We start from the raw sequence: 72,089 nt of genomic DNA, 5'->3' as shown, positions 1-72,089 counted from the left end.
CTCCATTCAACAGGCATTTGAAAACTAAAAGATTTTCTATAGACATTGAAAAGGGTAAAGCAATAAAGGACAAAATAAGTGAGTTCATAGCCCTTGATGACCAGTCTTTTTCCATGGTAGAGGATCGAGGTTTTCGCCAGCTGATAGCGCATTTGGAACCACGTTATACTCACCCAAGCCGTCGCTACTTATCAGATGTGTCCCTACCTGCCCTATGTGATGTGGTCGCCACACACATTTATAATTTGATCAACAAGAACACACTTAGCATAAGTTTGACCATGGACATTTGGACATCTGACGTTAGTCCAGTGAGTAGTTTAACAGCTCAGTTGCTGGGTGAAGACTTCATCATAGAAAAAGCCTTGCTGCATGCACTGGAGTGCTCCGGTTTGCATAATACGACAACGATATACCCAGCTTTTGAAACCATGTCTGAACAGTGGAGTATAACAAAGGAGAGTGCATGTTGTGCTCAGGGATAATGCATGCAATATAACCAAGGCCATGGAGGAATGTGGTGTTGCAAGCTTGGGCTGTATGGCACACACTGGACAGCACAATGAGGCTGTGCTGAGCCAAAGAAACATCACAGACTGTGTTTCGATCAGCAGGAAATGGTAGGCCACTTTAAGCATTCACTACTTGTCTCCTCCTGTATGAAAGACTTACAGACACAACTGGTCATGAAAACCACAAGGCTCAAACAAGACCTACCCATGCAATGGAACAGCACATTCTATATGCTGAGAAGTTTGTTGTAGCAGAGGCGAGCACTTGCAGCACATGGAGTAAATTTTGAATTACCTGCATCTCTAAGTGTATATAAATGGACTTTAATTGAAAACATGTTGAGTATTCTTGACCCATGTGAACAGTATATGAAAGACATTAGCTCAGCTACAACCACAGCAGCAGACGTGATCCCCTCCATTGAAGCCTTAAAATGTCAAACGTGAAACAAGATCATTGCAACAGGTCAGGGAGTGAAAATTTCGAAGAGCACCCTATTGCAAACAACACAGCAGCAATTCAGTCACATCTATACAGAGCCCCTGTATTATCTTGCCACAATCTTGGACCCTAGATATAAGGACTGCTTTTTTAACCAAGCAACAAAAAGGCAAGCCACAGAAATGTTGAGGGAAAAGGTGAACTGAGCAACAGCAGAGAAGGTGGATGAGCCACAAATGAAGAAGACCAAGGCAGATGGCAACATTTTCTTGCCGGCAATGTATGAAGAAATCCTTGACGAAAACTATGATGTCACAAAAGAGCTCACCCAAACCAAACGGAAGTGCAGGTAATTCATTTAATTTGTTTAGATAAATAAAGCTTTCAATGTCTCTTTAAAAAGACACCAAAACATGGTAATATATAATTGTGTTTTTGTTCTACTTTAGATAAGAGGATATCTTTCCCTGATTCCCAGAACCAAGAGCCCCACGGAATACTGGAGAAGCAATAAATCCCGGTTCCCCGACCTTGCCTCAGTTGCATGCAAATACCTGGCAGCCCCTTGGACTAGCATAGACAGTGAACGTTTGTTTTCTAGTGCTGCAAATGTTATTGATTAAAAAAGAAACAGAATCAGGTGTGAGAAGGCAGAGATGCTTCTTTTCATTAAGAAAAATCTCCTACTGATGCCCTCACATAGCAAATTGTTCCTCAAAACCTTGAAAATCACAACGTAGACAAAAAGCAAAAAATGAAGTACTTTGGAACGAAGGTAGGAAAAATTAGTGGAAATTAGAAAACATTTTAAGTTGTTTAAAAAACCTACGAAATTCACAAAAGAAATCTCTAATCTCTACTATATGCTTTCTGCAGATAAAGCAGTAATAATTCTGCAAAAGCCTTTTGTTGAAGGATGCACTTCATGTACTTGAAGTTGACATACTGTATGTCAGTGTATTTAATTTATATGAATATTTGACTTAACATTCTATACAAAAACCTACCTCACCCTCATGCACTAAAAGTAACATAGATGTACACTACTACTTTTCCATTTTTGTTATGCATAAAATACTTGAATATGACTTTTTATTATCTGCAGATAAACTAATCATAGTTCTGTTTAAGTCTTTTTTGAGGGATGCACTCTACTTTTTGTTCTAATTGTGTGATTTGAAATGTCAGTGCATTTAATTTATATTTAATTCATATGCTAAACGTTTGATGGGTTATTTTTGCCTTTTGCTGCTGTTTTTCTTTAATCTACAGCCTAAGTAGCCATAGGCTTTAAGTTTTGTAAAGCCTAACAAACCATGATGCACTTGACTTAAATTCACTGTCTCCGATCATAGTTCATTTTTATTTTGATTTAATTTTTCTTTTCAATTACTTGCCTATGTGTGTGATATGACACATCCCTGGTGCACCCAAACTTTGTTTATTGTTTATGATGTATTGTGGTGTTCTATTCACAAACAAATGAACATTTGAAGAGCCTGTTGTTTCCTGTTATAGTTAGGTCAGAACTACAAAAATATCAATTTTTAATCCGAACATTGCTGTGGTTACTATAATAACAATAATGGCTTGGTTAGGTTTAAGCACAAAAACTACTCGCTTTAGTTTAGGCATTGATACAACTTGGTTAGAGTTAGGAAAAGATCATGATTGGCTTAAAATGAGTACCTCCTCAACATCAGACGATATTTGTTGTCATGGTTACAATAATAACAATGAACAGTCATAGATAATAGAAAAAATATAAACTACTGAGAATCGAACACTGATCTCCTGTGTCATATTCCTGTGTTTTATTGAGCCATCCATCCAACCCAAAACTCCTCCTAACAAAGACTTTGTCTCTTTATAATTCATCACCACTTCTGTCATAATTACTACGGCCACTAGATGTCGCCTAACAACAAAATGTAACTACGGGCCTTAATAAGCTGCTGCACAGACGACCTGTCTGTTCGTTTTTCACAGACGGACAGTCTGTGTCATTCATGTATGCTTGTTGCATTCATACACCTATGTACAGACTTAAGAAATGAATTGTATATTGGGAATCATTCAAGAGACCATGTTTCTTTGTTCCACAGGCAACTCACTACCCCACAGTTCCTCACTGTTCCCACCTGGAGATGACGATCCCCCAGGGACCTCACTGACCAGTCAGTGTTGGTCAGTGTGTGACATGTGACCCCCCCAGGGTGTCACTAAATAAAACCACATGTCCTTCTTTGTTCTCCCTCTCTTCTCCTCTCGGCTTGCTCTGGAGAGCAGCTTCTGCTCCGCCCTCTCGGCTCTTTAAGGGGCAACAATGCCCCGGCCCAGGTCAGCCCTGCTACCTCTGCAAGACTGCAACACTCTTCTCCTCAACATCAGCGACCTATTTAGGATTTAAGCCACCCAACTCACTGGACTTAACAACAATACTGGAAAGGACCTCTTTGTTTTGTTCCAAGGACTGGTAATGTTAACTGACTGGGCCTAACCTCTCTCACACAGTTAATTGAATACTTGTATGTTCACACACATACCTGTAGTACGTCTCAGTTCTAGAAGCTGCATGAAGCTAACCTTCTCCCTCTAACCTCTCTCTCTCTCTCTCAGTGGCCATTTTGAGTAGTTCTTTGTTTACCGCCATCTTGTGTAGTCTTCGTTGTTCAGGTCATTTGGTCACAGCGACTACTGTACAAACATACACACACACACATACACACACCTGTATATACTAGATTAGACATTGTGTTTTTACTCTGTTCCATTGTAAATAAATGTCTTTAAGTATAACTACTGGTGTGTTTAATGTTGCACAAATGTGAATATTATATCTGCTCAGTAGAATTCCAATCCTTCAATTTAACTTACTGTTGATATCGTAATTTGTTTGTTAGTTATAGTTATTAAGGTTATTATTAATCAGAGTTCCAGATTAATAGTAATAATTTGAGACTGAAACAATATTGGCTATTTTGCCTATTAGTTTAGGCTGGTGCCCCCGAGAACTTTAATTCATTTTAAAGTTATTTAATATTCATATTTTTTAAAGTTACGATAGCCAATAAATTGATAGACAACTGAAGATCCAACATTTATGGTGTCCAGCTCATGAGGCAGAGCTCAGATCCAACAATATGTATTATCTTTAAACATGGTTTGGTTAAGATTTTGCCTCCTAATGACACAGACCTACAGTGTTCATGCAGTCCACCTCTGTTTATACATGTCAAACATGATGTGATATGACTTCCTGTGAAATGAGTCTACATCATCTGGTACAAATCTAACAGTTAAAGTGTGTATTCGTCGCTGTAACAGGAAGTGGTCGCTGGTCCCATTACAAAATGGATCTCTTAACCAGCGTTGCGCCACTTTTTTGAAATGAAAACAAAATGGTGTGATTCTATGTATGAGAAGTGGGTTGTGTGTGTGGGACTGGGAGGCCCTCACATGCTTTTATAGCTGTGTGTGAACTGCTTTGCTAAACACTTTATAGTCTGGTAAAAGACGATGAAATGCCCAACTCACACTGCGAAAGCAGAGCAGTGTGTTTGCAATTAAGTAGTTAGAAATCAAAGCAATAAGTGGAATGATTCATATTTAATAACATGAAGTTTTTATGGCTCAGTTAATTGAATACCTTATCTTTATTATGCAGATGCTTCATAAATATGAAATATTACACATTACAGATAGCTGCTCTTGAAAACCTCACTGAAGCATTTAGAAATATAATTAAGCTTAGCAAACATAAACCCTGGACTTTTCTTCTTTGCATTTTTTCCTCACAAAGCTTTATCTACAATGAACCTACATCAACAAAATAATAAATAGCTCTGTGGACTTGAAGGGAATAACTTTGTTCACCCCTCAACCAACGAAACACAAACTTATTCTGTTATTGTTTCTCTTGCTCTCTCACAAAAATGACTGTCTTTTATCCTTTAAAGATCAATATAAACTGTCAGAGGGGGTTGATTAATCTGAGCTCAGCTGCTGAATATTTCAAGCTAAAACATAATCTTGTCACTGTTATACACTATTCAAGGAGTCCAACAATGATCGACTGCAGTGGATTACACAAAGCCATGCACTGTATTACAGCTGAAATATCCACATGGATGTAGCCTACTGTACATGCTTAGATTAACTTCACATGCTTGATCTGAGTGTAACTGCAGTTGTTGTGTAGGGTTGCTGTGGGTTGGGGGTGTTTTGAGAATCCCTAGTGTTGATTTTAACCATGTTAGGACCTGCATGGCTCCAGAGATTAGGCTCTATCTGTCTGTCCACCGTTTTATCTATGACTGGAATATCTTCCAGCTATTGGATTAAATACCATGAAGTTTTGTACAGACATTCATGAGCTAAAGAGGAAGACTCCAGCTGCCTTTGTGATCCCCTGACTTCTGCTCCTGGTTTTTAAGCGTAATATTTCAAAAACTATTGGATGAATTGTTGTGACATCTGGAACAGACATTCACGTCGCCCTTAGGATGAAATGTGATAACTTTGGTGATCCCTTAACTTTTCTTCTACCACCATCATCAAGGTCAAAATTTTGATTTGTCCAAATTCCTGCAAAAATAACGTGAGTTTGCCTTTCTGTTTGGAGAGGACAGCTGTGGTGTCAGTGTCATTATTATGCAGACACGCACACATACACAGTGGAGAGAGAGTGAGCTGCTAGTCGCTGCACAAATTGGTAAAAATGGATCTGTCACATCTCATCGTAGAGTTGGTGCTCCTGTCAGTGTCAGAGCGTCTGTGTTAGACACTTCAATCTGTGATCGTGTGTTTTTTAAACTTAAGGCTGCAGTTCACTCTTTCGATCCTGAGTGCATTGTGGCTGCGCTGTTTCTGGTGTAACAGCACCGTACTGGACAGTTGTGTTTACTGTGTTTGTGCTTATAAGGATGTCACAGCAGGGTGAGACGTTGTGAGATTCAAAAATGGCAGCCACTAGCTGCTAGATCACTGATCAAAACAGACTTCTAAGCAGGTGCCCCATGTGTGGAGGCTACAGTCCTCGCTGCAGCTGGCCCCGGTTCGAGTCCCGCATTGGACAGCCTTTGCTGCATGTCATTCCCCCTCTCTCTGCCTCCCCATTTCCTGTCTCTCTCTACTGTCCTGTCCAATAAAGGCACAAAAGCCCCAAAAAATATTTTAGAAAACTTCTTTCTTAGGATTTAAACCTTTTTTTCCCCCTCTGTTTTACAAAGCTCTTGGTTCATTTTTGCTACACTTCAAAACTGGTAAACAAAATCAAGTGAGATCTAGAGGAAATCTAGAGGATTACATCAATGAGTGCTTCAACATGATCTGCATCATGGACAAACCAATAGAATGAATATTTATTACATTAGGAGCCTACAATCAAAATGATGCAGTTACTGTTTAAGGCTGGATACTACACGCAAAATCATTTTTTCATGTACTGGTCAATTTTAAGATTTTTGGTTGAGACTTCGTTCACACTAATTGAAAGAAAACGTCCAAACAGCTCAAACTACCAAGAGACAGTGTCAACAACATCCACATTCCATCATTGCAAAATTTGAGCACAAACAAAAATAACTGGTTCAAAGACAAGGTAAACAGCGTAAAAGAACAGACTATGGACTCAATGACCAATATCCAAAAGAAGTCATGTTAAGATACAAACTACTCAGGGGGAAAAAAAAAAAAAAAAAAAAAAAAAGGGGAAAAAAAGCAATAATCTCTCTGGACAATTTATACATTGACTGACAACTGTACCAAGACAAGGACATAACCCCCTGGTTCTTCTAAGACTTTCTCCTGGTTCATCGCTGAGAATAACCCTCTCAAAATGTCAACTGTCAAATTTCTAACATGGAATTGGTTCCCAGGCACAAAAAAGAAAAGTATTAAATCACCTCACTAATTTACAAGCAGATATTTGTAACGGGGTGTGAGAGGACCCACGTGCAGCACAAGTGAACTGGGGGATGTATATATAATGGTCTGATTGGGGATCGACTGCAGCTGGGGGAAACAGGTGAAGACAGTGAAGCTGATTAGGAGGTGTGGCAGAGTGGAGAGTGAGAAATCGGCATAGCAGGCTGTGACAATATTTGCTTATTACAGGAACACCTTTCAGAATCAGACTATAATAATGAACTCACTTATTCTCTGCTCACTACAACACAAAACAAAGAGGGGTATGCATTTTAATACAACATTTTAAATGTAATTTATTCACAACACCACCATCACAGACCCCTAAAGACGTTTTATAATAATCAACAACAGCTCACTAACAATCGGTAACATCTCCAACTGCCCAGTAATAATAGGAGGTGACTTTAATAAAGTTATCGGCTGATCATTAGACAGAACCAACATTACAAGCAGTGAGTGTGTCTAGCAGGCCACTGAGACAACAACAGTTCATGAGTGATTTTGGTCTTGGCAGTAGTTGGCCATAGCAGCACAAGAGAATACAAAATTTCCACCCCAGGTCATCATTCATATTAACACATTGACTTCTTTCCCACCAGAAACTCAATCAAATCTAACATTTCAGACTCAAAGATCCACCTCATCATTATCAGTGACCTTGCCCCTGTAACATTTACAACACACCCCTCCTCAAAGTTCCTGAGTTTGACAGTCTTATTATGGGGGGTGGGCATCCTTCCTAGAGATAAATGACTCCCCAAAGTCATCACCAACCCTGTTACGGGAAACACGTAAAGCAGTTTTAAGAGGTATAATAATTTAATTCTCCATTTCTGAAAAAAAGGAAAGAAAAAGATGAAAAAAATCTGAACTGGAACAAAAACTTAAACAACTCAAAAACATCAATGCAACAAAAATCGACAGAAGACACAATAAATGAAGAAACTTATGCCAAATACCAAAACACCATGCCCCCATGACTTCCCTGCTGAGTTCTATCAACATTTCTGGTCCATCTTACTTCCTCTCTTTAATAGATTGATTAAGGAAATAAAAGATAAAGCAAGACTCCCAGCAAACATGAACACAGCCACAATTTCACTCCTCCTCAAACCCAACAAAGACCCAACCCTGTGTTGGCTCTGAGCTCTTCCTCATGACCATAAGTGTTGGATTTTCAGTTTTCTATGAATTTATTGGCATTTTATCATAAATTAAGAAAATATTATTATTATTAATAATAATAATAATAATAATAATAACAACAACAACTTTAAATTGAATTAAAATCCTTGGGGGCACCAGCCTAAAAAAAAAAAAAAAAAAAAACATAGGTGAAATAGCCAATATTGTTTCAGTCTCAAATTATTACTATTAATCTGGAACTCTGATTAATAATTACCTTAACTATAACCAAATTACCATATCAACAGTAAGTTAAAGTTGAAGGATTAGAATTCTACTAAGTAGACTTTAGCTGGATCCATTTACACCTTCCCAGGGGCTACGATCAGTGGCGATTGCTCTAAGACTGCAAGGGAAGCTCAGCTTCCCCTAAAATGTCAACAAAATAAGTGTTCAAATATGTGCTGTTGTGTGAACATTTCATTGACTAAATATGCGCTAGAACACGTTCTTCTTTTGTTCAGAATCAGCTACTTATCACAGGTAACCGACACGACTTCTTCTCATTCATCCCCGCAGCGCCACAGAGCTTTACACAGTGTAGACGCCGAGCGTCTCCTGACTTCAATGGGGAAGCAGAGAGTGGGTTGTTCCACTGCAGCGAAACTAGATGGTCGTTGGATAAATGCTGGGCTTTGTCCCGCCCATCGGACGCTCAGCGTCTCTGGGGGTCTATGGGACAGTGGGCTGGCCCGGACGCTCGGCTTCTGCACGATGATTGGATGATCTGTCTGAGGCTGAGTCCCTTTTTGATTGACAGCGAAATGAGCAAATCAGCGATCTTGAAGTATAAGCATCCACCGGAGCAGTTTTTAAGTTTTTCATTCCGTTGTTCGGAGTTGATCTGGAGACGTTACTGATCCTTAGCGACTTTGTCTTTGTTAAAAACGACTAGCTTTGTGTTTGGCGACTCTCTTCTGTCACTCTGCGAATTTACAAATAAATAAACGGACACATTTTAAAATGTAGGCCGAAAATGAGCTTCACTCGTTTCCGCTTTGACATAGAGATGATTGTCAAGAAGCCGCTTAAGAACTTGGCTAACATGGTGTTTGTGAGTGTCTAGATTCGCTGAATAAATTAATATGTCATCCAGATAGACATAGACCAGTGATTCCCAAACTGGGATACGCGCACCCCCAGGGGTACGCAATGTGACGTAGGGGGTACGCGGAAAAAAAAAAAACATGATTTGCAAGCTGATTATAGTTTGAAACTGGCGTATAAATAGACTAACTCTAAGCTTTCCTCAGACTGCTTATTGGATGAACCGCTAGAATGAAAACTAATGTGTCCGAAATCACTCACTCACTATTGGCCTGGGTCAAAATGGGTGGGCCCACACGGGCCCAATAGTAGCGCGCGGATGCTTGAGTCCAGTGTTCAGTGAATTAATTGCACTGCCAAAGCCAACCGACGCCCGGCTAACCGCCGAAAATGGATAAATGGCTAAAAAGGATAAATTGCCCTTCCAGAGGGACATCAGCTGCTATCACCAGTCAGCTCACAGTCGAAGGTGCACTTTCCAGCGACAACAACCCACGTTATTCTTCACCTTCAAGGTCTACCTTTGAGCGGGATGTTAGTAGCGATGCACCTGTGGCTAGCCAAGCTGCTAGCATAGCCACGGACAGCGACGAGGAGTCGGATGCCGAGCCTCCTGGTGCGGGAAAGCAGGCAGCGACAGACAGAGAAACAACCTCATCAAAAAGGCGCAAATATGATGAAAACTACATTGCTTTGGGATTCACTTGTATCAGTACTGGTGGATTTACTCGGCCACAGTGTGTTATATGTGCAAAAGTACTGTCTCACAACTCAATGAAACCTTCACTGTTGCGCAGACATTTAGAAACAAAACATGCTCATTTGAAAAATAAGCCACGGGAGTTTTTTGAACGAGAATTGAGAAGACTTTCTATCAGTAAGACTTGCATACGGGAGACAGATAACGTTAATAGGAGCGGGCTACAAGCATCTTACATGGTGAGTTACCGAGTGGCTAAAACTGGCAAGCCACACACTATTGTGGAGGACTTAATTGTCCCTGCTGCCACGGATATGGTTGGGACAATGCTGGGGGAAAAGGCCAAAAAAACTATACAGACCATGCCTTCATCAAACAACACTGTTTCGTGGCGCATCAGTGACATGGCAGAGGACGTTTTAAAACAGCTGCTACATCGCGTACGAGCCAGTGAATTTTACGCACTACAGCTGGATGAGTCGACAGATGTAGCGGGCCTGGCACATGTCCTGGTATATGTGCGGTACATTCATGAAGGGACAATTAAGGAGGACATGCTCTTCTGTAAATCTCTGGAAACAAGGGCAACTGGAGAGGACATTTTCAAAATGCTGGACACCTTTGTGACATCAAACGGACTTATGTGGACACAATGTGTTGGCATCTGTACAGACGGTGCAAAGGCCATGACCGGGAGACACAGCGGAGTAGTAACGCGCGTGCAAGCGGTTGCGCCTGATGCCACTTGGGTTCACTGCAGCATCCACCGAGAGGCTCTTGCTGCCAAGGGAATGTCTGCCAGCCTGAAGAATGTTTTGGACACAACAGTGAAAATGGTGAACTTTGTGAAAGCCAGGCCCCTGAACTCTCGCATATTTACTGCATTATGCAGTGAAATGGGCAGCGATCATGAGACGTTACTACTTCACACAGAGGTACGCTGGTTATCAAGAGGCAAAGTATTGACACGTTTCTTTCAACTCAAAGATGAACTTAAGATTTTCTTCAGTGACCATAACTTTCATTTGTCTGAATATTTGCACAAGGAAGAGTTCCTTACACGCCTGGGTTATCTGGCCGATATTTTTTCTCGCCTGAACGAACTTAATCTTGGATTACAGGGGGTTTCCGCAACCATATTTAACGTGCAAGATAAAGTTGAGGCCATGATAAAGAAGTTGAACCTCTGGTTAAACTGCACGGAGAACAACAAAACAGAGGTCTTTCCGTCAATGGATGATTTTTTGTGCGCAAATGAACTGTGTTTGACGGACAGTGTGAAACATGACATAACCGCGCACCTCAGTGAGCTGGCTGCACAGCTGCGCAGGTATTTCCCCGAAACTGACAGGTCAGATAGTTGGATACGTCATCCATTTACAGCTGTGCCTGCTTCTTTATCAGTATCTGAACAGGAGAGTCTCATTGAGATTTCAACCAATGGATCCCTGAAAATTGAATTTAATGAGAAGCCACTGCCAGATTTCTGGATCGGACTGCGCACAGAACAGCCTGCGCTGGCCAAACACGCTGTCAAGACCTTGATGCCCTTTGCCACCAAGTACTTGTGTGAGAGTGGATTCTCAGCTCTGACAGCTATGAAAACAAGACACAGAGCGAGACTTTGTGTGGAGAACGATTTAAGACTCAGACTTTCTCAGATTCAGCCAAATATTGCAGAGTTATGTGCGTCCTTTCAAGCACATCCTTCTCATTAAAGCTGTGGGGAGTTCGTACTTCAGTTTGACTGAATATGTTCTAGAAATGTTTGTTACATTTATTTTTTCAAAAGTGAACTGGTATTGCTCACTGAAAATGCTGTAAAAATTCTATTTGGTGAAAGATAAAATAATATAGAAATAATTTAAGGGATTTTATTTGATGTGTTATATGTATATGTGTGTGTGTGTGGGGGGGGTTTACAGACAGGTTTTTGTGTGTGCGGGAGTAGGGGGTACATGGCTGGAGGTCAGATGTCTGAAGGGGTACGTGGCTGTGAAAAGTTTGGGAACCACTGACATAGACAAACTGGTCGAGAAAGTCTCTAAGCACATCGTTGATCATGGCCTGGAAGACGGCAGGAGCATTCGTGAGACCAAAGGGCATGACTAGGTACTCATAGTGACCACTAGGCATATGGAATCCAGTCTTCCACTCATCCCCATGCCTAATCCGGATAAGATGATAGGCATTGCGCAAATCAAGCTTCGTGAATACTGTGGCTTGCTGGAGCTGATCGAACACAGATCACATTAAAGAGAGTGGATAGCGATTCTTTATAGTAATGTCATTGAGGGGGCTGTAGTCGATACATGGTCTTAAGGACCCGTCTTTCTTGTCTACAAAGAAGAAACCGGCTCCAGCAGGTGACGAAGACAGGCGAATGAGTCCAGCCTTCAGTGACGACTCAGTGTAGTCCTTCATGGCTTGTTGTCGGGCCCTGACACGGAGTACAGCCGCCCCTTGGGAATGGTGGATCCGGGGATGAGGTCGATGGCGCACTCACATGGTCAATGTGGTGGAAGTGACGTGGCCTTGACTTTATTAAAAACCTCCTTGAAGTGGTGGTAACAGGTGGGTACAGAATTCAAATCGGGGTACTGGGAGTCTGTAACAGGGTGAGCAGAAACAGAATTTATGACCGTGGTAACCTTCCCCTGAGTCTTGTCCCGCAGACACTCTCTCACAGAGCTCCCCCCACCCCAAGGTTTTGCCTGTAGGCCAGTCTATGTGGGGGTTGTGGCGAGTGAGCCACGGATGTCCCAGTACCAGGGTGCGTGCAGGTGAGTTAAACAGGTAAAAGTTCATCAGTTCACTGTGGTTATCTATGGTAATGGATATGGGTTCTTTGACGTGTGTGATCGTGAACAGTGTGTTCCCATTTAGGCCCTTGCCATGATGGGTTGTAAGAGCTTCAGTTTTCAACCCCAGCTTCTTGGCTAACCCCCAGTCCATTAAGCTCTCATCAGCCCCCGAGTCAATTAAAATGTTCATTTCCGTGACTGTGGTGTTGTGTGTTACCTTGATGGCGGCCAAACTGCATGAAAGAGAACCTGAGGTTGAGAACTGGCTCACCCCCCGAGCTGCCTTGACTGGGCAGGCGGCCACAAGATGTCCAGGTTCCCCGCAGTAGAAGCACCACCCCTCCTTGAGGCGACGTTGTCGTTCCACCTGAGTGAGCTGGGTCCTGCCCAACTGCATGGGTTCCTCATCCCATGCAGGAAGAGAATGATGGCGCCGTTCTGACGGTGATTGACAGGGAGCAGACCCGATGAAAGCTGGGGATTGCTGCAGGCGGGATGGGCTGGGGCTCAGGTGCAGCAGATGCAGTATCTGGTTTCACAAGGTGACTGAGAAGCTGCTGCACCTGTTCAGCGAGCTGCCCCACCTGGGCAGCCACGACAGTCTTGAATTCTTCCTCGCTACGGGCAAGGCCCTTAATTCCCTGGCCTAGTGCAGCCATTTGCTCCTCCTGCATGGTGAGGCGAGCTCCCTGTGAGTGAAGAGCCACAGATAGCTGCTTGGACCCTGCTGCGTCCATACTGGCCACTGTGTACTGTCACGACCAGGCAAGGACTCAGGACACAGATGCAGGTGTAGCCCTAGGTTGTTTTAATACACCCTGGCCTTATTGTAATAATAATTTGAGATGGTAAAAGTTCATATTGTGTTTCAAGATGAGTGTATTTTGATTGAGGTGTTGAGTTTGATATGAAGAATGAGTGTATCACTTTAAATAGATAGGTTGCAGAGTAAATACATGTGCTTCTGTGTGTTACCTTGTGTGGGAGAGAGCACAACTTACCTTGTTTATTTTATTTTAAAGGTGATTGGCTGTTTGTAAAGTCATGTGATTTTGCTGTGTTGTAATTGGAAAAGGGGCGGGACAAATAGAAAAAAGGGAGAGAGAGCGCAAAAGACGAGGAGCAGGAGGAGAGCTGTAGCGGCAGAAAAAGAAGAAACGGGATGTAAAAAGAGTTGTAAAAGTATAAGTTTTGGAGTTGTCGTAACAGTTGAGGCTGTAGAAAATAGAGTCTAAAACTGAGAGACAATTTTTCATGTGAAGCGCCGGAGGAAAAAAGGTATTTCTCCTGCTAGCTGCAAAAGTTCGTCTTCAGGAGGAGCTTTAGGAGTTCACCTGCGGCCGTGTCTGTTTCCCGAGGGAGAAAGGACATTTTTCTTCATGTCAGCTAAGGACCACTAGTGGAGGGAGCGAGACGGTTTGGTCTGCCTGGTTGGTGGATCTGGAGCATGCAACCTGCGAGTTTTCAGCTCGGCTACTGCTTCAACTCGGCTAGTGTTTCTGCACATCATTCTCTTCCCGCCACCCTACAGACACTGTGACTCGAACTCTGCTATAAACTGTGAGTATTCGCCATTGGTTTTGCTCGGCTAGAGTGAAGCGGCTACCTGTTTTGGCCTCTACGATCCCGAGTTCCTACAGGCCTGCAACGTGGGGTTATTTTCTTTACTTGACATTTTGCCGGCTTGTGTGAGTGTGAGAGTGTGAGTGTGTGGGCCCATTAGTCTAACCTATTATATTTCACTGTTAAACAAAAGGTATTTCATAGATATGTGTGTTATAGGTTGAATTAAAAACAAAAGAAATATTTCATTATACTGAGATAAAATTTGTTAAAAGAGTAAAGTTCCTTTAAAAGTTGTGAAAGTATCTCCTCTGAGAGGGTCGTTATTTTCGTTTTAGTTAATAAATGTATCTAATGTGAGAGAAGTTGTTTGTGATATCTAGTAGTTATAATTCATAATTTACGGTAAGAAGTCCAGGTAAAAAGGAAGAGTTTAATTTTGAGTCACTGATTTTAAAGGGCTTAATTAAAAAACACAAGGGGGAAATAAAAGTAATGAACACAGGGCCCTGCCTATGGTAAAGGTAAAGAAAGGGTTACACAGGGTTCAATAGACAGTTTTATTTGTTTCTTCAGGGCGCCTCCAAGTGGAGAAATAAATAGGCTATCAACCTAACCCTCACTATATATGAGTCAATGAAAACTATCAAAATAATAATCACTCCACTAAGGAGGAAAACACAATGGATTATTAAAATATTATCTGTAAATAAAAACTCTCCAGCAAACTGGAGGCTCTACTCTATAAAAGGTAAGTAAACAAAAGATCACTCGACACGGAGGAAACAAAAGGCTATGCAATCTTTAACTATGACACAAAACTAGGAAACAAACTTACAACTCAAAAACTCTCACTTGGAGGAAGAAGAACACAAAAACTTTCAGGAACGCTGTGACAAGGGCTGTTACGAAATGCTGGGGTGCACGCACGCAGACGAAACACACTGACACAAAACAAAGGGAGACACAGACTATTTAAACACATGGATGGAAATAGGGCACAGGTGGAAACATTTAGGGCAATCAGACTGAGAAGGGCAAGTGACCTGAAATGAGAGGAGAGTTACTTTTCAAAATAAAACAGGAAATGACAGGACAAAACAAAACCAGGACAAGACAACCTCACCACGGTGTGACATAGAGGTTGGCAATATTCATACTTGTGCAACATTAAACACACCAGTAGACACAAGACATTTATTTACAATGAAACAGAGTAAAAGCACAATGTCTAATCTAGTATATATGTGTGTGTGTGTGTGTGTGTGTGTGTGTGTGTGTGTGTGTGTGTGTATGTATGTGTGTGTATGGGGGCTTATCTGTGGGGACACAGACAAAGTCAAGATGGCTGATTCAAAGTGGTCACTGTGACCTGGGCTGGGGCCTTGTTGCCCTTTGAAGAGCCGAGAGGGGAGAGCAGGAACTGCTCTCCAGAGCAAGCCGAGAAGAGAAGAGAGGAGAGGAGAGAACAGAGCAAAGAAGGAGATCTGATTTTGTTTGGTGACACCCTGGGTTCACATGTCACACACTGACCAACACTGTGTTACCTTCCACCAGTCTCCGGCCTCGAACCGTAGTAAGACGGCCACTGGTATATGCTAACTCACTTAGCTTAGCCTGGCTCGTTGGCTGGTAACAAGCTTTACAAAGAGTCCGGACCAACTCTGCATTGAAGAACGGGGCACTTTATTCCAACGGTACAGTAGGCGTTATGCATATCCTTTCAGTGATACACTGGACTCTATATTGTCTAGCAGTAATAACAGTATTTTCTCGGTCGGCATACATCCGTTCACTGTGGTTGCGTCTCACTCTCTCGTACTATCGCTTTGTTTTTGTATACGTCACACACACATATTACCCACAAAGCCACCTTCTTAAAGGAGCAGGCTTGGCTTGCAACAACTGACTGGTAAGTGAGGTCCGTGGGGGAGGGTCATCCCCTGGTGTGAACAGTGAGGAACTGTAGGGAAGTGAGTTCCTTTGACTGTGGAGCAAAGAAACATCTGGTCTCTTGAATGAGTCCCAACACCTGCACCAAGTCACCAACCCATTTCCCCCATAAACATTGATATAAAAATCATTACTAAAGCACTAGTTCACAAAATAGAAAAAGTTACTTCATTTATAATTCATCCAGATCAAACGGGCTTTATCAAAGAGAAGCACTCATCCAATAACACCGATTATTCAACCTTATTCATTATTCAACATTACAACAATAGCCACGTTGGATGCAGAAAAAGCTGTTGGCAGAGTAAACTGGTTATTTTCTCATATCTACATTGCAAAGATTTGGCTTTGGGGAGTCATTTATTAACTGGATGAAAATTCTATACATCAGCCACTGTTATCACAAACGGACAAACCTCACAAATCTTCAAAGTGCACAGGGGGACTAGGCAAGGATGTCCATTCTCTCCTTCCCTATTTAACCAAATTTATCGAACCGTTAGCAATAGCTGTTCGTCAGAACACACACATAAAATGAATCCAAACACCCGACCCGGCTGCCTATGCTGACCAGCCATCCCATGAGCTTCTGGTGCTCACTGAGACTTAATCAAACCAGACACATGCCACTCTCTCCACTAACTACAGATTCTCATTTACAATCCACTAGGACAAAGGGGTGATTTTGTAGATGTGCTAGACTTCCACCAGAGGATTTATGGCACATAGCAGGCATCTGGCATGGGTAGTGCTGACAATTCAAAGAAAGCAGGGCTGGTGTCTGGGCTTGCAGATTGGATTGGGTTCCACAGTTGGTGGCCGTGACTCTGAATGTGCCCTGGGCCCTTCATGTGGAATCCCCCAGCTCAGGCGCCTGTTGGTTCCCAGGGCAAGTCACCCTGGCTGGCACCTAGCAGCTGACTTATAACTGGTGCGGACCAGGGGAATCCGATTGTTCAATTAAAACAAATCTGTTGCTGATTCTACTGTAGTTTACAGTAGTTAATTAAGTTTGGAAAGTGGCAGTGCTGTTGATGGATGGGAGTTTGGAGGTTATACTGAAAAATAACAGCTCAAAGCAGCTCATTAAAAAACTAGAATTACCATCTCGTGGTTGACTGCCTCCTCCACTCAGACTAGTTCAGATTAGTGCTGACCGATAAATTGTATTTTCATCATCAGCATGCTATTAACATGTGCAATAAACACATCACAAAAAACTGAGAGAAACACAATGAATTTGAAAAAAGTATTTTTTTTTTACACACACCATGCAGTCACACAGGGTTTTCAAGGCGCAGTGCCTGAGCCAAATCAACTGGAAAAAAACTATGCATCTTGGTGTCGGGCCGCATCCTCTTATCTTAGAAACTCCTGCATGAATACCATGAAATCTGTTCTGAATATTCATGTTTCCAAGTGGATGTAGTGTAACTCTCCACAGTGCAGGGAAACTCTTAATTTGACCAATGAGCTTGGTCCCTGTCATTTTTGATAACTTGAGTGATTGGAATTAATTTTTTTCTCAATCCTTGAGCAACAATCCTGTTCCTCAGGAAATGGATAATAAAGTTTGCAGAAGAAAAATATTTGCACCAATCATCAATTATTTTTTTCATACAAAGTTTTCTTTTTTTCTTTTTTTTTTTTAATGGTGAATGATGATGATAATGATGTCATAGAACACATTGTGACCATAAAACAGACAAAGTGTATATGAGATTTTAGATGTGTGTGTGTGTGTGTGTGTGCATAATAGAATGTGTTCTTAAAAGTTGACTTATAATTATAGTAATAATAATAATTACAGATAGTACAGATAGCAATGATATTGATAACAATAATTATAATAATTATAATTACAATGATATATAATAATAGTAATAATGTGGTATTAGAAATAATAATAATAATAATAATAATAGTATGATAATATATAATATTGATAGGATGGTAGAGATCTTATTAATGTAGTAATTGTGGGGAAGAGGCTGCACCAGAACACCAGAGGGGCAGACAAAGACATGCCCAACTACCCAGCACCGGAATTGGGAGCCCCCCCCCCCCCCCCCCTTTTCCCCTCCTCTTTCCTCTTATGTCCCTCCTGCCTTGGGCAACCCACAGACCATTTTGGAGGGCATCTGCCCACTGAGGAAAGATGCATCCTTTGCCCCCACCTGGGACCACGTTATGCCACGCGGAGGCTAACCAGGGGGACCCTGATTCGCCCCATTCAGTCAATTCAGCCCAGCCTCTGCCATCCAGTTCAAATTAATGTAAAATATAATATATAGTATGTATAATGATATAATAATGTAAGTCTGTATATATACTTGCACATAGGTCACAAAATCATATCTAAATATTCAAACATCTGCATTTTATAAATTGTCATCAGTTAGATATAAGTGTCAGAGATATGCAATGGTGAAGAGTGAATGGTTGTGTGACTTAAGAGCAGCTTCGGAGGTATTCTAAAAATGGTGACCAGGTGTTTTCAAATGATTTGGTGTTATTTTTCAGAGAAGCTGTGAGTTTTTCTAAATTTGAATGATCAGTGGGTTGTGGATACATAAGTTCTGTCTTACCAGTTCAGTAGTATGGTCTTTTTTGCAATGGTTAATGGCAAATGGTTTGTGCTGGAAGGGTATATGCAATATAGAAAGGTCACCAAGTAATGTAATGATTGGGCAAATGGGCATGCTGAGGCCAAGCCTCTAAGATAGCCTACTCATGACCTCCGCCCAGAAGTTTTGGATGGAACTGTCCATTGAGCTTGAACAGTGTGAACATGTATTGTTTTGGCTAACGCCCATGCAATAGAGTTTGTGGGTAGTAATATGTGTTCTATGAATGGTAATGGTAAATGAACTTGCACTTATATAGCGATTTTCTAGTCTTACTGACCACTCAAAGTGCTTTACAACACTTGCCACATTCACTCACACATTCATACATCACACTCATACACTGATTGTCATGTTTTGCCATGGCAGACACTTTTTGGCTCGGCCTCGGCCCCAGCATCAGGTTCCTCGCTTCCAGCCCAAGCCAAAGTCCAAGGTCCCCCGCTTCCAGCCCAAGCCCCAGCTACCCCGGTGTCCAGAACCTCTACTCTGCTGTGGGAAGGAGCCCTCGCCAACTACCCTGGCTGACGCATCAGCTGTTCCAGCGTCGGGGTTCCAGTTGGCGTTTCGTTGGCTCCTGCCCCACTTCCTGGGTCGACCATCCCGGCCGGCGCATCAGCTGTCTCAGCGTCGGGGTTACCGGTCGATTCCTCCCTAGCTCCTGAATTGGGTGGGCTGGACAAAGTCTCCCCTGCTCCTCGTGTCCTGTCGGCGGCCCAGCTGACTCCTGACTCTGGTTCCTGGTCAGTGGTCCGGCCGATCCTGCTCCTCGTTCCCTATCAGCGGTCCGGCCGAATCCTGTCCTGTCGGCGGTCCAGCTGGCTCCAGGTTCTGGTTCCCAGTCAGTGGTCCGACCGATCCCTGCTCCTCGTTTCCTGTCGGCGGTTCGGCCGATCCCTGCTCCTCGTTCCCTGCCGGTGGTCTGGCCGAACTCTGCCCCTCCTGTCCTGTCGGCGGTCCAGCTGACTCCTGACTCTGGTTCCAAGTCAGTGGTCCGGCCGATTCCTGCTCCTCGTTCCCTGCCGGCGGTCCAGCAGAATCCTGTCCCTCCTGTCCTGTCCGCGGTCCAGCTGACTCCTGACTCTGGTTCCAAGTCAGTGGTCCGGCCGATCCCTGATCCTCGTTTCCTGTCGGCGCTCTGGCCGAATTTTGTCCATCCTGTGGTGTCGGCGGCCGCTGCTCCATGTTCCCCGGCTGCGTCGATGACTGTTCCCGTCTTTCTGTGCTCTGTCCCCTGACTCTTTGCCGCATCTGGTGGGCCCTGACTCTGTGCCGCCCCCGGTGGTCCCTGACTCTGTGCCGCCTCTGGTGGTCCCTGACTCTGTGCCACCTCCAGTGGTCCGGCCAATCCCTGTTCTTTGTGTCCTGGCGGCGGTCCAGCTGACTCCTGACTCTGGTTCCAAGTCGGCTCCCTCTCCAGAGGGGCGACGCCATCCTCCGGCTCGACCTCTGTAGAGACCCCGTCTTCGCCGCCGTCCTCCTGCTCGCCCTCCAGAGGGGCGACGCCATCCTCTGCCTCGACCTCCGGAGAGACCCCGTCTTCGCCGCCATCCTCCTGCTCGCCCTCCAGAGGGGCGACACCATCCTCCAGCTCGACCTCCGGAGAGACCCCGTCTTCGCCCAGCCTGTCCATAAGGCCTCCGAGCGTCCCCCTGAGATGCCATGTGTTGCCCCTGAGCATCGGAAGATGCTGTCCACTGGCCCCTGGATCCCTCCTCCCGCCCGAGTTAGTGTTCTGTTTTACGGTCGTCTGGATTCGACCCTTAACGGGGAGGTTCTGTCATGTTTTGCCATGGCAGACACTTTTTGTTAGTTTTGTTTTGGACTTTTGCACTTCCTGTTTTATTTTGTATTGGTTTCCTTGTGTGTCTGTGTTTTGCTTCTTGTCTTGGTCTCGTTTCTGTGTAGTGATTGTCTGCCCCGCCCTAATGTGTTTCACCTGTGTGCAATCACCTTGCCTCCTGTGTCTATATAGTCTTTGTGCTCCCCTTTGTCTGGGTCGGTTCGGCTGTTTAGTTCTGGGTTTGTTCACATCCTGTTGTCTTCATGTCTGTTCATGTCACGTTCACGTCTGGATTTTTGGTTAAATAAACCTGCCTGCACCGTCTCCCAAGAGCTGACTGCATTTGGGTCCAACTTACCTCATAACCTTGACACTGATGGAACAGATCAGGGGCAAGGTGGGGTTCAGTATCTCACCCAAGGACACTACGAAAAAATGGACTGGAGGAGCCCGGGATCAAACCACCAACCTTCTAATTAGTAGATGACCGCTCTACCTCCTGAGCCACAGCCGCCCCAAAGGAACTTAATTAGTAGAGTAATAAATTACTGAATTAGTTGGGTTTTGGAGTTACACGTCATAGAGACGATGTTATTATATCCAACAACTTTGTCCAACTGAAATCTTATGGAAGGTAATTTATGTCTGTGGTCCATTTGTCTATGGGGATTGATAGTGTTCTTTTGTTGAATACCAAGAGTTTGTATATTTGAGATAGCAGCTTTTTTGGTTTGAGTGATTGTAACTTTGAGTAGAGGGGATGACTGTGAATGTAGAAGTCTTTGAGGTTGACGTTTTTCTTTATGATTTCTCTTAACTAAATACTATACTAATACTACTATACTATACTTATACTGGAAATGACGGTGACCTGGCATGTTTTTTTTTTTTTTTTTTTTAATATGGTCAAAAGTCATAAGCAGGCCACCACTGAGTAGCTGTCCCAGGCTGGTTACTCCTCTCCCAATCCAGGCTAAAAAATCAATGGCTTTCTTATAAATTAAAAACATATGCTTGTTCCATAGGGGGGTATGAAAGGATGGTGAGAGGTTGTGATGGAGAATTTCATTTGCTTTCCACGAGGCTGTCAGAGTGATGTTGATTTTTGTAGCAGATATGAGTTTTTATGGATTTGTCTATAAATGGTAGGTATTTGATGTTCAGTTTTTGAGTTAAGTAATTTTCTATGTCCAGCCATAGTGAATTGATATCAGATGTACGGTAATTCATGTGAAATGAAGTAAAAAAGGAAGTTTGGGGCCCCAAGTCTGCCATATTTTTAAATTTTTTTGGTGAGTGGACAGTTTAATTTGTGTTTTATTATTTTTCAATAAAAATTGTGGCCCAGAGTGGGGTTAAAGGGGTCATGGAGAAGGAGTAGTGTATTTTGGAAGGATGTTCATTTTAACTGTGGAGATTTGGCCAATTAAGAACAATGGTAGTGTGTTCCATCTTTCCAGACTGTCTTTTATTTCTTGTAGTAGGGGTGTATAGTTAAGTTTGAATAATTCATTTAGATTTCAAGAAATGTGAATTCCAAAAAAGATTTTATTGTTTGTCTGAATATGGGTTCCCTGGCCTCAGCATCCCATCTGCTTATACGCAGAATCTCAGATTTTGACCAGTTGATGGAATAGCCAGTCACCCGATTGTAATTGCTGATCAGATTATGGACTGAAGGAAGTGAGAATGAGGGGTTTGTGATGTATAACAGAATGTCATCGGCATATGAACTGATTTTGTATTGAAGCGATTTTGATTGGATTCCTGTGATGTGATCGCATTGTCTAATTGAAGCTGCTGGGGGTTCAATGATAGGAAACAGTAGTGGTGATAATGGGCATCCTTCTCGAGTGCCTCTGTAATTGAAATGTTTTTGAAATGACTCCATTGGTTATAACAGAAGCAGTGGATGAATTTTAAAGTATTTTAATCCAGTTGGTAAAGTATGGCTGAAATCCAAAGTGATTTAGGGAGGTGAAGAGAAGGGACCAATCTACCTTTCAGTATTAAGGTGTTCTGTTGCTATGATGAATGGTGGGTTGTTTATGGAGTTCTGAGGAGTGTCAGAATCATAATTATGTAACCTGCTATTTTTTTCCTGTTTTTGTGGAGTTTGCCAAAAACCTCAATTCATCAATACATAAATAAATAAATATGTACTTTCTATCATATCTTGTGGCCTCCATCAGTGGAGAAGTGGACTTTAAGCTATTTCCCACTATAATTGTAAAACACTATACTGTTCTGTATTTACATTACATACCACAAAGTTGCAGTTGGTGCTTAAGCACAGTATTTCCTAACCATATTATTTAGTGTCTTTATATTTTATTATCTGTAGTGAAAAAACTTAAAAGATCTTCAGTGCAGTGTTGTCAAGGCTGGAAAGCCTCTCATGGGACATTAAAAGTCTCCTCTAAAAGCCAAACTAATGATTTTTTTAGGTGGACTTCCCGTTATCGACTCTGCTCGTCCCTGACCATCCTGCCTTGTCTCTGCCCTGGTAAACGCCTCAGCCTTCTGTCCCCGGCCACGAGTTCTGCCTGTGCGCTTCCTGGTCCCCGTCTGCCTGTCCCTGTGGCTGTTTGGCGTTCTCCAGCTCCGATGTCGCAACGTGAGTGCCTCCATGCTGGTTTCCTGATCCTTCGTCTGGCTTTGATTACCCACCTGCCTGCTCCTTCCTGGTTCGTCTGCCCCGCTTACTGCTCACCTGGTTCTGATCCTCCTGCTCCCTCGGCGATGTCTCCAGCCTGCTCCCTAACGCACACCACCGCCAGCCCCAGGCTTCGGGTCCATGAACTTTCCCGTGTGTGTGAGCTCAGTCACCTCGCTCTACTCACCTGACCCACGGCTCTCCAGCCCCGGACCCCTTCCTCTACCCTTAATACCTACCTGTGTGCATTATCTCTGCTGGTTCATAATTAAAGGTCATTACCAATCGTACCTGTGGTGTGTGGTGCTGCAACTGGGTTCTACCAATATCCGTTATAAAAGTAGACTGTTCAGTATATGTGTTGGGACTCAGTATGTCCTAGGTGATGGAGAACATGTGTTTCTTCTGTTCTTCAGACAAAGAACTCACTTCCCCACAGTTCCTCACTGTTCATACGTGAGGAAGACCCTACCCCAGGGACCTCACTGACCAGTCAGTGTTGGTCAGATCTCCTTCTCTGTTCTTTCTCTTCTCTCCTTGGCTTGTTCAGGAGCAGTAACTCATCTCCCCTCTTGGCTCTTCAAGGAGCATCAAGGCTCCCAGCCCAGGTCAGCCCTACCTGAGACAACAGATCTCTTGCTGGCCTGCCCATGGCAGACTGCAACACAAATAAATGTCTTTACGTATAACTACTGGTATGTTAATGTTGCAGAAGTGTGTGTATTGCCAACCTCTACTCAGTACAACTCCAATCTTTCATCCTTTACTTATGGTAATTTGGTTATATTTATTAAGTTAATTATTAATCAGAGTTCCAGATTAATAGTAATCATTTGAGACTGAACCAATATTGGCTATTTCACCTATGTTTTTTAGGCTGGTGCCCCCGAGGATGTTAATTCATTTTAAGTTATTATTCACTATTAATATTTTAATATCAATATTTTATTAAGTTAAGAAATTGTATGGTGTCCCACTTGTGAGGCAGAGCTCAAACCCAACAGCAGTAATTACACAGTTGAGATGACAGATTATGTATATTTGAAGACAACCGAGCGATCCATGTGGTTCATGACCAGTATTCTCAGTAAGTGTCCATGTGAGTGTGGGCAGTCGGCCATATTACCTTGGGTAGTTTGCCACAGCCCCTACAGGCTGACGCATAACCTACTGCACGGTCTGTGGTGGGATGTTGACCATACCTTGCTGAAGCATTTGCCAGTATGCTTGGAGGCTGCATCCCAGCAGCTTTAGACAGCAGTTAGTGGAGGATCAAAGATGGGAAACCCAGAGAAAATATTTAGAACTTTTGGAGAAATGTGTCAGAATATGTCTGTTCACTTTTTACACTGGTCAGATTGTATATAATGAGGCCAGTGCAGACAGTGCAGAGTGCTATGGATCCAATACTTTGCTGTCCTCTCATTAGTAGTATTGTAGGAAGACTATAGATTAAGGATCGACTGATATATTTTTTATGATACAGTTGAATCAACAACTGTCTAAAACTATTTTAATAAAAACTGAACATTATAACCTCCATGAAAGAGGATGTACTGCAGGACTGCTGTATTAGATTACATCAGTTTTAGCTAGATGTTCCTAATAAACTGACATCTTAGTGTATATTAGTAATTATCAGTTTTATGCACAGGCTGCAAAGAGCCTGACTGGAATAAATTGGTTGTTTTTGGTGCTGTTCTGATCTGGCCTAATGATGCTCTTTAATTTAATAGTTTTATCTTATATTATTATTATCTGTCTAACTGTGCTATATCTGAACTCAGTTAACGTTGTGTTATCACACAGTATCACAGTGCCCAACTACCTGCTGTACATTTAAACGTACACTAGTTCTGCTCCAGCACCCAGAGCTCTCTGCTCCTCGTAGTGACTTTCACTAATTCAGCAGTTGTTTACATACTATTCTGATCAGTTAATGACTTTAGCTTAGCAGTTATAGCTAGCTTCTCTCTCTCTCTCCTGGTGTGTCTAGGATCAACAGATGAACTTGTTCATCAGAGTGTGATGTTGTTGTAACTCCAGTGTAGAAAGGATTGTGATGTTTGTTACAGCCTCGGTGATGTCTGCTGTCTTACCTTCGACACACAGCTCCGGTCGTTAAAGGTATAATGTGTAAGATCGGGCTACTTGCTTCACCTCCATAGGGGGCAGCATTTCACCTCGCCCCTGTCCAGTTAATCATGTTATTGTTTTCCCCATGTTCCTTATAATTTATTATTTATATGTGCATTTATTGTTGATAGTTAAAATTGTTGATAGAGATAGAGTATTTGTAGTACAAACAGCATGTTTTTATTTACCTATATAAATATGAAGGCCAGGGGATACTGCATGACACATGGGTGTCAGGCTACAGCAGCATGAGGACGGGATGATGACATCATTACAAATGCAGAATCAGAAAATAAGGTTTATTGCCAGGTAGGTTTTTACTAAGATATTTGGCTTGGTGTTTGATGCAGTATACAATAAACATATTAACAGGAAATAACAATAAAAAGGTAAATACTGCAACATTCAAAAAGATAAATATACATAGATACATATATTGAAAAAATAAAACAATGAAAAAAACTATGTACAAAAGTTTTAAGGTGTTACTATAATGTAGTTGTTGATTGATGAGGCCAGACGCAGAAGAAAAGGCAGGTGCTGGTCCATCACTGGGGAGGACTGGGCTGGAATTCTGATCCTGATACAGACAAACATAGGACAATTAGTTTAGATCATAGATGTTCTTTATATTCAAACATGTTAAGTCTGTTGTATGTATAATAAATAGTATGGATAGATATGAATATGCTAAAATAAATACAGCATTAGGCAGTGGATCCTGAACCCACTGGTTCTGGATCAAACAGTCTCTTTGAATTACTTGTAAAAGAAAAGTTACTGACGCATCTAGCTGGACAACAGATGCAGGAACAGGTTAAATTCTACTACATTTCTAAAACTTTTGACATCATCAATTATGCCACTTGAAGCGTTTGTCAGTTCAGTTTGTCATTTGCACTAATGATACTTTTTGCTACAGACCAACATTAGATGTTACTCACCAGTTTAACAGAAAAGTTGCGAGCTCGGCATCAAGCCGCATTGCTTGCCCGGAGCTGTCTCAGGTGGTGGAAAAACACACCAGGATTTGTTTGTGTTTTGCTTCTTTGCTGTTGAACGTAGCTTCTTGTCGGAGTGGTTCTTCGGGATAGAGATAATGATCTCTCCTAAGATTTCTAGGCGCTTCAGCCATCTCTGTGTTTCCATGATGCTCGTCTGCAGCTGTTTTTCTTTTTAGTCGGAGCTGTACTGTAACTTCAAGGTCACGAGGAAGCTCTTCTTCTCCCTGGGACTGAGGGGAGACGCTGCACTGACTCACACAGCATCTAGTGTGTCTAGGTGGTATTACAACACAGCCCGGGTTGGGGCTAGTTGGTTAGCATGCTCATTTCAGTGGATATCTCTGAAATACAATAGACGGAGGTCTTGGTTATGATATAATCACTGTGGCTCCTTCACATACTATTGATGGTGTTAGTTAATTTTTTGAACATTTTAAAATAAAATTCTGGCCAGATCTAACACATTGCACTTTTAACCGCAGCTGCTCAAGACTGTGACTGTCTGTGTACACAGCAGCTATAAGCTATTACTCGTGACCAGGGCTGGACTGTTAATCTGGCATACCAGGCATTTTCCTGGTGGGCTCTCCTTGGGGCCAATATGATTTGAATTTTTAATATTTCTTTTTTAAAAACAAACAAAAAAAAACAACCCTCCACACAAACACACACATACATACATCAATAACCAACCCATATAACTCGGGCAGCGGCCCATTGGTTAATTTTTTCTTATGACACCAGACTGGCCTATTCACATCTCCTACTGTGCTAGCCCCACCCCTCCCTCTCTGTCCTCTCTGTATCCAGAGTCAAATGCCGCTCAGAGCGACTGTGGTCGAAGAAGGGTGACATTCAAAATGGACAGACAGCAACATCAAAAACAGAAGAGAGCAGGTGCGGAGAAGTGGGAGTGCGAAAAAACAAAAAAATTGAATCCAGAGGCCACCAAGTTTGCCAAAATCCCACATATGTTTGCTTCAGGGGCCGCAACAGCCTCAACTTCTACGGCGTCTTTCAGACAATTGAGAGGGGGCCGGTCTGGGCCAAAATTGACTGGGACGATTTTTTGTCACGGTCCGGCTATGCTCGTGACGTGTAACCAATCAGATGGTGCTGTGGGCGGGACACTGCTCCCGACCACAGAATGATGACTACAGACCAGAGACAGGTGGCTCACCAAAGTAATGCATTTTAAAATTTATTTATTCTATTGGTTAGAAAAAATAATGATACTGATAACTTACTTCTTGTTAGTCTTTATGTTTCACCTTTTCTATTTGGACACGTTGATGATTTTAAAATATTTATCTGAACCTCTATAAAACAATCAATTCTTTGTGGCATTTTGTCTGGTCTGATCTATCCATTGCTAACATTTTCTGATGAACACTTTGTGATAAATTCAAGCATCAGCATATTTAAAACCCAAGTTAGATGCTGAAATCTGTTCATGGAACAGTAACAGACAGCCTGTTTTCCCTCCTCTTCCTTTTGCCATAAGCTGTCATGTCAGTCATTTTGGCCGAAGGCCCCTCATGTTCCCCTGAGGATCTCGCTATAATGCAACATGAGGGCAGACATTAACCTGGAATTAAATCTTAAAGGTAAGATGACGACAGGGATTTGCAGCTGTCACAGAAGCTTACAGGCGATGTGGTGCATTTTTATTTTATTTTATTTTGCAGCAAGGTGAGGAGAAGTGAAGGAAAAGAATGTAATTAACCTCCTCTGTGGGGAAAATTCTATTACAAGCTCCTATTCTGCCATGCAAAGTGTGGTGCAGGCAGATGTCACAGGCCATCAAGCAGAAAGCCAGGGCTGCCTGCATTTTAAACCAAACTTCCAATTTTCTCCCCCTATCTTTCTTCATTCTCACTGAAGCTGGAAATTGAGAAGGGCACACTTATGTGGAGAGGGAGGGGAATAAAAGGTAAGCTGCATTTCAGGAGTTTAACAAGTTGTTTATTCAATATACATTACCTGTATGTTGTCAAGGGCATAGCAGCAGAGTTGTTTGTTCTTTATGGAGCAAGTGGTAATGTATATGTCCTCTGACTGAGTTCTTAGAAGCAGGAAGTCAGACAAAAAAAAGTATGCTGGATAAAGCAGCACTCATCCAATTCTGTCCAAGTGAAATCATAAAAGTCAAAAATTTAGTCAAAAAGGATAAATGTTCAAGTTTGATTGGTAGCTGAGTGCTGGTAGCTTACACTCCAAGGGAAACTGTATTTGTGAGTCACATAAAAACTATTGAAATTGAATTAAAAACTGTTAATAGGCTATTACTCGTGACGTGTAACCAATCAGACAGTGCTGTTGGCAGAACACTGGGACACACGTTTGTTGAGTTTACTTTCAGATCTCCTGACCAGTTTGCATATTAGCCTCTGTGTGTTTTTGACTTTGCCCATTTGTCAAAGAGATAGCTCCCATGACGAAGGTATGCAACTTTATGCTACCTCCATGACAATGAAACAACTTCTACCACTGAGGAAGACAGCAATCTCCAGCTAAAAGCTATGTTTCTTTTTTTTTGTAAAAACCATTTCAGTGTTGTGATGGAAATTTGAAAATGAGTTGCCTTTGTATTTTAATAAGAGCTTTGCAAAGGATCTGTGCACAGTCACACAGAGTGCAGTTACAGACTGATATCAAACAAAAAGTTCACATGAACTTTATACAAAAAAAGAAAGGAGTGGCATGGTCAGGATGTGTGTGTGTAAACAATTGTGGATGCCATCCTGACTGTCTAACTGCCAAGAAGAAGCAGGTGTGTGTTCAAGGATAAACTACTCCCTAGTTTGTAGGTCACACAAAGTTCAAACCGGGTTATACATCTATCTATTACATTTCCTCCCTTTTGATCATACTTGATCACTATTGAAGGAAAAATGATTTATTTATTTATAATATTATGATTTAAAACATTACGTAATCACTGTGGAAAAAAGGTGGAAAAAGGCAACACACTGAGGTTCACTCAGATACGTCACCCAGTTGGAGCTTGGCATATTCTTGTTAGATAGTGTGCCAATACTGTCGCTTCTACTTCTCTGCCTCCTCTGTCAGTGTGTGTTATTGTGTTGCGTTGATCACCTGAGAGCAGTGAACCGCCTACACCCTCAAGGGTCTTCAATCGTGCTGTGGTGACTTTCTCTGTCGTAGGTGTCTCTGGTTCAAATAGGATTTGAAATGGACTAAGACTGTATTTTGGTCCGACCCCTAGCTTCAATTTGCATAAGAACAATAGGGAGTGCCTTTGTCCATGACAAACCTGTTTCTTCACAACATTTTGCCAATTTGTTTTTAAGGGTGCCATTTTCTTGCTCAACAGCACCACCACTGGCTGGATGGTGCCAACTTGTTTTAAAGCAGCACTGACAAATGATGTTCTGTTATCACTGCTGATTCTTCCAGGAATTCCCCATCTGGGAATAATGTCAGTGATAAGGTGTTTGGATACAGCAGTAGTATATTGTTTTGCTGTAGGGAAAACTTCAATCAATTTTGAAAACATGTCAGCAATTACCAGGCAATATTTGTTTCCTTCACTTGGTGTTAGGTCAATGAAACCCATCTGTTAGTGATCAAATGGTTTTTCTGGTGGAGGATGTGTGGTTTGTGATGCAACAGCTCTCAGACATGTAGGCAGCCATGCAGCTATAGGGTCAAGTTTAGCTGAAAAATAGGCTACAGGTCTCTGGCTGCCTCCATGGTCCTGGAGTAGCACTGAGGTCATGCATCGTCCCTTTTCGTCACAACAGTCTGAGTGAAAGGTCGGCTTGGATCTGGCAACCCAAAAGTCGGAGTTGTTTGAAAAGCATGTTTTAAGTCAACAAATGCTTTTTCTGCTTCAGCAGTCCACGCCACCTTACGGTGTGCCCGTAGGCCACGCCCATGTGAGATCGTGCTCAGGGGCGCCTCGAGGACGGCATTGTAGTGAATAAAGGATCTGCAGTAGGATCACATTCCTAAAAACTACATGACTTGTTTCTTTGTGATTGGTTTTGGAACACTGAGCTTTAGTTGGAGCACAGATCATTAAATCATCAACATACTGTAATAGTGCACCTCCTGGTGATAATTTAATGAGCTCAAACTTTCTTTCAATGCGTCGTTGTAGATGGCAGGTGATTCACAAAAACCTTGACATAATCGTGTGAATGTGTAGGTTTTGCCAGTAAAGGAAACGCAAACCAAAACTGGCTGTCTGGATGGACTGGAACACTGAAAAACGCATTTGCCAAATCAACCACTGAAAACCATTTACTTTCAGGCGGAACATGAGACAGAATGGTATATGGGTTAGGAAAGGATGTGGAGCGCGTTGCTGGACAGCATCATTTACACTTTGCAAGTCTTGTACAAAACGCCATTCATCTGGCTGACCTGAAGATGAAACACATTCCTAAAAAAGGTATGAAGGTGAAGATGAAAATTCTCCACAGTAGAATTCTCCACAGGAGAATTTTCACAGGGAATTATTACACCTGCCATTAGTAAAGCATTAAAGAGAAGTGTAATGCCCTCAAAAGCTTCCTTTTTGAGTGGTTGGCATGGCCTGTAATCGGACTTTGGTGTTAATCACAATTGGTTGCATGCTTTTATTTAGACCAACATCATGTTTGCCTTGGGCCCACACAGTCCTTGGGACTTCCTGTAAGGCTGTGACATCACATGTTTAATTTAGATAGGCAGATGTGTGTTGTGTGTGATGCATTTCTGTCGATAAACCTTTAAAACAGGATTGTATTGAACATAAGGATCAGATGTTGACTCCCATATTTCTGCATTGACACATTTTCTCACCCACGGACCGAAATCTTGCCTTTGAACCAGGAACATCAAACAGAGAATCAGAATCCGAATCACTGAAAGAGAAATATGGGGAAAATTCATCACTTGGCTTTGGTTTTGTTTGTTTGGGTAAAGTTACTGAAACAGCACATCTGTGTTTATTCCAAAACAGGCAACTTAATGTTAGCTTTTCCTTCAGACAGCCTTCTTTGAACCATTGTTTCTCAAAGTCTGCATCTCTCCCTTCATGTGTGTGTGCAGTGTAGTGTAGGTCTTGTGGTTTCATGTAGTCTGTGTATTGAGTGTGAATGTGTGTGTTTTCTCAACAAGAGCAGGAGTTACAGATGTCACAGCTGATGTGCAGAGCTTCCATTCATACACATAAAGCAGTGTGTCAGGGCTGTATTTCAAATATGTCAGTGTCAGGGAACACAAGTTCCCTTGTTTGAGTAACAATAATCACTCCAGTTTTGAAACAACACAAATACCCAATAAACACATTAAATCTCTTCCCATCAAATGTTGTTTAAATTTGCCTGTTACATCATCAGTGTATGATAATGGAGTTGTGTATTTTTCTAGAACTGATTCACCTGACGCCCCTACAGACCTCCTGTATCTGCCACTCATCTTTGAGGTTTTGGGAAGTGTCAGCTTTAATGTGTGTTTAATGTTAGTGTGTTGCACCAGAATCAACAAGACATGTTACACATTTGCCATGTACAAGGAGTGTGTGTTTTGGCATGCCTGTGTAACGTGAGGGTTCGAGGAATGGTGGTTAGAATCACTCTTTATGTAAAGAAACAGCAGGATGGAGAAGGATAACTTTCTCAAGCAGTACTTTACTGATCACACTTCTGACTCCCGTCACAACAACCAACACTTCCTGTCACAAACAGTCATGTGACTTAACTAACCAATCAGAAGCTACAGCGACTTAGACTGAGGTAACTGTTAAAGAATTACATAAGCAGATTTATCATTACTGTTCACCAGGTGTAATATAATGATTTAAATGTGCAAACACAGATATGTAAATAATTAATTGTGTAAACATTTTAAACACATCTTTAGTGAATTAACTGAAATATATGAATTAACTTGAATTCATCAACTTCTAAATCTTACACCTGTATAAGCATCAGCTGTGCATTTAGCATATGTGCCTATTGGCTGTCTGTTCACAGTCTCCTGTTTCTAACTGAGCTATGACATCAGTGTGTGTGTGTGTGAGTGTGAGGTGCAATCACCAGTCTGATGTGTAGGTTGTCTCTCATCGTGTGCCAGGATGGTCAAAGTTAAAGGTGCTTATTCCTTCCCCTGCTGAGCTGCCGCCCCAAGTCAATCAGCCCCGCAATTTGCAGATCTCCTTTCCTCTTCTGACCCTCTCTGAGGATTTTTTAAGCATGAACACCGTGTGCCTCGATGAGGTTTAACTTGCCTGAGTCCCTAGTGATGCAAATACGTTTCACCATGCTGGAAATCTCTGGTTTCAGTCCATTCAGGAAGCTGTCTCTCAGAAGAGCTTCCCATGCTGTAACAGCATTATAGTTTGGGTCAGCTGGAGGTGTCAGCCCATTGTATGTGTTGTGGACTTCTGTCATACGAGTGAGATAGTTGTGAACACTCATCGTCTTCTTGTTTACATGAGGAGACTTTGCACATGTCCATTCTCACAGGAAATGCTGTTTCAATGCGCTCACAGAGATCTGTGATGTGTCCTCTGTGGACTGCGTTGTCATTATGAGCCCAGTGGGGGTTCTCCAGTCTCACTTCATTTTCTGGATATCGCGCTGATACTTTGGCCCAATTATTGCCCATTTTTACCATCAGGAGTCATTTCAGTTCAGAAGTTGTTGGGCGGAACTCTCACTCTCACACCACCTCCATGTGATGGTGATAGGAGGTGAGTCATTACCTGTTTAACGTCCTCCATAGTCAATGGTCTTAGGACTAGAATCGGATGTAAATCAGCACCTGCTACCTCCACCATGGGGAAACTCAGGACCTGGTGTAGGTTGCCCTCTGCGTCAGGTCTCACTGGTGATGGGGGTTGAATGGATTTAGAGACCTTTTGAACACCAGACCAGACCTGGTATGAGAAGGGGAGGTACAGTCATGCTGTTGACCTTTTGTTGCTGTTTCCCCATCCAAAAGTTCTCATATGTATCAGGATAGATGAGGGGAACAGGAGATGGGGGAAGGCCAGGCTTATATGGCAGCGGTGCCCTTGGCTATGGATCAGCCACCTGATGAGCCTGGATTTGGGCTGCAGGTTCATCATGTTGTGGTGGGTTTTGGCGTCTTCTTGGCAGAGCACAGTCGAGGTCGGAATCCTGCATTTTGACACACTGAGACACAAATAAGGTTTTTTCTGTCCCTGCCGGTGTTTTTCTGTCTCTCCTTTGTGCTTCTTCCATTCATAAACTAAATGATTTCCAGTCTACTATGAATTTACTCTTTACTTTTTCCTTCTCCTACAGCAGATTAAGCTGTCTGATACTGAAACTTCCTGTACTGGGAAAACCACATTCAGTAACCCCAATTTTTATTTGTTTCACAGATGAATCAACATAATTGACTCTCATGTAATTTATGTTTGGAGTGCAAAGATCCACATTATCATGTTATGTTTTGTTCGATATTTACTGTTGGTAATACCCATTTTGGTAGCTCAAAAATTTAGTAGAAGATTTAAGTTATGTCTTCAGCTATTCTCCAAAGTAAACCTGTCAAGGTTATGAGAATAGTATGAATTAGCATAGAATTAATATGCCCAAAATAATATGACCAATTTCAGTATGTTGTCTTATTACTGTCAATTTTTTTTTTTTTTTAAGGACTCAATGTAATTAAAAACGGTTATTAGAACAGAGGAACTTTTCCTATGCACATTTTTCTGAGTCTTACTTGGCACAATATAATCATTACCCAATAAAATATTTTTCCATACAATATTGCGGTCTTAGTAAACTCTGAGACTTAATTCACACAACATAGTACTGTGGTCTTAGTAAACGATTCTGGGTCTACTTCACACAATATACCAGTATTGTGGTCTTAGTAAACTCTTTTAAGGTGGACTCGTCAGTGCACGTCCAGGTTTCTACTAAACCTTGGTTAAAAACTGTCCAGGTTTTACCTCAACCTTGGACTAGTAGACCAAAATCTCTCTCTTATTTCACCCTCAACATCTCCAGTAACCTGATATTTTTCTTTTTTTTTTTTCTTTTTCTTTTTCAAATTTAGAAATCAATTTTCAGATTCTCACCAGTTAGGATCTTTGATCGCAGTGCTGAGTCTGGCCTCGGGTCTTAGGTCCTCCATCTCACCCTTCTTTGTGGGGAGGTTGAGGCTGAAGATTTAGTTTCAGGATCGTGAGTCCCCTTTGACTCCGAGTTCAGACACCCCCAGTCGAGTGATCCCACTTCTGACACCAAGTTTGTGATGGAAATCTGAAAATGAACAGTTGACAAAATGATCAAGTTGTCTTTGTATATTTTAATAAGAGCTTTGCAAAGGATCTGTGTACAGTCACACAGAGTGTAATTGCAGACTGATATCAAACAAAGTGTGTACATGAATTTTATAGAAAAAAAGAAAGAAGGAGACATGGTCAGGATGTGTGTGTGTAAACAATTGTGGGTGCCATCCTGACTGTCTAACTTCCAAAAAGAAGCAGGTGTGTGTTCAAGGATAAACTACTCCCTAGTTTGTACTGGACAGTACCAGATAAGGAGCATACATGTGGGAACAGATTCACATCCATGGATATACAAAGCCAGGTCACACAAAGTTCAAACCAGGTTATACAAAGTGCAGAATATGATTCTTCTATTACAGTGTCACCTGATCAGAAATACAACATGTAAGTTTGTAAGTTTATGCCAGAACTGTTTGAAACCACTGCTACAAAAATTATTCATATGACTGTTCTGCAGCTGCTACAGAAGTTTTGGGAAAGTTCAAGCAGGATTTATAGTTGTTGGATAAGGAGTTATGGTGTTACTACAGAGCCTAAGTAAATACATGTTGGGTGCTGCAGCAGCTTTAGACACCACATGGAAGCTGTGAGAACTGTGATTGGTCAGCTTGGTTTACTTTTGTGTTCTTTTTGATGTTTGTCTTGACAGTGAAAACAACATTCAGAATGTTTCATTAACACACATCTTAGACTTTTCCACTGCAAACCTTTAGCTTCCCTGAATCACCACTGTCTATCACAGTGAGTGAAAGACCATAAACACAGCCCTATCCCAAGCTCACGTCAAGATCAGACTTAAACCACAAGAATAACTTGGTTCAGGGTATATAGTAATGTATCTGAAGACGGCACACTAGTACCTAAATGCCAACTTATGGAATATTCACCAAAGTGCTGCTGCCTCTCTGTAAGGACCTCTGTTTGCTCTGATTATGATTGTTTAGAAGTCTTGTGCAGTTGATCACATCTCCCCACAGCTTTGAGCACATAAAATGTACAATAGAAATGAGAACACATGTTTATTTAAGCATTTCAACAAGAGTTGTGTAAGATGTGATGATGCATCAAGTATTTGCTTAAGGAATGGAAATAAAAGAATCAGTAGGCTATACAGCTATATCCTTAGACTTCATTATCCAGTGACCTGTCTGCCTTAGAATCTACATAGAGCCCTGACTAAATGAACATGTCCACCATTACATTCCCTTTTAGCCTGAGAAATTAGCAGATGTGTTCAGTATTGTTCTGCAAAGTGCTTTTCACATTCCTGTCTTTCAGCTTTGGATGCAAAGTTGAGTGCTGAAAGACCACTTTACAGCCAGAATGGTGTGAGTAATAGAAAGGGAATTAAAAGGGTGGGTTTAATGGCCTCAAGAAAATTGCAGGCCACATGAGACCCCCCTTTGGTTCTACTTCCCTGGAGCTTTGACTGACGGCTCTGGTGCTGCAATTGTGACGATCTCCTGCCATTGGAGGCTGCTTTGGCTCTAGGTGTATAGAGGCAGCTACACAGAGAATTACTATCTGTGACAAAACCATGTCGCACTTCCTGGCACTTCCCAGGAGAGATATACCATTCACTTCCCCAAACCAACAGCTGTGTCACAAAGGGTTACTTTTGTGAGATGTCACTCTAATCAGGGATGTAGTGGAGTGTAAATTTGCACCCACCCACCTCAGTCCATACTTGTATAGAATGGTCACCTTTGTATGCTGGCACACAGGGGAGAGCTAGGAGTTAAAATTGCCAGTGTACACACACATTCCCATTAATGTTTCCCATGCATGTGCAAGAATACAATTCTGACCATTCTGCAAGCCATGTCTGACAAGAACCTGGTCCCAAAGTCTAAAAGGAAATTAATTGTAATCATGAGCTCTGTGTGCCCACCTATATGCAATGGCCCAAACAATGGCATACCGCTTAGGAACAATGTCTTTGACTTACCAATGACAACTCAGACCATGGCACCCATTTCACGCCTAAGGTCATGCAAAAGTCCAGAGACTCCTGGGCATTAAATGACTTCTCCATATCAACACCGACCCATTTTCATCGAGTGCAGTGAAATGTACCAACTGAACAGTAGTTAGCATACTGAGGAAGTATATGTCTACCAGTTAGAAAAACTGGGACGTAAAACTGTCCTTCGTACTGATGAAGCTACCCACACAAAAAACAGAGGTGTCACCCTTCAAAATAATGACTAGCTATGTTATGCCAAATCAGTCCATTTGGGTGGCTGTGTCTCAGGAGGTTGAGCAGGTCATCCACTATTTGGAAAATCAGTGGTTCAATTCCCTCCTTTGCAAATCGATAGTGAGGTCAGTTATCTTTCCCTGAAAATGTTCAGAGTTTGCTGCATCAGCGAAACGCCAAAGTACAGTGCTGGTTGCATCTTCTGCATGTGTTCATGGTGTTAAATACAGTGCAGATATGATCGTTTCAATCGGCAGTTGCTCCGGCCTCCCAGAGTTCAAGCAAATAACACACATTGTTATCATCAACACAGAAGTCCTGTTAGTCTGCAGGCTTTTGAGCTCTTGGTATGTTGAACATTTACGTGCTTATGAATTGTGCTTCAGTGGGGGAGGCTCTCTCACAGTCACCCAGCTGTCTGAGCTGAATGATGTTTTCCTCTTATCCTGCTACTGACTGAAAGGCAATGTATATGTAACACTACAGCATTACATAATGTGTATGTATATCAGTGGCGATTGCTTTAAGACTGCAAGGGAAGCTCAGTTTCCCCTAAAATGTCAACAAAATAAGTGGTCAAATATATACTGTTGTGTGTACATTTCATTGACTAAATATGCGCTAGAACACGTTCATCTTCTGCATGGGCTCTTCCCTCATTAACCTGTCATCAATTAAGCAGTTAAAAGGTCTGGAGTTGATTCCAGGTGTGGTGTTTGCATTTGGAAGCTGTTGCTGTGAACACACAACATGTGGTCAAAGGAGCTCTCAATGGAGGTGAAACAGACCATCCTGAGGCTGAAAAAAAAAGAAATCCATCAGAGAGATAGCAGAAATGTTAGGAGTGGCCAAATCAACAGTTTGGTACATTCTGAGAAAAAAAGATTGCACTGGTGAGCTTGGGAACTCAAAAAGGCCTGGACGTCCACGGAAGACAACAGTGGTGGATGATCACAGAATCCTTTCCATGGTGAAGAAAAACCCCTTCACAACATCCACTCAAGTGAAGAACACTCTCCAGGAAGTAAGTGTATCAGTATCTAAGTCTACCATAAAGAGAAGACTTAATGACAGTAAATACAAAGGATTCACCACAAGGTGCAAACCATTAATCAGCCTCAAAAATAGAAAGGCCAGAATTGACTTTGCCAAAAAACACATGGAAAAGCCAGCCCAGTTCTGGAACTGCATTCTTTGGACAGATGCGATTAAGATCAACCTGTACCAGAATGATGGGAAAAAGAAAGTTTGGAGAAGAATTGGAACAGCTCATGTTCCAAAGCAAACCACATCTTCTGTAAAACATGGTGGAGGCAGTGTGATGGCATGGGCATGCATGCCTTCCAATGGCACTGGGTCACTTGTGTTTATTGATGATGTGACAAAAGACAGAAGCAATTGGATGAATCCTGAAGTGTATAGGAATATACTTTCTGCCTAGATTCAGCCAAATGCAGCAAAGTTGATTGGACGGTGCTTCACAGTACAGATGGACAATGATCCAAAACATACTGCAAAAGCAACCCAGGAGTTTTTTAAAGCAAAGAAGTGGAATATTCTGCAATGGCCGAGTCAATCACCAGATCTCAACCCAATTGAGCATGTATTTCACTTGCTCAAGACAAAACTTAAGGCAGAAAGACCCACAAACAAGCAAAAACTGAAGACAGCTGCAGTAAAGGCCTGGCAAAGCATCACAAAGGAGGAAACCCAGCGTTTGGTGATGTCCATGGGTTCCAGACTTCAGGCAGTCATTGCCTGCAAAGGATTCTCAACAAAATATTGAAAAGTAACATTTTACTTAGGATTATGTTTATTTGTCCAATTACTTTTGAGCCCAAATGAGGAGCGTTTGTATAAAAATAGCTACAATTCATACATGTTTAATCATATACTTTTGTTCAACCCCTTGAATTAAACCTTAAAGTCTGCACTTCAATTCCGTTGTAGTTGTTTCATTTCAAATCCAATGTGGTGGCATGCAGAGCCCAAATCATGAAGATTGTGTCACTGTCCAAATATTTCTGGGCCTAACTGTATATGGAATGGACACATAAGTGACTTTTTTCACTTCTTCTAGGACCATGGAAAGCTATAAACTAAGACCTATTATAAATGAACAGGACATACGGAGAGTGTCACTGGATGGAAAACCAGAAAAGGTTAAAGAAATTAAAAATAGCAATCAAAGAAAAATGAAAGCTGCAGTATGACTTCAATGTTATGTATGAAGACCCAGAGTTCGATAATGCCCTCTGCAACCTCGATGACATAGGAGACTTACCAGCTACCAGAGCTACTGTTAAGGTCATTCCATTGATAATCCCTGCCTCCACCACCAGTTTATCTGTGTCCTCCTGTGCCTCTGATTATACAGAGATTCTATCCACACACAGCTCATCATCGAGTTTTTTGACATTCCAAATTTCTCATTTGATATGGAATTCAGACTGAGACAGGCTAATCTTACCTTCATACCTGAATGTACCAAGAGACATGAAGCATAGTATTTTGGAAGAGCTCGGTCAAACAATTTACAAGTTTGATGGCTATCCAAATGAAGAGCGGATCCAGTCTGAGGTTTTAGCACTCATCCCTGCCTGAAGGAACCAGGAAGAATTGCTTGAAATTCAAAACGGGTAATTATCGCACTAAACTGGGAAGAGCAGGCTGAATAGGGCTTGGTATAAATGGGGGCAAACAAGGTACCCCAGAATCAAAAGGCCTCAAAAGACCAAAAAGGTATGAGGTAAATTACTTACCGAACCTTCCTGAGGGGCAGAATGAAGATAGCCTAGAGGCTCAGAGAAAGCTTCTGGTTAAAGAAATAAAAAAAACAGAACCTCAGAGGAACTGTCATTGCATCAAAGATAGACCAGACTTTCTCACTGGGAGACCAGACCTCCAGTGATAACATTGAAGGAGCGATGGCCAGCTCTTTTTACAGAGAGACAAGTAAGTATTGATTTTCGTATGCTTTTTTGTTTTCAATTATGATGAACTGAACATTTAGTTTTGGGCTTGGGCTGGTAACCAGTGTAACGGTGACCTTGCATAGACATTTAATCTGAAAAATAAAAAAATGTAAATGTTCAAAATCGTGTTTCATGTTGAGCTGATATGTACAGCTGTGAGCAGCACAGATATGCTCAATATTCACTTATTATGAATCAAGTTATTCACCATATCTATAGATAGATAGATAGATACTTTATTTATCCCCTAGTGGAAAATCATGTGTCCATTAGCTCATTGTTGATAATAATAATAACTAGAAAATTCTAGGAAATTTTGAGTGCCACGGGGGCTACTGCCGGGATGAGTACATGATTTATTTCCAGTTTTCAAAAGTCACCCTGATCATATTCTGGTTTTGAGAAATGTCTTGATATAAAAGACTCTGATATAAAACAATGTGACATCCCTCCATCATGTATTATGTGGGAAATATCTCATATTTTGTGTTGTTTTTTGTAATAAAACAAGAGGCAACATGTCTTCAAACTGGCATTTAAAGGGTTAAAATCCTGAAAACTAATAAACATTTGATAGGTTTGAGCAGAACTAAAGTGGTTTAAGAGATGTATGCAAAAAAAAGCAGAAAAAAATATTGATATATGATGATTTTATAGCATTTTCTTTGTGTGTCCTTTTTTGGACGCGAGGAACCCCAGAGGGTACAAAATGTGTTACCAGTGTATAATAGACCTGTAACAGTAACTGACATTAGATTTTAAAAATATGTCAAAAAAGACACTTTCTTGCAGAAATCCATACCTTCAACTGTAACACAGCCAAAATGATCAGCAAATGAAAAAAGAAAAGTGAAGAAAATGTCCAAAAAAGGACAGAGGGACCCCTGAGGGTTGATAAATCCCATGAGCCGCTATTTAAATTACCACTATTATGCTAAATTTAACATTACTGGGGAGGAGAGCAACGCGACTAGAAGTGACAGCGAGAGAGGGCTAGTAGCTTCTCCTCTCCTCTGTCTCAGCGGAGACCGTCACAACTTAATTCACTCTTTTAACAAAACAAAAAAAAAAGCAACGAAGGAAGCAGTAAATGGACTTACATATTTAAGACCTAACTAAATGTAATTTTAAGACCTAACATGCGGCTAATGAAAAGCTAGCGGAGCTTGGAGAGTTGGTTCTCTGGTTGCTAGGCGCACGCACGCACGCACACAGGTCTGGAGCTGCCGTTGCCATGGCAATGTGAAAATCTGCCCAGAATTTGGCTTCTACATGGCTTCAAACAACTGCAAATTATGAGAAAACGGTTACTTCTTTTCATAAACCGAAAAGACCGTGCCAGACACTGAAGCCAGAAGTTTCTACAGTCTCTATTTTATTCAGATATTCCTTAAAATGAGTGAGTAAGCTCAGTGCGAAGACAGAGTGAGATTCTTTTGAAAAAAAAAGACAATTACATTAGGTGTCAATGAGAGTGAGACAGATATTGCTGCCGGACTCGGCACCCCCATTTAAATTTTGTGCAGACCCTGCCTGTCAAAGTTACATTTTATGAATCCCAACAACTATGTCTACATTTTCAGAAAGAATTATTTGTCTCCTTTTTACGGTTTGGCCGCGAGCTCGAGTTAAAAATAAAAATAAAGGTTATTTTTTTACTGCTTCACGCAGTCTAGCCAACTGACGCTTTCACTCTAACTTTGAAGAAAAAGTGATTTGCACTCCTCCTTTGAGTGCTCATAGTTTGAGAAGTTTACATGTTATGTAAAAACAGTTCCGGAGTCTTTTTGAGAGAGCAGAAGTTTTCCTCCGTTTTATAGTTTGAATCACATTTCTACGTGCAGGTATGAGAGAGCTGGGTGACCCAGAAAAAAGGTGCAATTTTGTAGAAAAAAGGTGGGTTTCTAAAGAAAATTCCAATGCATTCCTAATGCATTATTTATTCCCAGTTTTTTGGGAATAACTTTGGGAAAAATTGGAATTGCCCCAAGGCACTCCTCTCAGCTATTCTAGCTGTAGAGGAGTTAGCTGAGCACCCGTGGCACTAATTAGTCCACTTCCTTTGGCTGAGGTGTTGTATAGCCTTATGGCAGTGGGAACAAGGGATCTCCTGAACCTGTGGGTTCTGCAGCACCCATAGTGACAACTGCTTCAAATGGAAACTACTGTTCAACAGGATAGCCACCACAAACCTGCAGAATGACATTTTGGATGCACTAGACTGCTACACACCACGCTCTATCAAAGTATTCAAGTCCAAGAAAGTGTTGGACATTGGCAGAGCTTTTGCAGCAAGTGATCCATGAGTGAGTTTACTACAGGCCTCTTATGACTTTATTTATATGGTGAGTTGACCATGAATGGTGTTTGGTTTTTTTTTCAACAAGAGATTAGGGGGAAGAAGATGGGGCATAGGCTGAAGAGGGGGGTGAGAGTGCATTCTACTGGTTGATGGCATGAAGCCATATTTTTTGGCCTTGAAGAACTTGTGACTTCCTGATGAAAGTAAGAAGAGACTGACACGGACAAGAGCTGTCTCTTAACAATGTTGCTGGTCCTCTTTGTGAGTCAGTTGGACACGTGTGATATGTGTTTTCACCACTATCTGTAGTGCCTTTTGTTGTGAAGAGCAAGCTTGGAGGAGGAGCTGCCTCAGGAGAAGTAGGAAGGAGGTGGTCTTGGAGGTTATAAGAGGGATTGATTTCAGGTGCCAGGCCTTCGTCTACCTGTAGAAGAACCCTGGGCTCCTGGTCACAGTTATGTTGTAAATATAAAAAACAGCCACAACTGTTGGCCACCTACCTGTTACCTTTATAAGACCGGAATTGAATTGCTACTTTTCCTGATGTCTCTTTGTGCCTGACCACGCCCACAGTGTTCACATTCCCTGGAAACCAGTACCACTACCACCCTACTAGTAATATCTAGCCTCATTAACATGGTCCCTCAAGTTTGAGCCAGTGAATGCTATGGACGGAGCACCTAGGAGATCCAATAGACAACCTCAACCCCCCTCCAATCTAGCTGACTATCTAACACAGTACATTGGCCATAGCCATGGGACATCCTGGCCTAGTCTGCCACATGCAGCTCCCAAGAACCAAGGAGCACCTGCGGCACCTCCATCTTTACACCAGGTGTCTAGCCATCCAACCCACCAGTATCTTCCTAAAGAGTTGGTAGATATGCAAAATGACATTGGTGATCTACGTCAAATAATGATTCAGCTTCGAGATTCAATGCAAACTTTACAAAACCAGCTAGACAACATGGCCCCTCCATACAGTTCTTCTAGTTCAGCTGAAGCCTCTACCCATGCTTCTCCAGCCCAACAAAATCATCAATCATTCTTGCCAAGTTGGTCAGTCCCTAGTAGAGAAACTTTGCAGCTGTCTGCAGCAATATGAGTCCCGGGCCACACATCTCCAACACGGCTTCCAGTCTCCACCTGCTCCAAGCCGTGCATCTCTCCCCATACCACCTGAATCTATGCTGCCTACACCAGAACCTCAGTCCCACTCTATCACCCATTTACTTGAACCTCAGAATGGCAATCAACCATTAGGCCCTCCTGGTGGACAGGGTTTAGACACTTCCTCTCGCCACCAAGTAGATCGTGTGGTATCCAATATGGAACCTCTACATAATCTTGTGCACCCTGCAGGGCCACTCCTCGCCATCCCAGCATCAACAAGCCTTCCCCACCCTGCTATCTCCTTCACCTCCTACGTCGCACCCCCTGCTCAACCAGTCACATTTCCTCCCATGCTGGAGCATTCCACATACAGTTTCCATATCCACCTGTGCAAACAATATTGGCTACTACTGGTGTCTTTTCAATTCCTCAATCCCAGGCCATGGGTGCAGTTCCCCCTTGCCAATACATTGAAAACCTTGCTGGAGTCCATCTTTTCCTTTCATAAGAGGCTGCTAGTGTTGTACCTCTTCCTCCCCACATACCAATTGTTGCTGCTGCTGCTGCTCCACAGCCACCCCCTTCACAGGCCACTGCTCCCTACCACCCTTATCTGCAACAACAACCCCTGATGTCATCTGCTACATTGTCTGTTTAGCATATGGCTGCTATCTAAGCCCTTATTTTATTCATGATGATCCACCTGAGTTTGCTATGATTATATTAAAATGGCCCTTTATAACCTTCTATCTCCAGAGGAACCCAAGCAGTTTAAATATCATATCTTGCTTAATCACCTAAAACTGCATACTGCTTGGTGCCTGGCTCTCTCCAGTTCTTACAGTCCATACCCTTACCCCCATGCGCTGGCTACCCTCCAACAGCACTATGGCCAACCCCATCAGTTAGTAAATTAGCTCTATCCAAGCCCTTCCATCTCTCCGTCCTGGTGACTTTAAAGGATTCAGTGATTTTGCCAGCAGAGTTAGAGCCCTGGTTGGCATGTTGCATTCCTTGGGTAGCGCAGCTGGAAAGGCAGAATTAGCCTGTGCTTCCCCTATGCAGAACATCCTGGCTAAACTACCAACCAATATGCTAGGGAAAGGAGACCACGAACCAAAACCCAACTATCCCATAACCACAATATTACATGGAGCAAGCAGTGCACAGACACCTTCTGACCCCAAAAATAAGATCCCTTCCATCTCACAGTTGAAAAGTGGCAGACAAATCCCCATATGTGCATACTGTGGCACCAAAGATCTTCACCTGAGTGTATGCCCTGAATTCTGCCAGCTAACTCCTGGTGATATCAAGAATTGGATCCTTACTAATAATTGCTGCTGGCAATGTGCCTGTGACCACATAGCGCTAAAATGCGATCTCATGAAACCCTGTCCCCTATGTAATGGAAAGCACCTTGGTGTGCTGCATGAAGCTAATGAGAGAAAGGCCCACACTGGTGTCTCCTAACTCATCCTTTCCAGCTATAGTTCTAAAGTCCTCCTCAAAGTGGTCAAAGTGATTTTAAGCTACTGTGGAAAAAAGCTTGAGACCTAAGCTATTCTGGATGACGCTTCTCAGAAGACAATGCTACTGTCCACGGCTGTTTCTCACCTTGAGCTTGATGGGATGGCAGCGTCCCTGGTCCTGCAAACTGTCCGGCAAGGCACTGAAACCCTTGAAGGGAAAAAGGTGACATTTAACATCTCCTCAGCTTCTAACCCCAAAAGAAATTCCTTATCAAGGACGCCTTTACATCCACTCATCTTTGCCTGGTTGAACAGACATACCCTGCTCAGATTTTCCACTTCTTCAAACACTCGAAGGATCAGCCATTTAGCAGAGTGCAGCCTGTCCTACTGATTGGTTCAGAACATCCCCATCTTCACTGCTCCATAGAAAGGGTGCATCTTGGTTGCGGTGAGGGCCCTGCAGCTGTGCACACCCATTTAGGCTGGGCTTTTCAGGACCCCACCTTGCTTCCTGTCAATCACAGGGACCTTAATGTTGCTGAGCCTCAAGTGGTGAATGTAGTCCAGACCCTGTATCATGAGAGCTGTTTACTACAAACAGATCTTCACTGCGATGTGGAGAGCTTGTGACAAGTTGGTGCTCTCCCATATCAGAGCAACAAATCTATAACCAGATCCAAGCAGGATCTTGAAGCACTGGCTCAACTTGACTCCAAGATTGTATGTGTCACTGTGGCTGGTGTTAAAAGATATGCCACTCCTCCTCCTACATAGCCTGTCCACCGCTCATGAAGCTAAGAGTCTTTTGGACTGCACCCACTCTCTTCTGGCCAAAGGTGGGTTTGAGATCCGACAGTGGGCCAGCAACAGTCTTATGGTTGTCCAACATCTGCCCCCAGATGCCCGGTCTGCCTCGTCAGAGCTCTGGTTGAACGAGAATCACACAGAAACTCAGGAAAGCACACTAGGACTGATCTGGCATTGCGCTAGAGACAACCTTGGCTACAGGTACCAACCAGAGTACTCATCCTTGACTCTCAGGAATATATTCAAAGTCTTAGCCAGCCAATTTGATCCTATTGGTTTTCCCACCCCTTTCATCACCCATGCTAAGGTTTTAGTACAACACCTTTGGCTGAAGGAGCGGGAGTGGGATGACCCAATCATACCGGCAAATATTAAGTTGACCTGGAGTACCTGGGAGGAAGATCTCCCAGACCTCAATAGGATTAAGATCCCATGCTGTTATAGCCCATTGGACAAGGTAATTACAATAAGAGATCTTCATGTTTTTCGCGACACCTGAGAGAAGGCATATGGGTCTGTGGCTTACTTGAGAGAGGTGGATGAGGAGAGACAGTCTTACGTGGCCTTTGTCATTTTAATATATATATAACATTGCTAATATCAGGAATGCATACACCTCATCCCCCCTCCCCCCGCTGGGACGCTCAGATCACAACGTCCTTCATTCCAGCAGCTGTCAGACTCCACAACTCCTGCTCTTCCTGACCATGTGCAAACTTGCACTTTTTCATGTACATATCGTGTGTATTGTGTATATTGTATTTATTAGTATATATTTGGTATATTTTTGTTGTATATTTCCATAGATGTTTATTCTATAGATGTTTATTTTTCTGCTGTGGTAAATGAATTTCCCAGTTGTGGGATTAATAAAGTTAATCTAATCTAATCTAATCATGGCCCGTTCTAGAGTTTCACTCAAACGACAGCTCACAGTACCTTGTCTTGAATTATTTTCGCCCTCTCTGGGGCCCGGCTGACTCAACTGCTACGATCAGAGCTGACCTTTCCTCTTAGTTGTACTGTCCTTTGGTCAGATTCCACCACTGTACTCACCTGGATCCAGTCAGAAACCTATCACTACAAGATCTTTGTCACTAACTGGATAACAGAGATCTTGGAGTTGACTAACCCAGCAGATTGGAAGTATGTGCCATCCTCCTTGAACACAGCAAATGATATTACTAGAGGAAAAAGGCTTCTGGAGTTAATAACTCCTCATCGCTGGGCTACTGGACCTTCCTTCCTTCACTTGCCATCAAATCAGTGACTCATACAGCCTCCTAGGACCCTAGAGTAGGTTACTTATTATCACCATGGCAACAAGAGTGAACGCTGGCGCAACTTGCTGCCGCTGCTCGCCGGTAACCTAACTTTTTAACTTTTAATATTTTTTTCAACTTTTCAGACCTTCTGACTTATTTTATAGTTTTTATAAACCTAATGGGACCTTTTAATTGCCATCATTTGGAATATTTCTACGATTTACTGGCACTACGTCCGTGTGAGTCTTAACTAGCCTACCGTTAGCTCACCTGTTCTGTCCCGGCTTGAGCCTCACTTGGCGTTTATCTGGTCAACGCTGCCTGAGTTCTCGTCCACAATGTGGACGGTAGGACATACATCTTGTCCATATGTGTCTGGCTCTTTCTACTGCCCGTTCACCTGCCAGTGCCGGTTATGCTTCAGTACTCGGCCACTGACCTGCTCCGGCTGCACTGTCACCTGCCTGGACCTGCGCCTGAGGCACTCCACCTTCACCCGGACATCACCTTCCAGCCCCGCTGGAGATACATTCACCGAGGGTTCCGCCGGAATTTCCACTATAACAGCTCAACAACAATAAAGTCCATCTGGTCCAGCTCTCGACGCCCTCCACGCTCCACCAGCCGGGTTGTCGACCACAGCGTGTTGACCCGCCTAGCCTCGTCGGCTAACACCACCACCAGCTGCGACAACACCTCACTCAACTTCGCTCTGCTCAACATCCGCTCACTGACAAGCAAGGGGCATCTCATCCAGGACCTCATCACAGACCGTAAGCTAGACTTTCTTTGTTTAACCGAGACATGGCAACAGCCCAACGACTCCTCCCAGCTGATTGAATCCACTCCTAGTGGGTTTGTTTACGTCTGTCAACCCCGTGGCTCCGGTCGGGGAGGAGGTCTCGCGATAATTTACCGCGACAAGTGGAAAGTCTCGCCGGTGTCTGTGCCCGTTTCCAGCTCGTTTGAATCCACTGTCTGCGAGTTGTTTGGTCCCATTCCAACCATCATTGCTACTGTCTACCGCCCCCCCAAACCAACTAGTGACTTTTTAAATGACTTTGCTGCTTTCCTCTCCCATTTATCCTCTCTCTCACCAAATATAATACTGCTGGGTGATTTCAATATCCACATGGACATAATCAATCTACCTCTCACCAAAGACTTCACATCCTGTTTAGAGAGTTTTGGATGTCAGCAGCATACCACTATTCCCACACACTCCAAAGGACACATTCTGGATTTAATCTGCTGCTCTGGTGTCACCCCCCTTGAATTTACAGCTGATAAACTCCCCATAACTGACCACTTTCTCCTCTCATTTACAGTGAAACTCACTGCCACTCTCACATCAAGTATCCACTTCTTCTGCCTCCCTGACATCCACAATCTGTCCACCCCTGATGATCTGGTTTCTCATTACAATACTGGACTTCATAATATTCTTAATTCTCTTGCTCCGTTAAAAACCAGATCTGTGTCTTTTTCCGTCTCCGCCCCTTGGTTCACCCCTGATCTTCGTCCTATGAAAGCCAAAGGTCGGCAACTTGAACGACTCCATAAAAAAACTGGTCTCACTATCAACAAAGAGATGTACAATAACCATATTTTACATTATAAGGACTTACATTACATTGCCACCACCAAAACCCACTACTACTCTAGTATCATCGATGCAAATAAAGGAAACTCCAAGTCACTGTTCTCCCTGCTCAACAATATCACCCAACCCAAGGACTCTCTCCCCCCTCACTTATACACAACCTCCTTCTGCAACTCCATTATGTCTTTTTTCACTGCAAAAATCAAGAATATCCACCAGCACCTAGGTCCTCACCTCAGCATCTCAGCCAACTTTCACCCATCCACACACTCATTCTCATCCTTCCTGCTCCCCACTCTCTCAGAAATCAAAGAACTCATTCAGAAATCCAAGCCATCCACTTGTCAACCGGACCCCCTCCCCACACAACTTGTTAAAGCCTGCCTTCCCTCTCTGGTCCCCCTCATTTCTGCCATCATCCACTCCTCTCTCACCAATGGAACTGTCCCTACATCTTTCAAAACTGCTGCCATTACTCCAATTCTGAAAAAACCTGGCGCCGACCCCTCCAACTTCAACAACTTCCGTCCTATCTCCAAACTACCCTTCATCTCCAAAATCCTCGAAAAAACAGTTGCTTCCCAACTCCATTCTCACCTATCCCACAATAACCTGTATGAACAGTTCCAGTCCGGTTTCCGCCCACTCCACAGCACTGAAACAGCACTCATCAGTATCACCAACGACCTCCTGATGGCAGCTGATTCTGGACTCCTCACCATCCTCATCCTCCTCGACCTGAGCGCAGCCTTTGATACCATCTGTCACACCACTCTCCTCAACAGGCTATCTTCCATTGGCATCACCCACACTCCATTAGACTGGTTCACATCTTACCTCTCTGGCCGCACTCAGTTCATTCAACTCAAGTCCTTTAAATCCATCCCCTCCCCCGTCACTTCCGGTGTGCCCCAGGGCTCTGTCCTGGGGCCCCTCCTCTTCATTATCTACCTCCTTCCCCTCGGCAATATCTTCCGCAAATTTAACATTGACTTCCACTGTTACACTGATGACACCCAGCTCTACCTCTCCACTAAACCCTCATCCACTCTCCCGCCCACCTCCCTAACTGATTGCATCACTGAAATAAAAACCTGGTTCACTATAAACTTCCTTAAATTAAACAGTAACAAAACCGAGGTTCTCCTCATTGGCACCAAATCTACGTTATCCAAAACCAACAGTTTTTCTCTCACTATTGATAACTCCTCCGTTTCAGCCTCCCCCCAGGTTAAGAGTTGGGGTGTCATCCTTGACAGCACACTATCCTTTCAATCCCACATCAGTAACATTACCCGGTCAGCCTACTTCCACCTACGAAACATTAATCGCCTCCGCCCCTCCCTTACCCCCCACACTGCCGCCATCCTTGTCCACAGCCTCGTCACTTCCCGTCTGGATTACTGTAACTCTCTCCTCTTCGGCCTACCTCTTAAATCCCTCCATAAACTTTAATTGGTCCAGAACACAGCTGTCCGTATCATTACTTGTACCCCCTCCATCCACCACATCACTCCTGTCCTCCAACAGCTCCACTGGCTACCGGTTCAGTTCCGTATTCATTTCAAAGTTCTTCTATTAACATTTAAGACCATCCACAACCTCGCCCCCCCATATCTGTCCGACCTCCTCCATGTTCCCACTCCCTCCCGCTCCCTCAGATCATCTTCCTCCACACACCTGTCTGTCCCCTCCGCCCGTCTCACCACCATGGGGAGTAGAGCATTCAGCCGCTCTGCTCCCCGTCTCTGGAATCTACTACCACCCCAACTCAGAAATATCGATTCATTCCCCCATTTCAAATCACAACTCAAAACACATCTGTTTAAAACTGCCTTTTCCATCTGATGCCAATTGCTCTGTCACTTTTGTATTGTTTTTATTTTTATATTTCATTTTTATGGTTGCTTCTTCTTAATGTGTTTTTAATCTCAATTTGTGTAACTCTGTACGGTTTCCTTGAGTGCCAAGAAACGTGCCTTTAAGTAAAATGTATTATTATTATTATTATTATTACTTCAGAGCTATGGAAATCTGCATTCTGTGGCCACATTCACACACCCCAAGTTACATTCCTGTTGACATTGAGGTCTTTAAATCCTGGAATGACCTTATTGATGCTACTGCTGATAAACTCCTTCCTCCAATCCCCTTGACCATACTCAGGTTGAAAACCCTCTCCTTCAATGTGCACATCAAGAGAGTTTTCTGATGAATATAAACTGCTACAGTCAAATAAGCCTTACCACAAAGGTAGCCGCCTTTGTACCCTTGACCCTGAATTTGACCCTTCTACCAATCTGATCAGGGTGGGAGGTCATTTAAAAGAAAGCTCTTTGCCATACACCCAGTGGTGTTAGATCTGAGGCACCCCATTACTTGACTTCTCACTGGGGAATATGATCAGAAACATCTCCAACCGGAACCCGAGAGAGTATTTGCTGGCGTCCATCGTCATTACTGGATCCTTAGGGGGTGACAAGACATCTGCAAACACCAGTTTTCCTGTCAGGAATGCAGGAGATTAAAAGGGAAACCTGCCATTCCCCAAATGGCTGACCTACCGACCTCACGACTACGCCTCTTTAAGCCTCCCTTCTTCTCAATTGTTTTGGACCCTGTTTTGGACCCTTCACTGTCAGAGTTGGCCGTTGTCATGAGAAGAGATGGGGAATCCTCTTTAACCCCCCCCCCCCCCCCCCTTAAGGGTTCTGTCAGGGGTATTGAGGTAAGTTGGACCCTCTTTTGAAAGGTCACTGCCTCCAGTAGGGGGTGATTGCTGAATTTCAGGAGCAGTATCCACCTAAAACACATTTACACAAACATTTATTGAGTAACTTTGTCATAGTATGTTCCTACTTGTTAGTTTAATAAACATGCATTATCATTTTGGGAACTAAAAAAATCTTGAAAAAAATGACTTTCCACTATTTCCACTAGACTATTTTATATCCACTGTTGAAAGGGACCAAAAGCAGAAATGTCTAAAACAATGACTGTGATATTGGAAAAGTGTTGTACTGTTAAACAGCAGCTTATACTGTGAAAGACAGACCTGACCTTTTCATCTTTACTTACAACAAGCCATATAGCCCGGCACCTCAAGAAATTTTCAGAACCAGGAAAGAGGTCTTTGATGTCGTCTCGGGAAAGCGAGAGGAATAAGTCCTCTCCAATATTAGCAGCTGGAATATAGAAAAGTGACAGTCAGGGCCAAGAAACAGAGGTTATCATTGAATTCCTTCATATTTGAACATAAGGATATTTGGTAAGGATATTTTGCCAACACCCCTTGTACAATAAGAACTGTTTGGACATTTTACTAATTCTTGCTACTTTTACTTCAAGAGCAGTGAGTGAATTTGACAGCATTTATAAATGAGATATACTGAAACCACGCAAACTACAGAGTGAGAATAGAGCATTGCTAGATAAAATGCATTCACATTTCATGTCAGTTTTGTAAAGCTTGATAGATGGGGGCTGCCAAGGTGGCCTACAATGAACGCCTCTGGCTCCTGCCTGGGCATGTGCAAACTACCAGGTGTTGTTGTATTTTCAGCATTTACAGCCCTTGATATAAAAAAAAATACTGGTCCCAAAGCTTAATTCGGCTAAACCTATTTTTAGATGGGAATCATAATGCAACACCAGCCTGTTTTTTTAATGTGGTTTAGCGGCTAAACTTTAGCCCATTAGCGAATCCACAACTCGTTAAGCTAGGTTAACTAACTACATTAAATATAACACCAGCACAACATAAAAGTAACCCTTGTAGCATACCTCTGAGTGTGGCAATTGCAACCTCATCCAGTTTGTCCATTTTTTGATTTTAATATCCACAATCAACAGCTACTGCAGGTGACCTCCAGAGGAGCTGTGCATTTCAAATTGCAACGGACTCCAAGCGGGGAGAGAGAGAAAAAAAAAAAAGCGCGAAGGGGTGGATTGCACCATCTTCCAAGAGGGAGCGGGAGTGGATGCTCAGGCAAATACATTTATTTTGCATTTATACAAACGTTATTTATCTAAATAAGTTCATATGACTTTGTAATTATTAAAATCGAGTCACATTTATGGGATAATTGATAAATGGCAAGTCGTTTTCTGCCGTTATAAGACACGGAATTAACGTACTTTTATCACGTGATGTATCACCAGGTCATCTTCGGTTCAGAGGCAAAGGCGGTCGGACTCGGTAGCTAGCTAATGCAGGCTAAAAACGGAAAAATGATTTGGCGCTGTGTTATTTGCTTTGTGTTTGTGGCTCTCACTCTCAAGTCTTTATTGAGTCATATTAATACTATTAAAACTCATTTTTTTTTTGTTTGTGGGCCATGCAGTTTTCATCCAGCATGGTTATTTGTATTATGTTGTAGGTTGTGTGTTGTATAGACCAGTCTGCTTTCATCTTAATATGTTAGATATGAAGCAGCAGGTTCTGTCCTGCAATGAAAATAATAATAATAATAATAAAAAACTTTTAATTGTCCTTGTTTCATGGCATTCTTAAATTGAGACGTTGTGCAAATGGTCTTATTCTTAAAATAAGGCAAATAATCTTGTTGCCCCACTAGGTTTTATTGTAAAACATTTTTATACTCTGTTTCTGGTTCATTCTAGCTCAAAATTCGCAGGAATATCTTATCAAGAAAAAGTACGGCATACTTTCTTAAAATTAGATATTTTTTCTAATGCAAAACATGCTAGACAAGATTAATATTCTTTTTGGACAAAAAATAAGACTTATTTTTTTTGATAAAAGGCTTTTTTTACTTTCTTGAAATTCCTTTTTTGCAGTGTATAGTTCCATTGCTGCTCCGTTGCATAACCTGACCTCTCCTAACTAAACTTTTGTCTGGTCTACAGAATGTGAAACCTCTTTTAACCTCCTCAAGAAGAGCTTCACCTCAGCGACCGTGCTCACACTCCCAGATGCCCGCCAGCAGTTCATAGTCAAGGTTGACGCCTCCGATGTGGGTGTTGGGGCGGTGCTCTCACAGATTAATCCAGATAATGGTAAGCTGTACCCTTGTGCTTTTCTTTCCAAGAAACTCACCAGTGCGGAACAATATTACGACATTGGGGATAGGGAACTGCTGGCGGTCAAGGTGGCTCTGGAGGAGTGGAGGCACTGGCTCGAGGGGACGCAACAGCCATTTCAGGTCTGGACTGACCATAAGAATCTTGAATATCTGAAATCTGCCAAAAGGTTAAACCCCAGGCAGGCCAGATGGTCTATTTTCTTTAGCCGCTTTGATTTTGTTCTCTCGTTCCGCCATGGCTCCAAAAACTCCAAACCTGACTCTCTCTCTCTCGCGTGTGTTTGACCGGGACAATTCCAATCAGGCTCCCAAAACCATCCTCCCGTTTTGTTTCGGCCTTCTCTTGGGGAGTTGAGGACGAGGTCAGAGCGGCTAGTGTCGGTGTCCAGGTTCCTCTGGAGTGTCCGGAGGACAAACTGTTCGTGGTCCCTGAACTCCGGGGGGAGGTTATACATTGGGGACACACCAACAACGTAACTTGCCACCCGGGGGTCCTTAAGACCCTGGCTGTAGTGCAGCAGTGTTTCTGGTGGCCCAAGATGAAGAACGATATCACTGATTATGTTAACGCTTGCAAAGTCTGCGCCATGTTCAAGGTGTCCCATCAGAGACCCCAAGGGGTGCTTCGGCCCCTTCCTGTACCCAAGCGCCCGTGGTCACACATTTCCTTAGATTTTATCACAGGGCTTCCTCCCTCTAGTGGTAAAACGGTTGTTTTGACTGTTATTGACAGACTGTCTAAGATGGCTCACTTCATCCCACTCCCTAAGCTTCCTTCGGTGAAGGAGACAGCCGAAGCACTAATTAATCATGTTTTCAGGATTCATGGCTTCCCTGAGGATGTGGTCTCTGACCGGGCCCCACAACTCATCTCCAAGTTCTGGAAGGAGTTTTGTGGTCTGCTGGGAGCCACGGTTAGTCTGTCATCAGGTTTTCACCCACAGTCCAATGGACAATCTGAACGCCTAAACCAGGAACTCGAAAAAGGTCTGAGGATCACGGCATCACGACACCCCGACACCTGGTCATCACAATTGGTCTGGGTGGAACTTGCTCATAACTCCTTACTCTCTGCATCATCTGGTTTTTCTCCGTTTCATATAGTACATGGTCACCAACTCTCTCTCTTTCCTTCCACAGACCCCGATAGCTCTGTTCCATCTGCCCTGTCTCACCTGGGAGTGAGCTCACCAGCACCTCCTGCGGCAGTCCGCCGCATATAAAGCCGCGGCGGACAAAAAGAGGTCGTCTGCTCCTACTTACTCCACGGGTCAAAAGGTCTGGCTTTTGTTCACAAGTTCACATAAATTTTACGGACACCCGAAAGATAAATGCTTTCAAAAACATTAAAGCTAACTGAAAATATCACAGAATACTGTTCTGAATGTCAGTGGTTAACAGTTAAGGTACAGTAACTGTTTCATACAGCAAGTGCTATGTAAGAGTTCACTCTTAAAAGTTCAATTTGGTAAGTCCACCTTTAACATGTCTCTCCACTCATGCATTTACAGTTTTTTTCGATTGCATAAACACTTAAATCAAAAGTATTACACAATTATCAAAACCTTACACTCAAGGAGCAAAACATCGGCCCAGATTTGCACCACTATAAGCACAATGTCAGTCTCACATTTTGCAAAACAATACACACAGTGATTTGCAAAACACTAAACACACTTGTATACATTAGACACAGAAGTATATCATGATGTCACTTCCTTGCAATTCCAAAGCACTGACTGTCAAATTATCACATCTATGAGCCAATTGGTTAAACACAGCCATCAGGTGCGCAAACGTGATTGCTTAATTGTAGACACACCAATCAGGTTTAAGCACTACAAAAATGCAGCACGTGAGATCACCTGTCTTCAACCAAAATGGAAGGAGTCACAAGAAGAAGAGAGAGGGTGAGAATCCACGGCAGAGGAGAAGGAGGTAGAGGAAGAGGCAGAGGACGTACCAGAGGTAGAGGTGGAGGTAGAGGAAGAGGAGTACCTGAAGCAGGAAGAGAACGTGCTCAAAGAAGAAGAGGACCAAACTTATCAAAGGAAATTAACACAACCCTAGTTGACCATGTTGTGAATGGTGGATTGACACTGAGGGAGGCTGGACTAAGAGTTCAGCCAAATCTTAGCAGATATACAGTGGCACCTGTCATTAAGACATTTCGACAAGAAAAGAGGTAATAAAATAAAAATCTGTCCACAGTTACAGTAATCAGCTGCTTATTGTATGCACCAGATCAGTACTTTTGATACCCCTTCCTGTGACATTTTACAGTAGGTTACATGTATTTTTTTTCTACATAGGACTGAGGGTCAACAATGACAAGGAAGGCTATAATCAATGTCCCAGGGCAATGTGGGGGTAACATCACCCTTTGCACTGCCATTACACAGAATGGGGTCCTCGTCCATCATGCCAATATGGGCCCTTACAACACACCTCACATTCTCACAGTGTTGGACCGGTTGCAGAACATCGTCATAGCAGTAAACCAAATGCACCAGATGCAATATATTGTCATCTGGTACAATGTGTCATTCCACTGCTCTGCTCTGGTCCAGAACTGGTTTCAACACCATCCACAATTTACAGTACTATACCTTCCACCATACACTCCATTTCTAAACCTAATCGCAGAGTTTTTCTCTGCATGGTGGTGGAGGGTTGACGATCTCCGGCCTCAGGCTAAGGTACCCCTCATTCAGGCCATGGAGGAGGCCTGTGACCAAATCTACGCCGCAGCTGTGCAAGGATGGATTTGACTGTCACACCGTGGTGAGGTTGTCTTGTCCTGGGTTTGTTTTGTTCTGTCATTTCTTGTTTTATTTTAAGTGTTTCCACCTGTGCCCTATTTCCCTCCATGTGTTTATATAGTCTGTGTTCCCCTTGTCTTGTGCCAGAGTGTCTTCGTCCTGCACCCAAGCCTTTGTCCATGCCCACAGCCATAGTAATCGCCAAAGTAAGCCGTATGTACCTTGAGAAGAGTGATTTTTTGTTTGTAAATTTTTCCATAGCTAAAGTTCATAGCCCTTTGTTTTTCCTCTTTAAGAGTGAATTTTTGTTTGTATTTCTTGCCTTAGCCTATTTCCATAGATCTTAGTTTATCCTCGGTATGAGTGATTTTTATTTCGTGTAGCCTAGTTATTAATTATTCTAGATCCTCCGCTTAGTAGCGTGAGTAGATTATTTTGGTTTATTTTTATTTAGTCAGATTTTTCCTCCGTATTCAGAGTTAAAGGCTAGCCTTTTTTCTAGCCATTTGTTTATCAATCTGTCTGAGGTCTCCGCTGAATTCAATAAAAGCCTATTGTTTCCTAAATCTCTGCATCTGAGTCCTGCCTTGAGTCCCGGCCTTACATCGACATTCAAGACGGTTCTTCGCACGTTGTCTTGCCAATGAGGATATCGCCTTCAATGTTGATGAAATTTTCTGGCCAGATCCAGCTAGGCAAAGAGATAATGTCTAGTCTGATTTGGTTATATGGAGAGAAATAAATTATATTTTCATCAGTCTGCAGCATTGGTCTTGTGTAGTGTTTGGTGAATTTATTGTATATTTGCACTTTCCCTGTGTATTTCACTTACATTGCCCTAATCACTGAGAAGTATAATTGCTAAAAGGTTAAGCACAGCAGTGTGTAACTGGTTCAAACAGAATTAAGTCAAATGAAACGTGTGTGTGTGGTGTATGGTGACAAAATATGTTTTTTATAAATTAGTGTATAGTTTTTACAGGAGTGTTTCATTTTGCAAAGATCTGAGGTGTTCTGCTAATCGGGTGTGTGGTTGTGCTAAATGTGTGCTGTGTAACAAGTGCTGTGTCAGAGATCAGTCAGGCAGATAGGCCTACATTATGCTTCCGGTAAAAATGAGCCTTAAACGCTCCATATCTGTTAAATAGCTACTTGCAACCAGCTCCAGCGCACGTAAATACACAGCATGGTTCATTTCAATGAAGTTTGAAATGAAGCACATAACCCCTCAATGTCTTAACCGACTTGCCACAAAAATTACAACAAAACATGTTGTTGGCAAATAGTTAGCTAACTTAGCTAATGTTCAACACAAAACCCCCTAACACGACGATGTTAGACAACAGTCAACTCTCAACTCCCAAAATAAAAATAGCTAGTTAACTTACCCCTAAATAACTAGGTTAGATAATGTTAGCTAATGTTAGTTTTTACAAAGCAAAACAGAACATAAGCTGCCTTCTGACCTAGCAAACATAAAGTAACATTGACGTAACATCACAAACCCAAAAAAAACCTTCAAGAAAGCTTTTACTCTCAGACTGGAACAAATTCTGTAAAAATGCTTACCTCAAGAAGAAATGTTATGTCCCCAGGAGTCAGGACTTTGTGTGTAATCTCCACAGAAGTTCAGTGCTGGGTGCGCATCAGCGGCAGTGAACTGTGTTATGACCGCGGCCATATTATTGTTGTTGGTTTGTTGTGTTTGTGTGTGTGTGCCCTGTGTTCCTGTTTTCTTATTGTATGCAAATAGGTATGTTCCTCAGCCGCGCCGTCATTGGTGGAAAGGCTCTGCGCCCTGGTCGGTGATTGGTTGCAGCCCCTGGTCACCTGATATATAAGGAGCCATTCTCCTCTTCTCCCAACTGGCCACACCGTTGCAGTGACTTATCTTTGTGTAGTTCTTCAATTCATTTGAGTAGTAAGGGTGGGCTGCCAGTTTTGTTTCTCTTGTTTTCTCCTGTTTATCTAGTTATGGAGGTGAGTTTGTTGTCATTTGTTTTCCTTTGGTTAGATTAGATGTTTATTATGTTGGCCTTAGTCCACCCTGAAGCCTAAACTCAGTATTTATTTTCTATATGTTCACTTAAAATCTTTATGTAAATAAATCACTTTTGTTATATTTAAACCAATCTTTGTTGTGACTACTTGGGACTTGGGGAAGATGGGGCCAGTTTATGTTGTTTCCTAGCCCCCCCCTAGACTGGGGCATAACAACTGGATTAAAAATGTAAGTGCTCGTTGAGGTGCGTCTGTGTGACGGAGGCTTCCCCCCACCCCACCCCACCCCTGTCTCTCTCTAGGCTAAGTTTACTGCTGACTGTTGAGAAAACTGGTAGCTTAAAGTTAAAATAAGGAAAACGCCTGTATATCAGCAGTTCAGCGATTGAAAAGACAGCAACACCATATGTAGTCCCAAAGTTATTGACAATTATATTCTACTTTTCAAATACCATAGTATTATCGCTTATATTGCACACATATTTTCATAATTTGCCTTTAAACTATTTTATTTTAGAGAGCCACATGAAGCCCACTGTGTTTTTTGGTTGTCCTTGCACATGTTTTCTTTTAAAGTGTCTTTTGTTCTATCCAATTTTATTATATGTAATTGTGATAATGAAGTAGGAAATAATAGTAAGAAAATTCAAATATCAAATTGCTGTGTTTTTGGAATATGATAATAAGACATTATCTATAGTTTGTTATTGTATAAATTATCAGATTAGATCCATACTTACTAGGACCTTACATAAAATAAAGCAATTTATATTATCTAAACATATATGTTTTTCCTTGAAATCAACTTTATATAACAAACATTCCATAAATTTAACATGTTCTTTCTGTAGAAATGAACGTATGATTTTGTTGAATGGTTAACGGACTTATACTGTAAATTTAAATGTACACATCAGCAAAATCTGTAATTTAGACAGAATAATACCATTAATTTTAAGGTATTTGCATGCTTGTGACATTACGGTATTTTCTCATGAGTTTTACAATTTTCAAAATTTTCACAGTAAAAAAAGTAAAATCCTGTGTTTTCTATATATTATGACTGTAAAAATTAAAGATATGTACTGTTTCTTGATTTACAGTAATTCACTGTATTTACTACAGTGATAAACTATTTTGGATTTTATGGTCTTTTACTGTTGCTATTTGTCAGTTTTTTAAAGTATATTTTTTTGGGGCTTTTATGCCTTTAATGGACAGCACAGTGGAGAGTGACAGGAAACAGAGAGGCAGAGAGAGGGGGAATGACATGCAGCGAAAGGCCGTCCGATGCGGGATTCGAACCGGGGCCAACTGCAGCGAGGACTGGGGCGCCTGCTTAAACCACTACGCTACACGACGCCCCCTATTTGTCAGTTTTTTACTGTAATTTCTACAGCCATTTTTTTACAGTGTATAAGTGGTGACATTTGGCGTTAGACTTCTAATGGATTCAGTTGCTTTTTATTGTTATGTCTAGAGGCACTGGTGTATTCTCAATTGTACATGTTTGAAATCCATTGCCAGTGTCGCTATTATTTCATATTGTTATGCTTACTAATGACGCCATTTTGCAATTATTGGCCTGTTGGTTCTGTAGCAAATTGTTAACTGTCTGTTATTGTATTACAGTATAAAAGATGAAGTTTCAGGATTATATGTTGAACTAGAAAATTCCTGGAGAAATTTTGAATGTGCCTGTTGCTTGGTGTGCGTACTTCACTCTTCTCGTTTCAGTCTGTACAAAGGACATTACTTTCAGTTTCATTCATGTTGTAGAGACTTATCCTGACACTGACCTCATTCACTGCAGGTGTCCCTCAAAGAGCCTTTTGACGCTGTCATGACTGGCCAAAATAACCTCACACCCAAATTTGTCCCCACAACCATAGCAAGACATGTATACACACATGTACATGCCCTAACAGAAGTTGATCTGCAATAACGCTATACCGCTATATCCCCATATACACAATAGCTTCTAAGATCGAACCTTTATGACCTACCTTACCTCTTACCTTTTTGAGACTCTTATTTTGAAAGTGTCTGTGCTTCTGTGTTTGGCAGGATAAATTGCATAAGGTTTTGTACTACAGAGCCAATAATTGCCTCTTACCATGACTTTTATTTTGGAGGTTAATCCAATTCATGGAGATGGTGTTTGTGTGTTTCATATGTGTGTGTGTGTGTGTGTGTGTGTGTGTGTGTTTGTGTGTATTGTTGTCTGTGGCAGTAGAGCTGTATAACATACAGCCTCCAAAAAGCTTGTGTTACCAGGTTGAGACACTTATACAGTTAATATCTATGATGGATAAAACGAAATCAACCAATTAATTGCAGTTAAGCAATTTGGAGCCTGTGCGTGCACCTGATAATTACTAAGATATACTCAGTTGGCGTTTAATTATTAAAATAGTTTTAGACAGTTGTTGATTCAGGTAATGTACTGTGGAGGATGTTATGTAAATTGTATCATACAGAGGTGTTTCTGTTATTTAGCCTACTGTCAGTGATTAAAAATGGGAAGGTGGAGGCGGTGGTGTGTGTGTGTGTGTGTGTGTGTGTGTGTGTGTGTGTGTGTGTGTGTGCAAACCCACAGTATACCCACTAAAATAAAGTACAATACACAACTGTACACAATCACATGAACATACTAGCAGACACAAATAAACAGTGCTGATTTGCCTTATACATGCTAGGGGTAGAGCTGCCCAACAGAACCTCCAATAGGTTATTTTTACCTGGTTGAGACTCTTATTTTGAAGGTGAATATCAAAAAGGTAAAGTGGTGTTTGTGTGTGTCTGTGAATGTGCGTGTGTGTGTGTGGCAGTAGAGCTGTCCACCAAAGAGCCTCCAAAAAACTTGTGTTACCAGGTTGAGACAGTCATACAATTAATATCCATACGATGGTGATGGGGTTTGTGTGTCTTTTAACCTTCAAACAGCCCTTTGTTGTGTCAGGACTGGCCAAAATGACCTCACAATAATGGTTTTTAACCAAAATTGTCCCTACAATTATAGAAAGACGTGTACACACATGCAAAGAACAATACATCAACACGCACACACAAGTACATGCAAATACACCGTGTTGATTTATCTTAGAGTTGCTCTCATACCTGAGTTAAAAGGCTAAGAATTAATGAGTTTAATTAGCCAATCAGAATCAGCTTTGCCCATTTCTGCCTAGTAACACCTGCTCCTGAATTTGTATTGCAGTCATTGGGGGTGGTGGAGAGCACTCCCATCACTTCCTCAAAAACTGTAAAAGATGTCAGAATGAAACAAAAACTGGGTGATACTGGACAAAAAGAAATCTCTACATTTTTAAATAAAATTGTCAATGAAGGTTGGAAAATTGCGAGATTTAAAAGAGCTTGTCTGACTTTTTTGAGAAAAACTTTCAGAGATGGCAGTTAGAGTTTGCAGTTAGCTCTGGTTAGCGAGTGGAGCTGTGCCTAAAGACAGCAGACATCGCTGAAGATGTAGCAAATATCACAATCCTCTACACTGAAGTTACAACACCATCACACAGAGCGAGCGAGCGAGAGAGAGGGAGAGAGAGAAGCTAGTTATAACTGCAAAGCTAAAGTAAATAGCAGATCTGAACAGCATGTAAACAACTGCTGAGTTAGTGAAAGTCACTAAAAGGAGCAGAGAGCTCTGAGTGCTGGAGAAGAACTACTGTGAGTTTAAATGTACAGCAGGTAGTTAGACACTGTGATGAAGAAAACAGCAACATTAACTGTGTTCAGACAGAGCAGCAATAAACTCTACCAGTAACAGAAACTCAGATGGGACACCACACTGACGTCAGCAAGTCAGCACGTCAACATGTGAACGGCGTCACTAGTATTAGTGAAAGAACATCAGTAGAAGTAAATCACTGTGTAAAAATGTTCTCAAATAAATGAACAAAGCAAGTCAGTTAAAATGTTTCTGAGTAAGGGTGTTACTGTGTTACATTTGAAAATGGGGGGAGACGGGTAAAACATGTTATCGGGTGATAATAATAATATATGGTAAAACGATAAAATGAAAGAACATCTTTAGGTTACCAGATATATCAGTTCCCAGGTGAAAACATCAACCAAATCAACCAATTAATTGTAGTTAGACACTTTGGAGCCTGAGCATACACCTGATAATTACTAATGTACTCGGTTGGCGATTTATTATTAAAATAGTTTTAGACAGTTTTTGATTCAATTGATCACTGTGGAGGATGTAGTGTATATTACATTATTCAGAGGTGTTTCAGTTATTTAGCCTACCTTCAGTGATAAAAATAGGGTGGTGGGGGTGGTATATGTGTGTGTGTGTGTGTGTGTGTGTGTGTGTGTGTGTTGTGTGTGTGTGTGTGTGTTTGTGTGTGTGTGTATTGCGGTCTATGGGAGAGCTACTATCATGGTTGAACAGTTCCTTTAGCTCAGAACTCAAAGTTAATTCAATATGTCTGCTGCTGTATTTACTGTTATACTGTCCAGTCTGAACTGTAACCTCTCTATGAGCACTAACTTGTTAACAGCTTTCTCCGTGTGTGTATGTGTGTGTGTGTGTGTGTGTGTGTGTGTGTGTGTGTGTGTGTGTGTGTGTGTGTGTGTGTGTGCCTCTGTGTGGCTGTGTTTGTAAAGATCACAGAGATCAAAGAGTCTCTTAACGAGCTGGTTCGAACACCTGTGTCTAGCTGGAAGACACAGAGCAGACTCAGATCTGGGTGTGATTTAGGTTCTGCGAGCCACTCGACTGCTTTTTGTGAAAAAACTGTAACTCCTATTATAATGATGAGCAGACTATGACGACCAAAAGACCTTCCTGCACTGCATATCAGGCTTTGGTGTTTCTGGAGCCAAAAATGTGGACAAAGGAGTGAGTTACAAAAAAATGTCACTCTTCATTTTTCTGGAAATCAGTTCCTGAATTTGTATTTTCAACTATCTTACTACGCTGAAGGAGTAGAGTCGTTTTGAAGGTGTCTCCCCATTCATTCTTTATGGGAATTTTTTTGTCTTTCATTACTTTTCATTACATTGCCATAGTTACTCGAATCGCTTAGAAAAGTCATAGCACACCATTCCCAATTGAGCCGCACACATTTATATGTAAATATATATTGTCTGGGTTTTTTTCAAAGCTGCCAGGCGAGTTACGCGCCGAAATTTCGATACGGAAGAGGAATAAGACAAACTAGAAAATGCATTTCCTGCTGAAAATGCGTGTGAATGCTAAGAGCTGAATGAGGTTGCTGAAACAATGCTAAAGTAGGTCAAGCAATGGCTGAAGATTAAAAGCAAAAATTGTAAGCTGAAGGTTCAATGGCATAAAAAGGTTGAAAAATACCTGAATTTTTGATGAAAACTTTAACAAGCAGCACAAAACTCGACAAAAACAGAAAAACATCTAAGTTTAAAGCTAAAAGGAAAAAAGCCTAAGACATATACAAGCAAAACTTGAAGGAGATTGCTCACACACTTCTAAAATAGTTGAGAAAGCAGTAAGCCTGTGTATATTCTCATTTGTCCAGGTCATAGTATCCTAAATGAGTTTTTTTAAATCGAAAACAACTGGACTAGGTTATTTGTCTGGAAGACGTTTCACCTCTCATCCAAGAGGCTTCATCAGTTCGTGTACGCATCTGACCAGACTGGGACTGGTCCTACTTTCTGGTGTGGAGACCCAGGTATTTAACCTCTTGTGGGCGTTCACAAGGCTGATGATGTCACTGGTTCCCTTTTGTGCTCCAAGTGTCAACGACAGTCGTTTGCATGACTGTCGTTGGTGGAAAATTGGTTTCGACTTCGTTAGTGCTCTATTGTGTTATAACGACAGTCGTTGGAGTCACATGCCACTTGTGAACAGTTGTTATTCTTGGAGGCTAGATTGTTGAATTGAGTTGAGAAAGCAGCTCATATTAAGTGAAGAGGAGTGCTTTGAAAAATTTGATCCCAAAATGTTAAACTGGAGGAGCTGAAGTCCATTAGCTGCGAAATAGGAGAACCGACACATGTTCAAACAGTTGAAAGCCAAATTATTTACAGGCACAGGTGGAAGTCGAAATAAAATGCCATGAAAATGTGAAGAACTAATAAAGATGAAGAGATGAACTCCATCCTAAACATTAGTAACTTTAATTCAAGATATCAATAAACTGAATAGTTGCTTAACAGCTGGAAGTGTTGTGAGCACTATAAAGTTTGAATGAACCTTTTAAATGAAAGTATTCTCAAGTAGTTGAATTTCAAAGACGTTGAAGTTTTGAAGGATTTCAACATCGAAATCAAAAAATTGCAGAAAAAGCTTGTTATTTCAAAAATTAAGAAATTTGTATTAAAACTTGAAGAAAAGGATACATCTCCTGAAGAAGCCTAACGTTTTGATAGTTGAAAGGTTTATATAGCACAAAGTATGCGGTAGGAGTTAACAACAGAAGGAAAATAAAAGGGAGAGCTCCAGTTTAACACCAGTGAAACTGTCATCTTCCTCTAAGTGTATTAACTTGTGAACAGCTTTCTGTCTCTGTTTGTGTGTGTGGGTGTCTGTTGCGTTTACATTGTCAGCAGATCTTAAAAACAGTGATTTAACTAACTTTAGTCAATAGTTCCAACGAGAGGCGAACTCACGTCTACCGAACAAAAGACTGTCATCTAGCTCCCACACCCAGCAGAACTCCTTCCATCAGCTCACTTCATAGTTCCTTATGTAATTAACATGGGGCGTGTTCCATTAAGCTTCATGATTTTGGAGTGTATACAGGCTCTCTCTCTCTCTCTTTCTCTCTCTTGGAGTGCATGCTTGGAGTGATGTGTGTGAACATGATTTTTCTTGGTTTTTTTTTTCATTCTTTATCTATAAACGAGCTTTAATTTCACATAGTTTATTAATCACAGTTCTTTTGGTTCAATTTTGTTACTTTTTGGTGTTTTTTTTTGGTGTTCTGGTTTTGATCTTTTCCCCCTTACCAGCGTCACATCCCTAACCCGTAGACACGGGGTAAAGACTCACCGTGAACGAAAGTTTTGTACAGGTGCTACCGCTGTCACAACCCACCACCGAGGTGGTCCTGTACGATATCCGCCCTCTTCATAACCGAAGAGTTTCCAGACACGGGAAGGTGGTTTCCCTGATCAGAAAGATCCTGTCTGGATGTAAGTCTCCATTACTGAGACACGTAGTGTCTCACCGCAGGCAGCTATACTCAACAACTGGGATGAGGAGCTCAACCTCCGCTCCCTGGTTAAAAAAGATGATTATGACTACGATTATGATTACAGTGCCTCCCACTGTGGGGTCGGTTGCCTCATCCGAGCGGCCAATTGCCGCTCAGCGGGCTTTATGGTGGAGATCCATTGCTGTGTCCAACCCAGTGCACCGGGTGAGTACTGTAAATACATCGGGTGTGTGTGTGTGTGTGTGTGTGAATGATGTGAGAGAGTGTGGGGAGAATGTTTTGAGTGAGGCAGGAGAAAAAGAGGTGGGAAGGGGAAGGGACAAAGAAAGGAATGAAAGTGGTGTGTGTGAACAAATGAATGACAAAAATGAGATGAGTGAACAGGTGGAGGAGAAGACAGGTGACGAAGAAATGCAGGCAGGTGAAGGAAAGGAAAGTGAACAGGTAGAGAAAGCAGGAGGCAGCAGTAAAAAATAAAGAAATGAAACAGTTAAAAAAGGTGTGTTATGGAGTGAGCCAGGTGGAGAAGGAAACAGAAACGTTTATAAAACCAAAGGTAGCAACAAAATGCAGGAAGAAAAGCAAAAACACAAGTGATGCAAAAACCATCAAAGTTGTGGAAGACAAACAAAGTAAACTGAACACAGATGACAGTGAGACTGATGAGTGTGTTTCTGACAATAGTGACATCCCAAACTTTAGCAGCAGCAGCAGCCAAGAAAAGAAAATGTAAAGTTTCTTACAGCAAACCAAAAACAAAACAAACATGGTGTAAAAATAGAAGAATATTTTCCAGACTTAGGTCTTTTTGTTCTTCGGCCAGAGTCCACATGAGTCAGAGAGAAGAGGCTGGACTCACAGATCAGGAGGTTTTTAGATTAAAGAAACTTGTGCTGAAAGCAAAAAAAGCAGCTATGTGTGTTTTAATTAATTTTTTTGTTTTTACTCTAGTTTTTAACATCTCACTCATCATGGATGTTTTTAAACTGGGTGTTTTAAATGTAAATGGGTTAGAGAGGCAAGAAAAACAGCTTTTATTTTTGAAACGGCTAAAAGGAAAAAAATAGACGTCTTTTTCTTACAAGAAACAGTGATTTTACAAATGAAGCAGAATGGAGGAGGGAGTGGGAAGGAGAAGCCATTTTAAGTCACAACACTTCTCTGAACGGAGGAGTGGGCTTCTTCTTCACCAGGGCTTTTAAACCCAACTCACTGTAGGTCCAGTACTTTGTTGAGGGGAGGTTGCTTTTAATCAGAACTCAATTCGACCATTTTAAAGCTGTTTTTATTAATGTTTATGCGCCAACAACAGGTGCTCTGTTGGGTAAGAATGGACATGGGAAAGTAAGCCACACACTGCTCTCCAACACAGGGCAGGAACTCACGGAACCAAGCCAGATCCGGAGGAGAGCTGTGAGTTTTTATTCTGAACTCTACAAGAGCGAGTACAAGGAGGAGCAGACCCTCCTAGAGGGGTTCTGTGAAGGACTACCTCAGGTCTCAAAAGAGACAAACTTGCAATCCGAGGCCCCCCTACAGATGCAGGAGCTACAGGCCGCCCTGCAGAGCATGCAGGAGCAGCGGGCTCCTGGCATCGATGGCCTCGCAGTGGAGTTTTACAAGGCCTTCTAGGACATCATGGCACAAGATGTTTGTAACGAGTGTCTGGCCTCTGGTTCCATGCCAGTGTCCTGAGGGAGGGCAGTCCTCACCCTACTGCAAAAGAAGGGAAACCTGCAGGACATTACAAACCTCTGTCCAAAGTCTTGGCCTCCAGGCTGGGGAGAGCTATGGAGCACGTCATCCACTGGGACCAGACCTACTGTGTGCCAGGCAGGTCCTTGGTGGACAAGGTCCTCCTAATTCTGGATGTTTTGGATGTCTCTGGTTCATTGGGTTTAGATATTGGTCTGATTTCCCTGGATCAAGAAAAGGCTTTTGACTGTGTTGAGCATAACTTCTTTTGGAAAGTAATGGAGAAGTTTGGGTTCAGTGCTGGTGTCATAGCTAAGATCAAGGTGCTGTAGGGTGAGGTTGAGAGCTTGCTGAAGTTCAGCAGCAGTCTGTGTGCTCCTTTCAGAGTGTTTAGAGGTTGTGAGGCAGGGCTGTGCTCTGCCGGGGATGCTCTATGCACTCTCCCTGGAACCCCTCCTCAATGCTCTATCCTACAGGGTCCAGTTTTACCTGGTTTTAATGGAAACATGTTTTTATCTGCGAGATCTTATTGTTTTTTATTAGAAGTCAGAGGGATGCAGACCTTTTAGCTGGTATTAAGAATGATTTTAATGTAGCATCAGCAGCGAGGGTCTTTGGACAAAAATTGAAGCCCTCGCTGTCGTGAATGGCATGGCGGTCTCCCAGTTCTACCTCAAAACCTAAACTGGAAGAGGGATGGCATGAGATACTTAGGTGTATTTTTAGGAAAAAAAGGTGTAGTGGAGAAGAACTGGGAGACTGTCACAGAAAAGATTGAAGGAAAACTCTGGAGATGACTGGTCCCTCAGATGTCACTGAAAGGCAGAGTGCTGGTTTTAAATAACTTGGTAGCATCCCAGCTGTGGCACAGCTTAACCTGTGTAGATTATTATTATTATTTCTGTTCTTAATCCTGCTGTTTTAAACAAGTTTCCAATCTGTGACCAACGTGAGACTGTTTTCCATGTTTTTACTGAGTGTAAGAGACTCACTGAGTTCTTCTCTCTTTTAACATTGGTTTTTAGTCCCTTTAACGTTGTTTTTGCCGAGAGGGTTTTTATCATGGGAGCTGGCTACAACAAAGACAAAAAAACAAGTGGCAGCTCCTGAACTTCCTCTCTGGATAAGCAAAGATGGCTATTTACATTAGCAGGAAAAACAGAATAGAGAACAGAGAAGGGCAGAAGGCCAAGACAGTGTGGCAAGTAAACCTCAGGGCCAGACTCTGGTTAGAGTTCAGATTTTATAAACAAACAGGAGATTGAGAGGGTTTTAAAACCGTCTGGTGCCACAAGAACATCATTTGATCTATTCAAAATGATGAATTGCATATAGCACAATTTTGACTTAATTTATTTTAAAAAAATTGTGATTTGCACAAGCACTCTGTCTTTCTCTCTCTCTTTTACTGTAGCAAATGTTTTATATACACGCTATGGAACTACTGTAGAGTGGCCTGCATACAGGCTCTGCAGCTCTTCTGCAGTGGCTCCCTGTAGCTTTGAAAAAAGAGAATAAAATAACGGCAATTTTTTATTTTATTATTATTTTTTCCTTTAAAGAGAACACCAAATATTTTGGAGATCGAGGTGGTACTGATAATATTTCTCAACTAAAATATACGTCACATCTTACAATGTCTCCATAGCAACGTTTACAGCCTACTGCCTCTTCCTGCCGCTGATAGGTGGCTAATATTGAGTTTCAGACCCCCAGTAAGCTAACCATGGATAAATTCAAAAAAAGAAAAGTCTTGGAAAAACTGGCCTGTTCTTATGTTCTTCTTCTTAAAGCTATTAGGCTGCAGCTATATGTTTTAATTATTTCAAAGTGGGTTACTTTTTATTTTTTTTATCCTTCACAAATAAGAGAAGGACTCAAATAGGCCTGCATAGTTCCTTTTTTTATTTAAAAGTAGGCACTTACATGCCAGTTTTTCTTTCAAGAGTTTGGTGTTTTCCTTTGTTATATTCCTTTGTGTTTTTTGTAGTTCTATATTTTCATAAATGCAATAAACTATAGTTCTTTTATATATAGTATAACTATATTCAAAACTTTAACGCTGTGTTATCCTCATTTTAAGGGTTGAATAGGTTTTGTGGCTTCAGATGATTTTTATATGTGGGAGAGGGGCCAAAAATGGCTCTTTTAATAGTAAAGGTTGCAGACCCCTGGCCTAGAGGGACATCGCAGTCATCAGGGCACAAAGGATTCTGGGCCTTGTAGTAGGCTATTTTATGCTTTTAACCAATACAGAAAATGTCACCCATTTTCACTGATTCCTGTGACCATATAGACGATGATTGAAAGCAACAAAGTTAATTTACTCTAGTACTGTATACTGAAGTACAATTTTGTGTTACTCTTACTTACCATGTCGTGCTACTTTATCCTTCCCCCTCCACTACAATTCAGAGACCTATGGTTACAGACTGCGTTGTCTTCAGTCATTATTATAGAGCTCCTGACTACAAGTAATATAAAGTTTCAGAGTTTATCTAGGCTCTCTCTTTCTTTTAATGCAGCAAACATTTTATATACACTATGGTTGCAACTGGAGTGGACTGCCTAGAGGAACATCACAATCATGGGGATGGGGGGTGCTGATTTGTCTTATACATGCTCTCATACTGAGAGTAATAAGGGTAAGAGTTAATGAGTCTATTTGGCCAATAATATTCAGCTTTGTTCATTTCTACCCAGATACTGTGTTACTACCACCTGCTGAGACAATAGTTGCTAGCAGCTTCTGAATTTGTATTGCAGTCTATGGGAAAATTGCTATGATGATTGAAAGCTCAAAGTATGCAGGAGTAATTAACGACTGAAGGAAAGTAAAAGGAAGATCTCACTTGTAATACCAGTGAAGAAGGCTAAATTCAATATATGTCTGCTGCTATATTTATTGTTGTACTGTCCAGTCTGAACTATTATCTCTCTCTATGAGAACTAATTCATAAACAACTTTCTTCAATTGATCACTGTGGAGGATGTAGTGTATATTACATTATTCAGAGGTGTTTCTGTTGTTTAGCCTACCTTCAGTGATAAAAATAGGGTGGTGGGGGTGGTATGTGTGTGTGTATGTGTGTGTGTGTGTGTGTGTGTGTGTGTGTGTTTGTGTGTGTGTGTGTGCGCATGTGTGTGCATTATGATTAAACAAAGTGGCAGGAATGGGTAGCATCTGCATAGCCATGCCTCTTTTTTATGCAGTTATGAGACTAGATGTGAGTATAAACCACATTAGACTTTTCCCAAGCAGGAAATATCCCATGTGTCAGCCTAGATTCTGTCAGTGCTCTCACTGATTGCTTCCTACATTTCATTATGCCAAATGTGGTTTTTTACACACACAGCAAGGAGTGTTTTATAGGGAGGATGGCCAGGAGACGCATCCTGGGAGCGTCTGAGCATGCCAGGCATGAACAGAGAGTATCCCCAGCCAGCTGCTTATTGTGAACAGGTTTTTAAAAGCTTCTGACAGGGTCAACTGCAACAGCAGACAACCACATCATCCTCAATTCTCCTCCTACAATTCCAGTGGTTCTACAAGGCTTAAAACAAAGCCGCTGAGATCAGTTTGGCAGAAGGACGCTGAACATATCTGCATTCTAAACCTGCTGTAGGAAATCCCCCCTTGGCTAGCTTAAGCTCTGCAATAAAACAACACAAAAGAGGAAGGCACTAAATTAGTTCAATCAGCTTAGACTGCATCTATTGCTGCTGTCATAATGACACTATTAAGTATGGAAATGTAGGCCAGCATTTAAATTCAATTGGACTGTCTGTAAATATAGCAAAGTTAACACTGGCTGTGAATTTCTCCCCCAAAGGCCATATTACAGAAATGATCCAAAACAAATAGGAGGATCTCTGCATGATCAAATGTCAAAGCCAAAGGGTGGGTTGGGGTGGGGGGGTGTTCATGGGAAGGCAGGTGTCCTGTGGGTGACCCATTAGCTCTTGGCAATGTAGAAACCTTTCAACTGGAACAGGAATTAGGAACTGCCAAATAGAAGGCTGGACTAATGTCAGACTAGGCCACAGATGCTTCCATGTCACGGATGTCTGTTATTTCGTAGCCATCTCTACTTTTAGGCAGCAGAGGGCGGGAACGAGACTCGCTGACATCTGCTCCTTGCCTCATCTTATAGTCTGCTGATTGTCCAAGAGATTGCCAATAAGGACTATTTCTTCTTGCTGCTGTTTTGTATCAGAGATTTTGGAAGATCTAATTTGAAATCACTGATGTGTTCTTTGTCTTTGTCCTGATTATTTCATTATTAAAACAATCAAAATGGGATGGAAATATAGTCTGGAATAAATTCATGTTTAAGAGTATATAAACAGTTTAAACAAGACAAATATACGGTCCTCTTTCACATAGAGTGTTAACATTGGAATATTATTGGCTGTGAATTTTTTTCTTTTTCATTCATAGTAAATGAATGAAAACTGAATAACCATCTATGTTTCTTTGTGAATTCATTCTCAGCATTGACAGAGAAGCCCCCAGTAAAGCCCTACACTGGAATGAGAAAAAAAGGCTGATGTGTAGCTCGGCTCTCCAGTGGAGAGAAATCGAGGGGCTGCCAGTTCTTCCACAATCTCCCCCCTACAGGAAGGCGTCAATTCATAGAGCTGATAACAGCAGCGTCAAGCCTTTGATAAACAAGCTGCTCTTTCTCCCAGCTGGGACAAACCATCTTTCTTGGAGCCCAGGCTAGAGTATCTTACATGGTACCAGTCTTAGCACTTTCCAAGACACACGCCAAATGTTGAGTGATAACCCCTCTCCACGAAGACATAACACTGAACTGCTTCATTAACATTAACAATATCCCATGTTGCCTTATTTTGACCCATCTTGGTCAAACCTTATTGAGAAATGCTTTTTTTATGTTTGCTTCAGTGTACACAGCAGTACACAGAACAAGTCAGTCCAGTGAGTAATAAGCATCACAGCTACTTCAAAATGCAACTACTAACCAAGCATCAACCTCTGGGTCTGAAAGATGAAGCCAATGCTGAAGAACCAAAAACTGCAGGT

Source organism: Seriola aureovittata, chromosome 16 (assembly GCF_021018895.1).
Source record: "Seriola aureovittata isolate HTS-2021-v1 ecotype China chromosome 16, ASM2101889v1, whole genome shotgun sequence".
NCBI classification, from domain to species: domain Eukaryota; kingdom Metazoa; phylum Chordata; class Actinopteri; order Carangiformes; family Carangidae; genus Seriola; species Seriola aureovittata.
The sequence above is the reverse complement of the archived record's forward strand: the minus strand, read 5'-3'. Positions refer to the sequence as shown.